We start from the raw sequence: 72,089 nt of genomic DNA on the forward strand, positions 1-72,089 counted from the left end.
ATAGAAGTGATATTTTATTCAACCTTTTTAGCGATTTATGGTTAGTTGTTTCTATTTAATAAGAAATAACCAGAAAACATTTTACAGTTTGGTATAATTGTAGTCAGGATGGATTCGGGACAATACAGGTGATGCTGCTCCAGGGATACTAGCAAATCAGACTCAGGCTCACATATGGGCAACCCCCATACTACAGATGTGTCCACCCTTAAAGGGGTAGTCCACCAAAATTTTTTTTCTTTCAAATCAACTGCTACCATGAAGTGCCAGAGATTTGTAATTTACTTCTATTAAAAAATCTCAAGCCTTCCAGTACTTATCAGCTGCTGTATGCCCAACAGGAAGTTGTATTATTTCCAGTCTGGAGAGCAGGAGAGGTTTTCTATGGGGATTTGCTCCTGCTTTGGACAGTTCCTGACATGGAAAGAGGAGGCAACAGAGAGCACTGGGTCAGACAGGAAAGAAAACACCACTTCCTGCTGGACACACAGCAGCTGATAAGTACTGGAAGACTTAAGATTTTTTAATAGAAGTGAATTACAAATCTCTGGCACTTTATGGCACCAGTTGATTTGAAAGAAAAAATGTTTTGGTGGACTACCCCTTTAAAGGCCAATTATCAGCCTGGAGTGTTGAAATAAATGCTCTTGCAGCCGCTAATCGTCCTGTGTAAAAAAAAAAATGATCGGTTGAGAACGGGGAAAACGCCCAATCCTTGGTTGATCGTCCGCTTAGAACATGTATCAAATTTTTTAGTTTTCAGCCAAATATCTTCCTGTGTAAACAGGGGATGTGATGCCCATAATGATAAAGGCAAACTGACTATACACATATCCGTGCTGTCAGTTTGCAGATCACACAGCAGTGCATACTTACCTAGTCTGCTGCTGCTGTGATTACCAGCATCATCTTCATTGGTTGCAGCCTCCTCCAGAATGATTGACAGAGGAGGCAGAAATAAAGACAGAACGGTCGGACTGGAGAAGGAGGAGAAGGAGAAGAGGATGCTGGATCAGAGCAGCAGTGTACTGGGTATATATGCACTGTGATGTGATCTGGAAACTGACAACACAGATATGTGTATTTGTGCTATTAGTTTCCATGGCTGCACAAACGATACGTGGATTGTTTATGCAACCTGGCTGCTTAATTTTTTGTGACATTTAAGAGCATTGCAAATGAGTACCAAACTTTCAAATTGTTAGGGCTCAGCAACATTCTCCAAAGCTGAATTCTCAGCATTTGATTCCCTGCAGTTCGAGAATTTGGATGCAGCCCTAGGGAGCCCAGGAAAACATGGATACAATATATGGCTATATCCATGTTTTCCAGGGCTCTCTAGGGCTGCATCCAACCTCTACAGCTACTGGGAATCAAATGCTAAGTGTTTGGGTTCAGAGAATGTTCCCAAACCCAAACAGCTTCACAGGTCCGCTCAACACTACTCATCACCCATTCCCTTTAAGCTAAATGTAACACCTTATCTTTAAAATAGGAAGTAGTTTTGTATATTTCTCACTTTGTAATTCAGTCAAATGCCTCCAGTCTTGAAATAAGTCATGAACCAATGTAAAGTTTGGATAAGGGAACAATATTGGATCAGACTAAGGAACAGGTGATATGGCATAAACACTACCGTCTCCTCCCCTGTCTGGCCTGGACACAACAGAAGAGAAGCATCAGTGTGAGTCTTGCTCTCTTCTTTTCCAGCTGAGCTGGGGGCAGGGAGGAGGGTCACTGTGGGGAATCTGCAGTGCAGTGTTACTATTACTATAGTAAGGGCCACTTTATATGGCCTATTATGCAGTTTTGCGCAGCCAGGCTGCTGTATCCATTGCTATTGGCAACTAGTCACAGTAATTTATATGGTCGCTCCAAAAGATGCAGTCAGCAAACGAGCAAGTGTTTGCTAACCTGTCGGCTAATCTCTGGCTCTTTAATATGGCCATAAGGGAATAAATTTCTTAAGGGTGCCTTTACCCTTACCCTTTACCTTTTATCTGACAGATTTGTGAAGCCAAAGCCAGGAATGGATGTGAGAAGAGGAAAAATCTCAGTCTTTCCTTTATGACCTGTTCCCTTTTTGTAGTCTGTTCCTGGATTTGGCTTAAAAAAATCTGTCACATAAATCTCTCCGTGTAAAGGCAGCCTTAGGAATACTTGTTAATGATAATCACACGCCTCTTAGTCTGGGTCCTCATTATGGTTTTATTACGGTTATACGGTTGATTGATAGCTCCCCCCCTCCTGGACCTCAATCAGCCATTATCAATAGGTGTGTGTGTGTGTTCCTTGTAGCTACTGCCAAAATGGCCTAGAAACTGATCTGCTCATGAAGTCTATTTTGGAAGGATTTGATCAAATTAAATTTGGTGGCCAAGTTGAATATGTATAGGAGTAGCATGACATACACTGAACAATTAACAGTATACAATACAACCAACCAACCATGCAAATATATTAAGTTTAACTATTGATGCACATAGCATGACTTCTTACTTCTGGGTAGCTGCAAACAATGAAGTGAACAGTAACCGGGTGGGTTTACTACACTGTTTAGTGTAGAGGAGCAAAGATTGCTGCCATTAGATAGGATAGTGTGTTATCATTGCTCCTGTATTCTTACTGTTTTACAAAGCATACAGTGTATGCGTAATCTTACTGCTTATGTCCATGGAGCTTGACCCATTGTCAGTAGCTTATAGGTGGTTAAATAATCAGCATCAGGACCGGCTTCAATGTCAGCTGTTGACAGCAGCTGAAAATGCCCATCAGCTGCCAGGTATGGAGAGGTCATGGTTTCAGAACCTGCTTCATACATCTTTAATACCTTAATGACATGCATGTACATCTTTGGGTGTTGATGGGATATACTGTATATCCTTTTAAAAAAACAGATGTAGACAATTTCTGTAAGGTCCAGTTTTTACATTAGTTTCGATAGTGATTAGCTTACTTAAGGGGCCATAGTACTGGCATCATCTTCATGGTTGACCGCACATAGTACTATACCGCTACTCATAACAATTCAATCATGTATCTACCAGTCATGATCCCTACTAAATATATGGCACTCTGTCTAGAAAAAAAATTAGGTATGCATCTTCAACTCTGCATCTTCTACCTATAGAGAACATAAAAAAAAAAAAAGGCCATGTTCCAACTATGTTGGTTTTTGCCCATTTTGCGGCCATTTTTTGGACGGCTGTAATTTTGGCGTGAAAAATGTGAAAGTTTTGTGTTAGTTAAAGCAAATGTTCCATCAGTACATTTGCTTTAAGTTTTTAACATAGGGAAGTTTTTGGCATGGGGAAGCGGTGACACAGTCCTTTTTTTGAACCACGGCCTGGTTCCTGCGTATGACGCAGTTTTATCCCTGTGCACTGGCCGGGGGTGGATCAATGGAGCCGCATTATAGAGGGGTCAGTGTTTTCTCCCACTGGGGGTGGACCAGTCCGCCTCCAGTGCTTTACCCCCGGCTGGTGCCTAGGAGTAGAACAGCGCCATACATGGAAACTGGGCCACGATTAAAAAAAAAAAAGGACTGCAGCACCGCTTCCCAGCGCCGGCCTCATTCTATCCATGTTAAAAACATAAAGAAAATGTACTGGTGGTACATTCGCTTTAAGGGCTAATTCAGTTTGCATAAAACTGCTGTGTTTTGAAACCACAATGAAGGCCGTCCAAGAAAACAGACATGAAACAGTCAAAAAGGTCATTGTGTGAACACAGTTTAAGTCATAATGTGTTTCATTGGCTACCGGCCATGGAATAACTGGCAGCCATATTGGTTTTTTTTCCATCAATATCTTCAGTAATATCATTTTCGAATGATGAACCTGATATCGGCCACTGAATATTATACTGTATGTCGAATGCAGTAATAAATGCATATAAAAGTTTATTATATGCCCTATAGTTTGACATTGTATTCATTGTAAAATGCTGTAGAAAATAGGAGGACTGTAATTCCATATAGTTCTGATGCTTGCCGAACTCCTGAATGTAATATTAAAATGCTAACACTCTTATCTTGCTTTGATTTCAATGGTAATCCGTCTGTTCCCTCAGATTTTCACTTGGCTTGTCAACCAATTCTTTTGATCTCCCTGCGTTACCCTTGAAAGCAATTGTATTTCTGTGTTATTTACTTTCATTGTTATTTAGAGATTGTCCCTTTATGTTCATCCATCAAAACATTAACTTAAAGTGGATTTTCAAACAGAATTTAGGAGTAATATTTCAAGGGAAGGTTTTAGTATAAAATGGAGTAGAAGCTTATTAGAGATCCATCTTATCTGGAGTTTTGTACATAGAATAAAATATAGGAGGAAGCATTCAGTGTTGTGTTTTAGACTCTAAAACAAAGAAAACTAAGGACGGGTGTGAGAACCTGCAATAACCCCATAAAACTCATAGCAAATGACAGACATAGAATGAAAACTCGAGTGTAGTATTGACCGGAGAGGCTAAACTGTTCAACATGTATCCATGTTTTGCAGGACTTAGGGCTGCATCCAATTTCTGAGCATTCAGATTCAGAGAATATTGCCGAACCCAAACTGTTCAGCCCCTTTACCCAACACTGCTCAGATACTATAGGGTCCATTGGGGGTGTGGGTAGTGGAGGTAGAACATTGGCCTTATAAAGTGATCCTAAAATCAGTTGACCAAAAACTACTACTTTTCATATAAAATTTCACTAATTTTTCCCATACAAAATACTCTGGGCCACCGGATCCCCTGGTATCCTGAGGGATCAGTCTAACTCTGGTTTTTAATAATGGGTATTCTTTTAGATAAGAGTAACACAGATTTTTTTTTTTGTTTTCCCAAACAGTAGCCAATTGTTGTTTTTAAGGACAGATACTCCGGCCCGGGGGTATTTTTTATCTATGGCCGGGGAGGGGGTGGTTATAGGTGGTGGTGGTCACTTACCTCCCAGGTACCAGCCCCGGGTCCCGAAGCGCGCCGCCCCATACACCCGTCCCGCGGCCGCTTCCTGGTGTGAGCTGCACCATGAGACATGACGTGTCAAGGCAGCTCAGCCATTCAGTCCAAAATTTACAAAATATTGAGATTTGATAAAATTTACCATACTTTTATTTGCTTTATGTTCACTTTGCCCATGTAGACTGATTGGCCTGGAGATGTCTAGCAATACTGTATGCATACCATCTTTCACTCACTGCATTCCCTGGACTAGGCCCTCTGTAGCAAGCACTTTAGATCACTATACACTCGTACCATTTACAGGTGTCCCTGCTCCTGAACATACTCTGTCTGGGGAATAACAGAGCAATTGGGGCACATCTAAATCTACATCATGACACAAATTGGCAGACCTGAAACAAATATCAAGAGATTTATTAACCATTACCATGGACCTCTTCTTTATCTTCTGCTGCCTCCTATTCTGTATAGAGGTGTACATTTTGTTTTCCAGATTCTATGTAAGAATAAGGAAGAATTGTGTAGAATCATATAAAATACCAAATTCACATTCTGCCCTAGAAACATTACTAGTAGGGGAGAATATCTTAATGTACATAGAAGTAGTATGACTTCTTGCCGTAGCAGCTGTGACACCTCTGTGCACTGCCATCTTGGCCTCCCACTGCTGTTCACGAGCCCATCTGATAATGATGGATCCGTCAAGAGGATTATAAGGGATCATGACAAATCCTAACAAACTTATCTTATCTGGCATGGATTCTGTAAAACAGAAGTGTCAATAGAATATTAATGGGCAAAACTTGACCAAAATGTTTTTGAGTTGCACTTTTATACGGAGGTCACATCAGTCCGATAGCAATAACTTCAGTACAACCTGAGCTTACAAGCCCTGAGTTCTTTATTTCTCCTTGTTACAGTCTAGCCTACCCAGAACAAGGTTTGTATTTGAATGCTTGTGTATCCCAGCTGTCATCAGAAGAGTTATATTGTACACAATAAGTAATGAGAGTATTTATCTCTACTAAAGCTGTCTCAGGTGGACTCTAAAACAGTATGTTTTCAGCAAAGTCCACAGTCAATGAGCATTTCAAAGATTTTTTTTTTCCCCTTTCTAGAGTGTAAGTCAACTGGTTTGTTTTTCAACATAAATAAACATAATTGCTTCAACCGAGAAGGTTCCACTTCATTTTATTTTTACACCATTTGCCAATTAAAATGTTTCAGGATTTATTTTTGCCTGGAAATACATTGTACTTTTTTTTACACATTTTCTTCAGCCTGTTTTAAATATCTCTGGGGTAGATGTCCTTTGCTTAAAATGTATGATAAATCTTAAAACAGCAACTTACCTGTTTATTCCAGGGAAGACAGCAGGATTTTGAGATTCTTTTGGTTACCCTTAGGCTCGAATCATGCATGCACTCTTGATGCAATTTGAGTCTAACACAGGAGTGGATACACATTAGAGAAGGTATATCAATCTTTCCTTTTTAATTTGTCTTCTCTTGGTATTATGCAGTCCCGATTTTGTGGAGGAAAAAAAAACAAACAAAAAAACACAATTGTGTCTCCCAACTATTGTGTAGTTTTTATTGTGCTCCCTCACTGCTTAGCCTCCTACACTAGTTCCTAATTCCCTATTTCTGCTGCTTCATAGCTTACCCTCTTACCCTACAACTTCAACTGCTGAAACTGAGCTTGTGAAACCTAAAGCTGAACTACAGGCCATAACTCTAGGTAGCAAGCTATAAACACCAATTGGAAGTATCTAACTTGTGAGTTACGGTCTGTCCCAGATAGAGCCTTAAACCATAATTAAGGATCAAAAGCCAAATCAGAATCTCCTTAATGGTGCGTTCACACCTACAGGATCTGCAGCTGATTTTCTGCAGCAGATTTCAGTTAAATTACTGAACACAGCATCAGATTTGATGCTGTGTTCAGTTATTTAACTGAAATCTGCTGCAGAAAATCAGCTGCAGATCCTGTAGGTGTGAACGCACCCTAAAAAGGAATAAATTAGTTATTAGACAACAAAGTGGTTGCCTCATTTAGACAATCATATGCTTTAATACATATGCCCTTTCTATGAGCCTAAACTGAGAAGCGCTAAGTAAGAACATATCCTAATGTCACAAACCCAGACTATCTACTTATCTGTTTATTTAAGGGGGCATGCACACGTTCCGTGTACGAGCCATAAATATGGTCTATGGGGGACATTTATTAAGTCTGGCGTTTTTTTGCGCCAGACGTAAAAATGTCCTCGCAGCTCCGACACTACGGAGATTAATGTAGAGACGCATTGCCTCTACATAAATCCTGTGCATACCAGTGTGTGCGCAAGTAAAAGTAGGTTTTCTTATCAATTTTGCTGCAAAAAATTGTAAATGAAGCGGACGTCAAAAGTTTTGATCGGTCTGGGTCTGAGTGCTCAAATCTGTACCGAACGTGAGAATGATGCTGCAGCCCGGTCCACTCCCCGCTCTGTGTCAGTGAAAGAGTTAGTCTTAGGACCAGGGCACTGAATGACAAGAGATAGGTGAAGCCCTGGCGCTGACACCCGACCCTGCCTAATTGCCTAGACTGCCGTAGGTGGCAGACGCAAATGGTCAACAGTCCCTATCTAATGCAGGTGCGACACAGAATACACGGCAATACAAAACACAATAAATCAGGGTCAGAGGTCCGAGTCAGCAACTAGCGGTCTGCGTGGTACAGAAACGGAATCCAAGGGGTAGTCAAAAAGTCAAAGCCAAAAAAGTCAGGAACCCAGTAAATATAGATCAGGAACAATCCTAGGTCAAGAAACACTCAGGGGGACATTTATTAAGTCCAGCGTTTTTTACGCCAGACTTATAAATGTCCCCGCATCTCCAGCGCTACGGAGATTTATGTAGAGGCGGACTGCCTCCACATAAAGGTGGAGTAGGTTTTCAGCGTATCTTTGCACTGAAAAAATGATAAATCGCGCGGACTCCCCCTCCACACCGTCTCCCCCCCCCCCCCGGCGTACTCGACGTGAAGTGCCGATATGCGAATATTTTATTCGCAAATTGGACATTTGCGAATAAAATCATTCGCATATCGGCACTTTACGCATTAAATCATCAGTACGCCGGATGATGCATGTCCCCCTCAGTGTATGAGGCTCTATCGCAGGCGGGAACACAGGTATGGGGAGGGTACTCACAGTATGGGGCCTGAAGTCCCAAACTCAGGTTTGATTGGAGCTGAGACTCCAGCCCCAGGACAAATCTGACAGCTGACTGGCAGTGCCGGCCACCAGTCAGTTGATTACAATACAAAACACCTATTGCTTATTGGCCAGGGAGGCGCCGTCGTGCCCATGGCAACCGGCCGGCCTGTCATCAGGGAAGCCAACGGCGTGCTCCATGCACCCAATCATGCCGATTCCAGGGATGCCATCAGTAAGGGGCCAGCCGCACACTCCAGTGATGCAGGGAGACAGCCAGCTCCTGACAATCAGGCTCCATAGACTTATTCTAGGAGGCGACTCATCACGCGATAAACAGCTGGGAGAGGACTGTGCCTAGAGTGGTCTTCTGGCTCCGACCTAGACTGATCAAAACTTTTTCAATGTCTCTATGACATGTCAAAGGTTTCTTGAAATTACAGTGATACTTTAAAGTAATGTTTCTGTAGTTGAATAGTGTCACACATATTGTATATGACTGATCATGCCACGATTTTCTTATGATTCCATACATAGAATGTGCCCATAAGCCCTTAAAGTCCTCTGTTGACCCATATTAGCCATCCTTGACTTTTAGGCAGCACAAACATACAGTAACTACATAAAGAGATTTGCTTATTGTTTATACCTTAAGAAATTACATATATATTGCTGAATGAAATATGTAGGGTTCATGTGATTCCTAAATCCTCATTCATCTAAAAGCAAATTATGAGTTCAAAATTTGCCTCTAGTCTTAATAAACACATTTTTAAAACTTTTTGCTATTCAAGCCGGATAAACTCATCTCACATTGATTCATAGAATGATTGAAGCAGGGATTTAATTAATCCTATTTGCATGTTACTTACCGTCTTGGCTTGTTTAATTGCTAATTAAATAAAGAATAAGATAATAATGATGAACCCACTTGATATCGCAGACCTGACTTTCACATTAGAAAGTGTTGACTTGCGCATTCACGGCCACATCAGCTTAATTCGATAGTCTTTTTTTTTTAACAAGTTTGGATGGTGCCTCTTGCATATGATATTATGTTTCATACGTACTGAGTGATTCACTTGGATATATCAATTTCAAAAGGCGCCCAAGCATGTTTTCAGAGCTTCTAAAAGCTGTTTTTAAGCAAATATTCAGCGTTATTGTAACCACTGTCATTCTGTGATAAGGGGAATGGATTGTCTGACCTTGTTGAAAGCTAGAGTTATGGTTGGAAAAGAGATGCAGGCGCGATGAGGTAACGTTACTGGTGTTTCCTTAATGTATTAAAAGTTTTAGTAACGTAATAAGATATTTTTATTAAGGAGAATGTAAAAACTGCTTGAATGAAAAAAAAAAAAAAATATATATATATATATATATTAATAGCAATGACGGATCTGGTTCAGATAGCTTATAGTCTGCAAAGTCACAATATGTATTCTGTAAATTAACCCTACTGTAAGTCTGTCCACCATTCATTCACTCATGCAGTCATTCAACTTCACCATAAATCTTGACAATTAAAAAGATTTGCCATTCAACTTTGGAAAGAAAAATACAATGGGGATATAAGAGAAGGAATAATGATCAGCAAACCGGAATAAAAGTCATATAAACAGCTCCTTTCTCTAATGCCTTGTCTATTGTCACTATCTTTAGACCTGGAAAAAAAATTGTATCTCTATTATTCAGCCCAATCCTTTAGCCTTCCAAAAATCTTAAAACACTGACACCTTTCTCAAAATTTCTACTAAAAAAAAACCTCATCTTCCAGTGCTTCTCAGATGCTGTGTGTCCTGCAGGAAGTGGGGTATTCTTTCCAGTTTGACACAGTGCTCTCCTTTTCCAACTCAATGAAAAGAACTGCTCAAAACCATACCAAATCCCCCTAGAAAACCTCTTCTGCTTTGGACAGTTCCAGACATGGACAGAGGTGGCAGCAGTGAGCACTGTGTCAGACCGGAAAGAAAACACAAATTCATACAGCAGCCCTGGAACACTGGACATTTTTAAATATAAGTGAATTACAACTCTATATAACTTTTTAAAACCATTTGATCTGAAAGAAAAAAAAAACGTTAACGTGCTACAATAACATGTCAAAAGTTTTAATTCACACTAGAGAATCAGCAGCACTCACCATTAGATGCAAACTTCCCATATTTTAGCATAAAATGCATGGTCTAGCAGGAATGTTCCAATGAAAAGCTCTTTGTGTTGAGTGCCGCTGATTCTCTAGTGTGAACTGACACCTATCTACACCTGTCTACATAAGGCTTATTTTGCTATTACATTCATCTGCTGTTTGATGCACAAGTGCCTATAAACAAGTGTCTACCCTAACTAGTAGCGCCAGCATCTGTTAACCTGTGCTGGATGTGGATGTCAAACGTTTTGATTGGTTGGGGTCTCCGACAGATCATTAGACACTGCTGGTAGAATCCCATCAATGTGCTGTACTCTCTGGCTCCCCACTTTATTCGGGCAGCCAGGGAGGTAAAAACTCTACTGACTATATATAGAGATCAATAGGAATCTCAACATTAAGACCCCCACTGATCAAAGCCTTGATATGTGTATGTGACATATCAAAAGGTTTTTTTTTTACTAATATACATCTCTTGTACCAATGTTTACTTTAAATTTTTTTTCATATACATTCCTCCCATTCAACTGAAAGCCTTATTTGGGTCGATTCCTTTGATTCTTCTCAATTTTCACAAAAACGGTCATTCACTCTAATGCATACATATCTAACTCGGACGTTGAATTACGTTTTAATCGATAACAATAAGAACTTGCTTTTGCTCTCCAAAAAATACCACAAGTTGAAAGTACTCTTCCAAAAAGAATATTGCTTCATGTGATTCCTTTGCGGCTGTGTGGGAGATGCATAAAAACTTGTGTAGAGGCGAGTTAATTGCTCTGGGCTCTGATATAAAAAAAATGAGATCTAAAGAAATGACCTCTCTTTCACACCAAATAGCTGTATATGAACGAATCCATAAATGTTCTAAAGCAAGAAAAAAAAAAAAAAAACACTGGATGAACTAGCCTCTCTGCGCGATAAACTTAAAGACCTTCTGAACATAAACTCAGGAAGAATATTCCAAAGAAGCCACAGAAGTTTTATGCACATAGGATAAAGGAAGCAAATTAATGACTTCCTTACTGAAAGAACACACAGATTGTACCTTCATTAAAAAATAATAAAAACTCAAAAAACACAACACATTTCATACAAAAAATACATACAAACTCTGATTAATATTATTTTTTATGTGTCTATGTATGGCTTAGACTGAAACTCCTTCCAAACATTTATGGCATATCCGAAGGTTATACACAGGGCATGGGCACAAAAGGCCCACAGATCTGTAGAAAAAAGTATGCAAAACATATATTATACTTCTTATACTTATCCTTCACCAGACAGCAGGGACAGGGGGGAATTGATCAGAAGTGCAAACTTACCTCTCCCTGTGTCCACGGGCCTCGGGTACCCCGCCGGAAGGCATTTTCCCCCTAGTTATGATGACGTCATGACTCGGGGGGAAAGGCCTGTCCTGGATGATGGACTGTCCGCTTTAGCTAATCAGTGACTGGAGCTTCATCCCGCCCTATCCAGTCAGTGCATCAGCTGGGTCATGACGTGTCAATGCTGGAGATTAGAGATGAGCGAACCTCGAGCATGCTCGAGTCTAGCTCGAGCATTCGGCAAAGCGGGGGCTGCTGAACTTGGATAAAGCCCTAAGGCTATGTGTAAAACATATTCATGTATTAATTTTTTTAGACAGCTTAAGAGCTTTATCCAACTTCAGCAACCCCCGCTATGCTAAATGCTCGGGTTCGGATACACTCGAGCATGCTCGAGGTTCGCTCGTCTCTACTGGAGATCCAAGAGCCTGGAGGGGGTCTCGAAGCTGGTCCCACCACTCACCGAGGGCATGGGAAAAGTAAGTTCATACTCCTGATCAAATTCCCCCAAATTCCTTGCCAGTTTTAAAAATTGTCCAGACCGCTCCTTTCCTTTAATGTTGCATAAGGGTCCTCAGTCACAATCTGGTACACCTGCTTTTGACCAGGAAACCCTGTGCATTAAGCAGATACAGTAACCTAGTACTGCATAAAGCAGCTTTGACTTACTGAAGAGTATTATACAGATTTCCTGGATCAGGAGCAGCGTATTTACCCCAGGAAATCTATTCACATTGTACTGCTCCTCTTTATATAGCACCCAATACTAATAATGTAGGGTGCCATAAAAGCTAAACAGATTTGAAAAGACGTGTCTCTGCTTCTTGCAAAGAAGAAGAGAACCAAGTCTAAATTGGCTACATCTGTCGCCCATCTGTAAACAGCAGAAAGCATTAGTTCAGCCGACAGATATCTTCCCTGATCCCTTCATACATTTGCATCTTCAGCTCAGCCCAGGGTCGTAGCTAGGGGTTCAGCATACGGGTCGAGTGAGTATGAGTGGGGCTGGAAGCAGCACCAGCATCAGCCACAGAGAACAGTGTGGTCAGTACAGGGTCAGTTCAAAGGTACAGACAGTTTCCCTACAGACTGTGTGTGCTGTGCAGGTTCTGCATCCTATCTTTTTGCTCTTTTGGTACAGCAGGCTGCATCAATAACTAACTCGAGCAGCCATGTGAGGCCTATAAGAGGCCTTTGGCTGCTGCATTTTTTTCACCTGCGGGTGGGTGGGACCATGGACCAATGCTAAACAGGTAAGGCAAATGCAGCACTCCAGGTAATTTAAAATCCGTGTTGTGAATTTATTGCAAAGATAAACAATCACAGCAAACAAGTGAAAAAAAGCACGACGTTTCTGCGTACCTTACGCCATTTTCAAGTGTACTCACTTTGTAAACAACCACACATTAAATGCATTTGTGCTAATTAAACTTAGAACATGATTGGTGCAGTGAATTGTCAATCAATGCTTAGTGTATTCCCCCCGAAGTCCATTTACTGCATTCATGAGTGCACAGCAAAGTCCAACATAAGAGCCAATATGGCTATTCATTTCAATAAAGTGTCCATTGTAGGAGCCCGTGCGGCTCATTCATAAGTGTTCAGTGTCCACACATAGCGTGATCACCTATATGTGTAAAGCTGAAAAAAACTTGAATAAGCGTAATGCATGATCTTAGATATTATTCACAAAAAGGCAATCCCATACTCTGTTCAAGCCACTGGAGTGCACATGAAAAATCACATCAGCGCACCCAAACCGAATGTAAACGAATCTCGGCCTCGTTCCGGATGGTGACTTCCTTCAGGAGTTGTCGGGGATCCTTGTCCCAAGGAACGAGTGATCTCCAGCTGGGCACCACGCCTCCACCGAGTGTGTCACCACATCCGGGGGATGGTGTGTTTGGACACAGTTCACAGCAGACTTGGACTTGTAAAATAACAGCTTGGCGTTTATTTGCAGCATAAACAGTCCATCAAACAAAACACAGCAGCACCGTGCTTTAAGAATAAAACAAACCAAAAAGGTCTTGCCCGTCTAGGCACTTACTAACAGGTTTCTTCACCTATCTAACACTTGAAAACAGGACGTCTTTCACCTGAATACCGCAAGGTGAGTATTAGCTCCAGCAGAGGCTATGTTCACAGGTTGCTCCCAAACAGACACCCAGGCTGATCACTCCTGGCTGAGAGCAAACACTGGATCCTCTGCAGGCTGATTAGGGTCAGAAACACCTGACCCCAAAACCTGACCTGGATCGGGGGGAAGGGAATGGCAAGTCCCACTACCAAAACCTACCTGCCATTCCATGTAAGTCCAGGCCCGGCAATAATAAATAATAGCTCAGCAGCATAACACTGCTGAGCACAGATGCCTCCTGGACTCACCATCTCACGCTATGTATTAACCTGGGTGAGATGTACATCCCCTCGAGCACTTTACCAGTGACATGTCCACATATCCCCCCCCCTCTTCTTCAGACCGGACGGCTGAGCATTTTGTCCCCACAGGCAGTGTACCCTTGATAAGGCGTCAGCATTTGCCTGTAATTTCCCTGGCCTGTGTTCCACCATGAAATTAAAGTTTTGGAGGGACAGAAACCACCTAGTCACCCTTGCATTTTTCTCCTTGTTTAATTTCATCCATGTTAGGGGGGCATGGTCTGTCACTAACTTGAATCTCCTGCCTAGTAAGTAGTACCTCAGGGATTCTAGGGCCCACTTCACTGCCAGACATTCTCGCTCCACAATGGCGTAGTTTTTCTCGGCCGGGGATAGCTTCCTACTCAAGTACATCACCGGGTGCTCCTTGCCATTCACGACCTGTGAGAGGACGGCACCTAACCCTGTATTAGAGGCGTCTGTCTGTACTAGAAACTCTCGCCTAAAGTCAGGGGTAACTAGCACAGGCTGTTGGCACAAGGCAGACTTAAGGCTTTGAAAAGCCTTCTCAGCCTCTGGAGTCCATGTCACCATTGCGGACTTTGCACCCTTTGTCAGGTCAGTTAGTGGGGCTGCAACTGAAGCAAAATTTGGCACAAACCTTCGGTAATAGCCCGTAATACCCAGGAAAGCTCTGACCTGTTTCTTTGTGAGGGGTTGAGGCCAATTCTGTATTGCCTCAATTTTATTTAGTTGTGGTTTCACTAACCCCCTTCCAATAATGTAGCCCAAGTATTTTGCCTCCTCTAACGCTAGTGCACACTTCTCTGCATTGATGGTTAACCCCGCATCACTTATGGCATCTAACACCGCCTGGACCTTACAGAGGTGACTTTCCCAATCAGGGCTAAAAATGACCACATCATCGAGGTAGGCAGCGGAGTAATCACGATGTGTTCGTGATTCGAATCAAGTCCATCAACCTCTGAAAAGTGGCAGGGGCTCCATGTAACCCGAATGGCATCACTATGTATTGGAAGAGCCCATCAGGGGTGGAGAATGCAGTCTTCTCTCTAGCCTTAGGAGTGAGTGGGATCTGCCAGTAGCCCTTAGTGAGATCGAGGGTAGTTATGTACCTGGCATTACCCATCCTTTCTATCAACTCATCTACCCTGGGCATGGGGTAGGCATCGAACTTGGAGATCTCATTTAACTTTCTAAAATCATTACAGAACCTCCAAGTTCCATTGGGCTTTGGGATTAACACAATCGGGCTGGACCACTCGCTCTGGGACACCTCAATGACTCCTAGGTCAAGCATACGTTTTACCTCGGATGATACCGCCTCCCTCCGTGCTTCTGGTATCCTATAGGGCTTAAGGTTTACTCTGCTTCTAGGCTCAGTTTCAATATGATGACTAATGAGATGCGTACGCCCTGGTAGGTCAGAAAACTTGTCTTTATTTCTCTGCAGGAACTCCTTAGCTTCCTGCTTCTGGGACACTGATAGGGTGTCACCAATCCTGACCGGAGGGATTGGTGGTGACAGATGACCAACAGGCTTTGTCACCACCAAGGATTCCCTGTCTTTCCAGGGCTTGATCAAGTTTATGTGATAAACTTGGAAAGGCTTCCTTCTACCGGGTTGGTGCACCTTGTAGTTGACCTCACTGATCTTCTCTACAATTTCATAGGGACCCTGCCACTTTGCTAAGAATTTGCTTTCTACCGTGGGAACAAGTATGAGTACCCGGTCACCTGGGCTAAATGTCCTGATTATTGCAGAACGATTGTAAATTCTGCTTTGGCCCTCTTGCGCCCTCTGGAGGTGTTCCCTTACTAGGGGCATTACAGTGGCTATACGGTCCTGCATTTGTGCTACATGCTCTATAACACTCTTGTATGGGGTGGACTCACTTTCCCATGTCTCTTTCGCTATATCCAACAAACCCCTAGGGTGACGACCATAGACTAATTCGAAGGGAGAGAACCCTGTGGATGCTTGGGGTACTTCCCTAATAGAAAACATCAGGTAAGGTAGTAAGTGATCCCAATCACGACCATCCTTTTCCACCACTTTTTTTAACATATGTTTCAGGGTTTTATTAAACCTCTCCACTAACCCGTCTGTCTGTGGGTGATATACAGAGGTACGTAGGTGTGAGATTTTAAACAGTTTGCATAGCTCTTTCATCGCCTTTGACACAAATGGGGTACCTTGGTCAGTCAAGATTTCCTTGGGGATCCCCACCCTGGAAAACATATAAAACAATTCCCGTGCAATTGTTTTAGATGCAGTGTTTCTTAGGGGTACAGCCTCAGGATAGCGGGTCGCGTAGTCTAACACAACTAGAATGTACTGGTGTCCCCTAGCCGACTTTACAATGGGACCCACCAAGTCCATTGCGATCCGGTCAAAAGGTACCTCTATGATGGGGAGTGGGACCAAAGGACTGCGAAAATGCGACACTGGAGCGCTAAGCTGACATGTGGGGCACGACTCACAGTATTTTTTTATGTCAGCATAAATCGCAGGCCAATAAAACCTCTGGAGGACTCTCTCCTGCGTTTTATCTGTCCCCAAGTGGCCCCCAAGGACATGATTATGGGCCATGTCGAGTACCTGACACCGGTACGACTTAGGCATCAGAAGCTGTTCCACAACCTCATCATTAATCTTAGTGACTCTATAGAAGAGATCATTAGTCATAGAAAAATGTGGAAACTTTTTCTCAGCTTCTGGTTCCTGAGGTACCCCATTCATAACAGTGACCTGCTCTCTCGCATTTTTGAGAGTGGGGTCCTGTAATTGTGCAGTACCAAAATTATCCCTAGACACCTCTAAGTCTGGAACATTCTGCTCAGTAGGAGGAGCCTCTTCCTCACCAGCCAGGACCTGCAAAGGAAAAGCATCATTTTCATCCTGTACATTTTTATCATTTACCGTGGGTAATGCAATAGACTTAGGGGTCTCCTCACTCCTTTCAGGGGATTGTTGTTTTCCCAATAGAGCCCAGAACAATGGAAAATCACGCCCCAATATCACATTATGCATAAGGTTTTTAACCACACCCACTTCATATTGTACAGCGCCTAGTTCAGTCCCGACATTAGCCAGTACTATAGGGTAAACCTTTGTATCACCATGTATGCACACGACGCTCATATGTCTTTTTGGCACAAAGTCCCCAGTCACCAGGCTGGCATGCACCAAGGTGACAAGGCTTCCTGAGTCCAGCAACGCCTTAACAGGGAAGTTATTGACAGTAATGTGGCAGACTTGCGGTTCAGTCTCTAGTCCAGTGACCGCAACAAAAGACGGTTCCGCAAATAGCGACTAACGCCGGCTAGCGTCACACTCCATGGGCTTAGTGGTAAGAGGGCAATGGGCAGACACATGTCCCGTCTCATGGCATCTCCAGCACTGGATAGGGCCTGGTCTCCTTGGCAGGGAGTTCTTTTTAGGGCCACTTAGCCACCGGGGACCACCACCAGTCTTTTGCCCCTGAGACGCCTCCTGAGCGCTCTTCCCTCTATCAGCACCCCTCCACACTCCCCCAATAGATGGAAGTCTCTTACCAGCTGAAGGCACAGGTCTGGCACTCCGGGGAGGTGAAGGTGCTGCAGAAACATCACGGAGGTAGTCCTCAGTCGCCTGGAACCTCTCCACAAGGTTGACAAGTTCGTCGGCACTCTTAGGGTCCCACCAAGCGTTGCAGATCGGCAGGAAGTGCGCGGAGGTAGCGGTCCATCACGACCCTCTCTAGGATCTGTGCAGGAGTAGAAGTGTCTGGCTCCAACCATTTTCTTGCCAGATGGATCAGGTCATACATCTGGGACCTCGCTGATTTGTCCAGACTGTAGCTCCAGTTGCGGACCCTCCGGGCACGGACAGCAGCAGTAACTCCTAGTCCGGCGAGTATCTCTGCTCTTAGCCGAGGATAGTCCTTGACCTCTTGCTCACTGAGGTCATAGTAGGCCTTTTGAGGTTCGCCTGTTAAATAGGGAGCAATGACCTCTGCCCACTCAGTGGAGGGTAGCTTTTCTCGCTCAGCCACACGCTCAAAGACAGTTAAGTAGGCCTCAACATCGTCATCAGCAGTCATCTTTTGCAGTGCTCGCTGCACAGCTCTTCTCACAGACAAAGTCTCTGGCGCGGCTGCTGCCACCAGCTGGGGATTAGCACCTGCAGACGCCTCTTGCTTTGCTATCAGGTGCTCAATAAGTCTCTGTTGTTGAGCCATCGCTTGTTCATGGCGCAGATTAGCGTCTCTCAGAGCCTGTTCTTGCTGCCTATTAGCATGCTGGTGTGCGGCCAATGCCTGTTCATGGCGCAGGTTAGCCTCTGCCAGAGCCTGTTGCTGTTGCATATTAGCCTGCTGCTGTTGCAGACTCACTTGCATTAACTGCATCATCATCTCCTCCATGTTGCTTGACTGTTTTTGGAGTGAAGCAGAAGCCTTTACCCAGGACATAAGCAGCTGTAGCCAAGTTGATGCACACCGTTGCCCCTAGCAACCGTTTTGCCCGCTCCGCAGCACCAATTGTAAGGATCTTCCCGGGGGATGGTGTGTTTGGACACAGTTCACAGCAGACTTGGACTTGTAAAATAACAGCTTGGCGTTTATTTGCAGCATAAACAGTCCATCAAACAAAACACAGCAGCACCGTGCTTTAAGAATAAAACAAACCAAAAAGGTCTTGCCCGTCTAGGCACTTACTAACAGGTTTCTTCACCTATCTAACACTTGAAAACAGGACGTCTTTCACCTGAATACCGCAAGGTGAGTATTAGCTCCAGCGGAGGCTATGTTCACAGGTTGCTCCCAAACAGACACCCCGGCTGATCACTCCTGGCTGAGAGCAAACACTGGATCCTCTGCAGGGCTTTTACCTTGTCAGGCTGATTAGGGTCAGAAACACCTGACCCCAAAACCTGACCTGGATCGGGGGGAAGGGAATGGCAAGTCCCACTACCAAAACCTACCTGCCATTCCATGTAAGTCCAGGCCCGGCAATAATAAATAATAGCTCAGCAGCATAACACTGCTGAGCACAGATGCCTCCTGGACTCACCATCTCACGCTATGTATTAACCTGGGTGAGATGTACATCCCCTCGAGCACTTTACCAGTGACATGTCCACAATATATATATATATATATATATATATATATATACACAGATAAGTCTTTGGCTTTAGCCATGCAAAACAAGAGTCCTTGAATCTCGGTTGCGAGTCTCAGAACACGGGATAGCCAGATATCTCTAGCCTGTTGCCAAATACCCCGAAACGGCTGTCTGTGGATGGATGCCTGCCCTGGCAAGCCCTTGTCATGATCGCAATACTCGTACCTTGAGTTAGACATTGACAAAAAGGGACCACCCTGGTATTTCTCTATTTACTGTATGTTCCAATACTCGCAACCGAGTGGGACTTAAGGAGCTATTTAACAGAGTGGTGTGGTGCTCTCCCCATCATGGAGACACCCCGTGGCAACAGGCTAGAGATATCTGGCTATCCCGTGTTTTGAGACTCGCAACCGAGACTCCACAGACTCTTGTTTTGCATATTTAAATTTTTGGGGGCATCAGTGGAGACTCTTGATTGAGTACTTCATTGGAGTTTTTTCACTGTTCTCCTTGAGTTCAGTGATTACTGTGTTTTGGCTTTAGCCAGAAAGAAACAAGATAGGAAGATGAAACTTTGCATTTCTTCCACATACTCTCCACTGATGTCAACACGTTTTTTTACATCGGTATTGCGACCCAAACCAGTCAACTGTAGCTGTCATGGCATCAGAAATGGTGTAGAATTTGGTACCCTTGTGGTGTTTCTTTAGGTTTGGAAACAGATGATAGTTGGAGGGAGCTAGATCTAGTGAATAAGGTGAGTGGTCAACAAGCTAGAAGCCTAGCTCCACCAGTTTTGACGTAGTTGCTTGTGCATTATGAGCAGAGGCGTTATTCCTTTGGACAGCCTACTGCGCCTTTTGGCCATCACAGCTGCCTTCAATTGGTCCAAAAGTTCAATGTAATACTTTTGGTGGTGGTGGAACCATTTTGAAGGTAGTCCACTAGCAGAACACCCTCCTTAACCCACAACACATACGCCATCACCTTAGTGGCTAATTTTTTTACCCTCAACTTCTTTGGACCAGAACCACTGTGCCTCCACTCTTTTGCCTGCTCCTTGGTTTCAGGTTCATACAAATAAATTCAGGTCTTATCCATAATGACCAGTGGATCCAGGAAGTTCTTATCAGTCTGGAAACACTGACAAATTGACCGGGAAGTTTTCATTTGCATGCTTTTCTGATCTGTTGTCAAACATTTTTGGATACACTTTGCAGATAGCTTCCTCTTGTTCAAATGTTCATGGATAACGACACGTTCACGAGAAATCCCCATGATGTCTGCAGTTCCTTTAGCTGGAATTTGTCGACTCTGCAGTATGAGGTTGTGCACATCATCAACGATCTCTGGAACAGCAACCTCTCCAGGATGTTCCCAGGGACGGATTAATTGTACCATAGGCCCCGGGTTGTTCACCAAGCCTGGGCCCCCAACCCACTGTAACTAAGGCATTACTAGCATGGTGTTTATAGTACAGGATAGATAATGTTATGATGCCCTGAATTGTGCAAAATTGCCGTAGAAACCCAGCAATTTTTTTGCAAATCATGCAGAACTTTAGCCATGAGACATTTCATGGGCCATGGGCCCCCCAGAAGCTCAGGGCCTCAGGCTACCGCCCGAAACGGACCTATTATAATCCGCTACTGGATGTTCCTCATCATTGGTCCATCAACTTTAAACTATAGAATATGAAGGACATCGACAATGTCTGCGACATATCACCATGAATATCCTTTGCGTACTTTCCTTGCAGGAGCAAGAATTTTCTCTTATTATTATTATCGCCTTAGACTCCGCCATTTTATTTTCCTGGGCACCTAGATCACTATTGTCATAAGCTACATACACAAATTTTTGAAAACATTTATTAGACACATAAGGCTTTTATGTGATGTAACATTTGTTACTACAGAAACATAAACACAAAGACTTATCAGTACAGCAGCCATATATATATATATATATATATATATATATATATATATATATATACAAAGAAGGGGTCCGTGGAGCCTCAGAGAGGGATATCTGGCTATTACCGTGTTTTGAGACTCACAACTGAGGCTCCACGGACCCCTTCTTTGCATATTCAAATTTTGTAGGGGGGCAATCAGTGGAGACTCGTAAATGAGTACTCCATTCGATTTTCTTTGCTTTTCTCCCTGAGTTCAGTGATTGTTGTGTTTTGTTGGTATATATATATATATATATATATATATATATATATATATATATATATATATATATATATAGTGTGTAGGGGATATATAACATATTTTTAAAAAGGTATTGCAGGGAGAAAAAAAATAGATAGATAGATAGATAGATAGATAGATAGATAGATAGATAATTTTTTTCCCCTGCAATATCTTTTTAAAAATATGTAATAAGCACACATTCAGTTTCCTTAACCTACTTCATCTCCTCATATGCATTTTAGCTGGCCTTTCATTATATACCCCCTGTATACTCTATTGTGTGTGATTTCTCACCCAGAAGTAAGTTATCTCTGTATTTTTTTGTTTCTTCTAGACACCTTTTTTTTTTAGTACCACCTTTCGCTTCGTTTTAATGCATTGTTTTGTTTTCTTTGTATTATTCCAACCAACACTTTAAGTTCTGAATATAAATTTTCATGCTATAGTCATTTCTCCCCACCCACACAGTTACCCAGCTCTGGCCATTGAATCAGTATAGTAATGTGTGCTGGTATTTCTCTGCTTTTCTTTACACTAAATGCCCACCCACCTGTTGGATTACAGCCTCCCAGCTGTTTCTATATAATACCTAAAGCCCCTATACACTTATAAATAATTTACCTTCTAAGCTAAACTCTATAGCAGTAACACAAAAGCATCCCTTTATAATTCACACTTGCTCAAATGGTCCCCTAAATTGTAATGACACCCAGAACTACAGCAGTGCCGTGAATGTAAGATGGTGATATTATAGGCGCAACTAACAAACTCAGCAATCAAAGGCTATTATGGTTGGCATAAAAAATAAAAGATATCTTCAGTAATGAGGAACTGCAATATTATGACCCAAATAAATTATTCTCCCGCATTAAACAAATGGGCTAGAACATAGCATTTATTCACTTTACTTGACCTGGCATCGGGCTCCATTCTGCCGCTATGCAGATGAAGAGTGATGTTAAGGACAATGCTCCCCAAGTTGGTTGTAACCATTAGCATGGAAATTGCAACAAACTCCACCGAGTCCCTTGATGCTGCAGTATGAGTGAATAGTACATGGCCTGTCCTTCTATTAATCATGAATGTGCCAAATTAATCTGCCTTCTGCTTTGTTTTTTTGTTTTTTTCCAGAGGCCGTACGCCGATAGAGAAAAGCAGCGGGGAAACAATATTTGTAGACACATGACGGTTATTTCCCCTACGTTATCAATGTCCTGACAAGCAGAATACTACAGGAAATATAATGCATGTTATCTCTTATTACATAAAGGTCAGCCCAGTGAGACGCTCAATGGCCCTGCAGAATTGCCGATGTGATTTACTCTCTATTACCAATAATATAATTAAAGATATTGATCACACTTGCAACAGATTTCATAGAGATAATTATATGAGTGCGGAGCAATTATATTGAAAAATATGAAAGGTGCTAAATCTAATACAGGGAACGTCTTGAAAAAGTATTCACCCCTCCCTAACTATCCCCCTATTATTGCATATTTGTCATGTTGAATGGATTTTGATGATTACCGTGAATACCATGACCTTTTTCAGTACTTTTTAATTACATATACTGTATATAAATATATATATATATATATATATATATATATATATATATATATATATATATATATATATTCTCTAGAGCTGTAGGAACAGATTCTGATACAGAGGTTTAAATCATCTGCATAAATAAACAACTGGGAGGAGCTTACTGCATGCTGTTTAGTTATTGTGTTTAATATGTAAATTGTATGCACCAGCACCTAAGCACTCTCTAACTTAAAGGGGCATTTCCATCTCATAGTTATACTTGTAGGGCTCGCCAAGATTTTTTGCAAATACATTTGATTTGGTAAGCCTTTCTCTGATATGCTACTCTTTTCTTTGTACTCTTTATAGCTTTTTAGACATGAGAAACCTTGTGTAAATATATATATATATACACTATATATAGAGAGAGAGAGAACGGAGTTGTTAGTAACCAACCTAACAAATTATCAGCAAGAAAAGTAGAGCAGCGTGTCCGGCAAAGGAGGCAAGTTTAACAAATTAATGTATTAGCAAAAATGTTTACTTAATGTGTCCTACAATTTTAACTTTGTTAGTTGAAGTGGGAATAACCCCTTTAACACGACGCTCATGCAAGAAATTTCAATCTACATATAAGAAATTGGTTGTCGGTGCCTCCGTCCGGTCTGCGCCTCCTCTGCACTCCATGCTGATCTTGGGTCTGCTTCAGTGCTTCAGTTTCCACACACCTCCTGGCATCTGGTGCTTCCTTTGCAATACCACCTCTGTCCGCTAAGGTGTGTGTATGGCCATTTGCTGTGGCCAGCCTGGCTCCACCCATTTCTGTCTTCCACCACTCCTGTTCCTCTTTGCCTGAGTGTTGTTGGATCTTTGTGTTGCTAGCAAAGGTGCGTTCTTTGATCCTGATCTGTGCCTGTTCTTCATTTCATGCATGCCTGTCTGCACCATTTGCCTCTCCTGTTGCTGACTCTAGCTGTCTGACCTGCCTTTGAAGCTGCCTGCTCTGTTCTATCACCTGATTTATTATTATTGTCATCTCATGTGCTTTCTTAATATAGAAAAAGGTTTTCTACTCAAAGAGACTTTTCCAAGCTCATAAAAGACTGAGGGCTGGAATGCCCCCTGCTCCCCCTCTCATCCCTGATCGTGCTTAGGGCTCAGATTCCAGCTGACTGCCAGTCAAAGAGGGATGGAAGGGGGAGCAAGGGAACATTTTGGCTGAGAAAGGGTGAGAAAAAACACAGTTAATTTCTATACAGACTATGTATGGTATAACAATTTAGCTTTATTAATTTAATGGAACTGAGTTGCAAAACCAACCCCAAATGGAGGACAAGAGTAGTGCAGTTTCTCAAGGGAAAAAGTGGCCATATTTTTACACTTTTTTTTTTAGTAAAAGTCCGTAGAAGTCAGCTCCTCCCCCCCCCCCCCCCAAAAAAAAAAAGAGGGGAGGAGGTGGCTGAACATAATACTTACTTCCACTCTCAGCCCCTCTAGTTCCTGGTTTGCCAGCCGCCTCATGGTTTAAGTGGGGACCCAGGTTGTGACGTGTCAGCCCCGCTTAGCCAGTCAGCAGATATAGCAGGGTCTGACAAGTCACAACCCAGGAACAGGGACCGGAGGGGCCAACAGTACACCCCAGCACTGGAGAGGTCAGGGAGGTAAGTGCATGTAGTTATGTTCATCCACCTCCTCCCTGGCTCTTAAAAAAAAAAGTCAGGCACCAGACATCATATCATTCACCTCTACGGGGAAAAGTAAAAATTGTGTTCGAAGTGGATAAGTAAAAATTGGAATTGGAAAAGAGAAAATTCCTATAAAGTTTTTGTTAAGCCAATGACAGTATAATACTGAAATACAGCTGTTATACTGCACATATAGGAAAGAAAAAAAAAATAGCTGAGCAAAATAAATTCTTTGCAAGAGAGTATTCAGCAATTAGACACGACTTTCTTCCTCTCACTTTCTATTGAGCTTTTCAAGGTTAGTTGAAAAATGAAATGGCCAATTAATGTAACAATTGCTTTGTGGGATTTTTCTTCCCGTATATTCCTCCTTTCCGGCAAATATTGTCTATGCAGCTGGATTTTTTGGAAATACACTTTGTTAGTGATTCCTGTGCTAGCAAGCAGTTTCTATTTTTCTTTCCAACTCTCTAAACTTGTATTCCGGCTTGTCCACATCTTCATCCTCCGCCCCGGCATAAATGATAGAAGAAGTGCCGGTATACAGCATCCAAATATACTATATACTGCAAAAATACATTTACGGAGACAGTTTTACTGTTATTGAATGGCAAATGAAATAGTGCATGCACAAGGAAAGTCATCTTTCATTTGCATTTTATGCATTTCACTGACATTCCTTAGTTCCCTAAATCCTTTGTCAAATGTCAAATAAATGACATCACTGCCGCCATCTCAATAGCTCCTGGCAATTCTAGCTGTGCCGTTGCCTGAATGCTTCATGTGTCTCTTTTGGCTGAAGTTGCCAAACTGAATCTTTCTTTATTCGCTGCCCCTCAAGTCTTATTCAGAAACAAATCAAGCAACTTTGAAGTCATAGATTTTTCTTCATTTGTGCCAATTTGTTTGCCCATGTAATAAATGTGCTAATTGCCAATTTTGGCAGCCCTCTGATTTTCAGCTTTGTCTATAGAGCAAAACACACGGTGTGTCCAAAAAGGGGATGTATATTATAGCAAGGGTCAGTTATAAGATAGTTGCATGACTTATGAAATCATATTTTTCTGTACCATTAAAAAAAATCATGCTTTTAGAAGCCAGACCGCGTGCTCGGCTCCTGGCTTCGCCACAGCTCGCACCCGGGCTGATGGAGATCCCGGTGGTATCCCTGACAACCATCCTGGCTGGTTCTTAGAAGTGCACAGACAGCGTCCCTTATGACTGGCCCGGCTGGAGTTGGCCCATGGTGTCCCTGGTTATTACAACTGCTAGGGCCTCAGAACCCCTAGCTAAGCGGCTTAGGAAATTCCAATTAAAGAGACAGTGACTGATGACTGACACTTCCAGTCATATCACTGTACTTGTTGTGGAGCTGGAGTCTCAGATCCAATCAGTCCTGGGGCTGGGACTCCCAGCTCCATTTAACCCTTCTCTGTCCTTAGTTCACTTCCTGTGATAGAGCCTATATGCCTAGTATGTCTTGACCTAGCAATTTATTCTGACTTGTACTTTTGATTACCCGAATTTTGGCTTGTACCCCGACTATTCCTTGGATCTCGATTTTGTACTTTGACCGGCTGTTACCAACTTGGACCTCCGACTACCCCTTTTTGTGTGTACATCTTGTCTCTGTTCTGTGGTTTCACAGAACAAATAGGCAGGGACAGCTGGGGTGGGTGTCAGTTCTAGGGCTACACTCGCCTGTTGTCATCCCAGAACTCCCTTCCTGACACATGCCTTATATATGACCCTATTTTGCTATGGAGGATCCAAATGTGGCTATGAATTGCACATCACCATCACAATTTTAATAGTGGGAACTGCTTAATTTTCCAATTGGACTGTATTTAGTAAAAGACCACTGAAGGCAAGTGCCTAGGATGGCAGGAAGGAGAGGGTGGCATCCTGTTGGGTATTCATCTATGCAGCTCTTTTCCCTTTAGAATTTATTTGCAAATTTGTACAGTAACTCTTCAATTGAGTAGAATTAATTTACAGTAGGTTCAGGTTTGTGAAACGCTGCATCCACATTTTCCAGGAAGCCCTAAGGCTACATCCATCTTCTACAGCTACAGAGAGTGAAATGCTAAACATTCCTGAACCCAATCTTATTGTAAATTGATTCATCACTACTCCTTACATTCCAAGGGCCATAACTCTTTTATTATAAACAAAGCCATATCAGGGCTTGTTTTTTCTTGGACAAATAGTACTTTTCAAGGACAATCTTGCTTTTACCATAAAAAGTAAAAAAAAAAAAAAAAAAAAACTACAAAAAAAATTTGAGGGCTGAATTCAGGGGAAAAAAATGCTGTTCAGCAATTTAGGATACGGGATTAAAGGATCTAAGGGTTTTTATTTAATACCATTGACTTACCGTAAATGTGATGTTATTTTTATTCTGAAAGTCAGTACTATTATAGTGATTTCCAATTTATATAATTTTTATCATGTTTTACTAACATAAAAATAAAACTTGTAAACTTAATTTTTTTTTTTCTACAGAGCATTATGATGTCTAATTTTCAGTGCCATGATCTATAGATTTTATTAATCCAATTTAGGGTCGGTAGGGCATTTTGTTTGTGTATTATTCTATTTTAGCATTTGGTATCATTTACGTTGAACACGGTGCAAGATTTGTTATGTTTTATTTGAATTGATCAGACAACTCTGCCTGCAGAGATATCAAATATGTTCATTTATTTATTTATGTTACATCTCTTTAATTTAAAAATGGAATAAAAAAGGAAGGGAGGGGGGTGTTAAAGGGGTTATCAAGGGCTACAAAAACATGGCCACTTCCTACCAGAGACAGCCTCACTCTTATCTCCAGTTCAGAAGTGGTTTGCAATTAAAGGGGTTATCCAGTGCTACAAAAACATGGCCACTTTCTTCCAGAGACAGACCCTCTCTTGTTTCCAGCTTGGGTGGACTTTTGATGCTCAGTTTCATTGAAGTGAATAGAGCTTAATTGCAAACCACACCTGAACTGAAGACAAGAGTCGTGTTGCCTCTGGAAGAAAAGGCCATGTTTTTGTAGCACTGGATAACCCCATTTAAGCTCCATTCCCTTCAAAGGAACTGAGTTGCAAAACCAACACCCAAACTGGAGACAAGAGAAAAAAAAAAATGGTCATGTTTTTGTAGCGCAGGATAACCCCTTTAATTGAACTTGTATTAGGAAGGGTTTTTATAAACTTTTAAAAACTTTTCCCCCTACATTTTCAAAGTCCTCATAGTTGACTGCATTGGTTTACCTGTGCTAGTTAGATCTATGATTTGCTGGTAAAGTTAATTAGCAGTGTCACTATGGCTGGTATGGAGCCCTAATAAAGAGTTCCTGTTGCCATAGTAACCGATTGGCATCCAATGATTGGTGCAGCACCTCTGCAACAGGCTTGGACAACCCTGCAGTTTCCCTGCATAAATATAAACATGTACATTACAAAGTAATGTAATTTAATTGAACCAATGTATATAATTGTTATTATATCCCTTTCATTTTACATTCATGAAACAAAATAATAATAATAATATTCTAGTTTATTCAACGGAGCAACAGCAGCAAATCGTTGCTATATTAGTTGTTTGTCTTTCAACATGTTGAAAGACAAATGACTGCAACGATCAGCCGACATCGTTCATGTCGGCTGATCGTTGCCTTCTATTACCCAAGACAATGACAGCGGATAATCGTTCCGTGTAATAGGGCCTTAATGGTCCTTTTACACACAGAGATATTTGACAGAGTTTCAAAGCCAAAGCCAGGAATGGATTTGAAAAGTAGAGAAATCTCAGTCTTTCCCTTGTGTTCTTTGTTTATAGTATGTTCCTGGCTTTGGCTTAAAAAATCTGTCAGATAATGTCATATAGTTGCGTACATACAAGGACCCTAAAAATGGTGACAGAACGATGAAAAAAACAACTAAAAATTAACGTCCACCGTTTGCAATAGATGTCCAAAAATATTTGTTCTGATCTTTATTTTGATGCCCACGCAATGTCCGTCTTTTTATACACTGTGCATTTGTCAACCGTCATTCCATACACTTCAATGCATTGCATTGAAGTCAATTACTTTGCGGCAACGGACGTCTTTTTTAAATAGAAAAGGCGTCCGTCTCTTTTGACGTTGTGTGAACATAGCCCAAAGGTGTCTTTAGCCTTTAATTTTAATAAAAAAAAAATAGTTATGGGTTCTCTATTCTTTGTGTATGTTCCTTTTGGATGTGTACTGCATTGAGTGTTTAATGGGTTTTCATTTGGCATAGGAAATCAAAAACTTAGTGAATTTTAGAAAACCTTATCTTCCCTAGGAACAGTCTGGATTGATTAGCGGTGAAGTGCACTTCAAAATAATTAAAGCTAATAGTCCATTTTTCAGACTTTTGTGTGACATAAATTCAATGGACACAAACTTCAAAATGTCTTTTCTATTAAGAGCAGGAAAGAGAAATAAAAATATTGGTCTTTTTTAACCGTAATTTACATTTAGATATTTTCTAAAATCAAACCAAATGCATTCAATTATAGACAGCAGGCAGCCATCACAGGCCTACAGAAATGTGTCTGCTACAATCCTTCCATTATATTCCCATCTGATAAAATGTTAATGATAGGAAGCTGATGATGATGATAGGAAGCAGATAATGCAGGGAAGAATCGCCTAGTGGATAAATTGTAAATGTTCTACAAATCAGATAAAAAAGTTAATTTCTAATGAATCCAATGAAATAAGGGTTTCTTAGGGTCAGTAGGGATATAAGCATCAGGGTGTGATGTCAAATATAGTAAAAGGGGTGCCCCGGAAGGAAAAAAAAAATTTCAAGAAAGTTATACAGATTTGTAAGTAATTTCTATTTAACCCCTTACCACATTAGGCCGTAACTGTACGTCCTGATGCGGGTGGGGGCGTTTATTTATTATACATTTAAAGAAGCAGTTCACCCCCAAAATTTTTGGGCCTCCCTGGTAGCCACTGGCATGTATACTCGCGAAAGATGATTGATGTCCCGCGGCGTAGCACCGTTCCCGTCCCGCGGTGCTGTTCAAATCTGGCGCGCGCTCACTTCCGCCAGCGATGTGACTCCTCTTCTCTCCCTTGTAATTTGAACGCCGGAAGTCACACGCTTCCATAGAGAATGCATGGAAGCGAGTGACTTCCGGCCTATAATGACAGCTCAGAGAAGAGGACTCACAGCGCCGGCGAAAGTGAGCGCGCGCTGGATTTGAACGGCACCGCGGGACATGAAAGGAGCTGCGCCGCAGGACATCAATCAGCTTCCGTGAGTAAACATGCCAGCGGCTACCCGGAGGGGGGCAACATTTTGGGGGTCTACTGCTTCTTTAAACTGACAGCTGCATTTAAATGTATGAATTCCCCCTTTCCCTGGTTAAAGTATAAATAAAAAAAAAAAGTTTTAATTAATAAAAAATTCCCTCCCCTAATAAATTGAATTATCCCCCTTTCCATTTTACAAATAAAACTAACTAAACAGATAAATAAACTCTAAATATTTGGTATTGCCGCGTGCGGAATCGCCCGAACTATTAACTTATCCCATTCCTGATCTTGCACGGTAAATGGCATAGTTTATGGAAAAATTAAGTCTGCCTTTGTAATGTACAAATAATGGCGCTAAAAATAAGGGCTCATGTGGGTCTGTAGGTGAAAAAATGCAAGCCCTATGGCCTTTTAAACATGAGGAGGAAAAAACGAAAACACAAAAACGAAAATCAGCCCGTCCTGAAGGGGTTAAAGGGGAACTATCAGCAGGTTAGACAAATCTTACTTGCTGATAGCTCCCTAGTGCAGCCAGGGCAAGGTTTGGCTCTTATCTTTATCCTCAGTGCCATTCCTGTGCTGTTTGTAGTGTAATGCTTAGCCCAGTAAGGCCGTTATGAGAACTGGGGGCGGGGCTTACGGCCCCCAGTGCATTAATCCAGCCCGCGCCACAAATAATCCTTAGAAATGGCAAGATTGCCGCGGTCCGATTGGTGCTCAGGGATGTTAGCCCTGCCCCCAGGGTCTAATCAGGTTAAGGATTACACTACAAACAGCACAGGAACAGCACCGAAGTTAAAGGTAAGAGACCTTGCCCTGTGCAAACTAGATTTGTCTAATCTGTAATTAGACAGATAATTTACAAATCTGTATTTGTAAATTACTGTATTAATTAATGCATTAAACATTTTTTTTCCTCCAAAGTACCCCTTTTACGGTATTAGATATCACACCCTCATACTTAGATCCCCACTGTGGATGGCACTAGGGAGCTATTGGCAGGTTAGATTTGTCCAACCTGCTTATAGTTCCCCTTTAAGAATCTCAAGCCTTCCAATACTTGTCAGCTGTGTAACACAGTGCTCTCTGCTGCCATCTCTGTCCTTGATAGGAACTGTCCAAATATCTATACTGTGTCTGATCCAAAGAATATTACTTATATATTCAGAACCTATGGATGGGGTCTACACAAAGCCAAAATCCAGCATGATCACATTATATATTGTACAATGTCTATAGCGATACAGCAGAGATAACTCTTTTATAGCTTATTGTGTCATGATTTAATTTTTTTTTTTTTTATGTTAAAAGTGGTCGAGTTTTAAATGAGTATGAAATAAAATTTGATTGGATAAATCTTTCAGAGATTAGGTAAAGCTTTGCTAATGTATAGTTCAATTAAGGACACCAGAAGCAATGGAACTTTTGCTGCACTAATAAAATTATTTATAACTTATCAGTGGAGCATTTAACACATAATCCAAAGTGTTTCTCTCAGGCCTGGAGGTAATCTTTAGAGTTGCTTTTTCCCCCCCCGCCTTTTATCATTTTATTTTTATTTTCTTTGTAAGTAACATCATGAAAGGCCTTTAAGTGGTGCTTGGTTTCTATATCCAGCTGGGTGAATGAATGCCTGATTTAAAATGTTGAAGGTTATTGGTTATTAGTCTTACAGGACCACAGAGATGAGACTTAGTATTTATGTACCTTCTCAGCTTGCTCAGTGTGTATCAAGGTAAACACTTACATGCTATGCCTAGGTAGAAGCCTCGCAAAATAGAATGACTGGGAAGTACAACATGGAAATGGTTAGGTGCGTGTGAGGACTAAGGCCATGTTCAGACCTTGTAAGAGACCTGCCGTTTCGTGAGCCGCCCGGGTCACGGAACAGCCGGTCTCAGAAAAGATCATCCCAGCCAGTACTGCAGTGCTTGCGCCGTTGAGTTCTGATACAAGTGAATTCGTGCGCGCCTGCATCAGGACTCTCCACTGCACACAATGGAGCAAGCGGCCGGAGGCGCTTGCTCCATTGTGTGAACTGACAGGGTTTTCTGCTGCCCCTATTCAGTGAATAGTGGCCACAGAAAACTGACATGTCATGTTATACTATGTGTATACACTCCAGCCATGATGCCTTCAGCCTGCAGCACTACGTAAGATCCGTAGAAATCACGGCCGTTATTACAACGGCCGCGATTTATGCAGAACTTACGTAGTGTGAACACAACCTAATGGTGCGTTTAGACAAAGCGATTATCGTTGAAAGATTCACGATAACGATTGCATTTGAGCGATAATCGGCTGTAAACACAGCAAACAATCAAACGACGAGCGAAAAATCGTTCATCGTGATCTTTCAACATGTTCTCAAATCATCGTGGGTTGCTCACTGATAATTCGCCGATCGCTGTGTCTTAACAGTCTTTCACAGATTCACCCTATGTGTGAGATGGGCTCAAGCGATCTTAAAGCGATTGCAATAACAATTTTTTCAAACGATTTATCTCTTGTTATAAAAACCAAATTGTTGCATTAAAATAGTTAAACTATTGGGCGAATTATCATTCCGTGTAAAAGGACCATAACTGGGAATTTCAAACCGAAGCAAAAAAAAAATAAAAAATCTGAACATATTTTATTGTATATAAGACAAATAGGGAAATATCAAAGTGCCACTTGGTATTGACCTATTTGTCTAACAGTTGTGCATTACCATAGTAGTTCACTCTTCCACTTTTTTTCTTTGTATGTTTCTAGGAATGAGCAAATTTACAGTACTAGCGAAGCAAAGCACTAGGCTAAGTGGTCGGCTTGTCAGCCGGCTTCCTTTGATCTCCATGCTGCTCCTCTCTGGGTGCCTGGAAAAACTGGATCCAGAAATTGAGAGACATTTCCCTGGACTGGATCCACCAACATGGAGTTCAAAGGCAGCTGGCTGACAAGCTGACTACCGAGCCTAGTGCTTCTCTACTACTTAAACCCCTTGCCTCCGCAGCCTGTTTTGGCCTTAATGACCAGGGCCTATTTTTCAAATCTGACCTGTCTCTCTTTATGTAGTACTAACTCTGCGATGCTTTTAACTATCGCGGTTATTCTGAGATTGTTTTTTCGTGACATATTCCCTATTATGTTTGTGGTATACTTTGGTAGTTTTTTGTAAAAAACCCAACATTTGCGCCAGAATTTTAAAAATGTATGTTTCTTTATCTTCAAAACTCTCTTTTCCTAAAAAAGATAGTCATGCCACATGAACTAATTATTACTGCAACATCTATAACATCTCTGCTTTATGGTGACGTCATTTGGTGAACGTCCTTTTACTTTTTAGGTTGTTAGAGGGCTTCGAAATTTTGCAGCGATTTTTCAAATTTTCAGGAAAATTTCTAATTCTGATTTCATTAGGGACCAGTTTAGTTCTGTAGTGGATTTGTGGGGCCTGTATGTTAGTTACCCCCATAAATCTCTCCACTGTAAAAACTGCACCCCATAAAGTATTCAAAGTAACCTTTCATAACTTTATTAACCCTTTAGCTGTTTTGCTGAAATTTAAGCAAGTTGGAGGGGAAATTTAACATTTTCATTTTTTTGGCAGATATTTCATTTGAATCCATTTTTTTCCTCTAACACAGCAAATACTAACTGAGAAATAACACTCACTATTGATTCCCCTTATTCCAATGTTTCTAAAAATCCCCCATATGTGGCCGCAGTGCGTCACCTGTCTCAACCACAGACCTCAGACATGACAGAGGCCTGGGGAATTTTGGGTCCTTTTTTTTATTTCAGTTTTTTTTTAGCCATTATACCATGTCACAGAGGCCTTGTGGTGCCAAAATATTTGTGTAAGACAAGTTGACGTTTCCATCTGTACCATTCGGGGGGACATGATGTGCTCGCGCGGCTCCGCGACATGATGTGCTCGCGCGGCTCCGGGGGGAGTGAGTGCAGAGGGAGCCGGGGAAGCACGGGGGGGGGGGGGCTCGGAAGAGGAAGGGCAGCCTGGGGGGAGCGCAGCAGCATGTGCCGCAGCTTCCTCCCAGGCACCCGATCGGTGGGGGGGGGGGGTGGCTCAGGATGGGGGAGCACAGGGAGGAGGCGGCCACGTAGGGGAGCATGGGGAGGGGGCGGGGGAGCACGGGGAGGTGGCGGCTGCATGGGGGGCTCAGCAGCAGAGAAGGGGAGCCTGGGGGAGCGCAGCAGCATGTGCCGCAGCCTCCTCCCAGGCACCCGATCGTCAGGCAGGAGCATATCTTCCCATAGACGCTGCGGTTGGGGTTAACTGCCCGTGGGGAGCACGGCTCCTCTCTGGGCAGTGACAGCAGGAGGAGGCTGTGTGAGACAGCCTCCTCCCGCTGCCAGATCTCACCTAGGGACGGAGGCGGGGAAAGCATGACCTCCAGGGACGTCATGATGCGTTCTGACACTGCTTTTCATGTCATATTGGGGGAAGGGGTTAAACTCACTCATCCCTATATGTTTCCATTATACTGTACAACCAGTGGAAGGGTCATCTGTCTAACTGGAGGAATAAAAGCGAACCTTGGCTGATATTTCTGTGAGCATTGTCATTTTAGGAGTGGTGAGAATTCACCACTCCCCAATTGTAAATGTTGAGTCCTACGGATAAGTGTGAGTTCACAAGTCTTGGACGGTACCACTCCCAAAACGTTTAGAAATGAGCACACCTTGAGCATGCAAAGGCTTGTCCAAACTCAAACACTGGGCATTTGATTACTGGTGGCTAAGGAAGTTGGATTTAGCCCTAGGTAGTCCTGGAAAATATGTATACAGCCTATGGCCAAGAGTGAGATAGATAGATAGATAGATAGATAGATAGATAGATAGATAGATAGATAGATAGATATTCTTCATTTATTTATTTTTTCATATACATGTATACATTTATATATTTGATGTTCTAATTGCAAGGCTAATAAGGGTAATTACTAATAAGGGTGTACTAATACTGTCTAAGGATATGTTCACACTAAGTATATTTTCGTAAAAGTACGGCCGTCATTGAACAGTGCAACAACGGCCGAAAATATACGTTCCCTTGCCGTCTATGGTGTCCCGGCTGGAGTGTATACACATGTTATGCGCTCCAGACTGTATTCCTAGCGACAGCGTAGATAACTGACATGTCAGTTTTTGTGGCCGCTATTCATTGAATAGTGAACGCAGAAAACCCGGTCAGTGCACACTGTGGAGCGAGCGGCTCCGGCCGCACGCTCCATAGTGTGCAGTGGGGGGTTCTGATGTAGGCACGTACAGATGCACCCGCAGAATGATCATTGGCCGTTTCGTGACCCGGACAGGTCACAGAATGACCGGTCTCTTACATTGTATTAACATTGCCTAAGGGTGGTATTACACAGGGAGACCATTGATCTAGTAGGTCAGTTATAGTTTAAATTAATACTGTCACCCCAGTTGACCTGTATGCTTTCCATCAGTTTCAGGCAGTGTAACTTAGGTGGGGCTTAGTGTCCATTAAACCTCCTCCACTTGCCTCATCACAGGGAGGATAATAGTACGGGATTGAGGCAGGGAGAGGGGGCTCAATGGACGCTAAGCCCCACCTGTGCCTGTAACTGATGATGTCAATAACATCAAGCAATCAAACTAAGGAACCTATTACATGGCTTGACCAACATGTAGGCAGGACAGCGCAAACAATTGATGAATTACTTGTGTAGCCTTTTATTTCCATCAATTTCAGCCACACATACCTTATTACACAGATGCTTGACTGATGAACCAGCAGATGCTGATTATTGGGTTTAGGACACAGGAAATTATTGGCCTATTTGGTGGACAACCTCCAATTGAGTAGGGCCATACCCTTTTAATTACTGTCGGTTGGACTATCACAGTTATCTCTCCCATCCTCCACCTGTCCTCACCATATACAGGAACATTCAGCATGGCCATTCTTTATGATAAGTTAAGCCATAGCCAGACCGGTTTATCTTTGTTATAACAAAGGAATTTGGCAGGGATTTTCTCAAGTAATATACATATGCTGAGTGATTAAAAATACAAATAAACAATATAGTTCAAGCACCTGAGTCCCAAAGATCTAAACTGTAAATAAGTATTACATATTACGTGTACTGTTCTTCTCATGTAGGGCAAAAGAACCTATTGTGTCCAGGTGTGACTGCAACATCTGTATTCTTCAACCTAGTTTAGAGCTTAAGTCCCTTAAAATAAAAATCCCTTCTGCACAATAAGTATCTAACTGTAAGGGGTGTCAGGTGTTGCACCCTCTCAGCTTAAGTTGATGACCCTTTCAAAAGGTAGACAATCAATTTTTAAGTCCCAGATAACCCTTTAAATTTTCATTGAAAATAATAATAATAATAATAATAATAATAATAATAATAATAATAATATATATATATATATATATATATATATATATATATATATATACTACCGTTCAAAAGTTTGGGGTCACATTGAAATGTCTTTATTTTTGAAGGAAAAACATCATACTTTTCAATGAAGATAACTTGAAACTAGTCCTAACTTTAAACAAATACAGTACGCTCTATACATTGCTAATGTGGTAAATGACTATTCTAGCTGCAAATGTCTGTTTTTTGGTGCAATATCTATATAGGTGTATAGAGGCCCATTTCCAGCAACTATCACTCCAGTGTTCTAATGGTACAATGTGTTTGCTCATTGGCTCAGAAGGCTAATTGATGATTAGAAAACCCTTGTGCAATCATGTTCACACATCTGAAAACAGTCTAGCTCGTTACAGAAGCTACAAAACTGACCTTCCTTTGAGCAGATTGTGTTTTTGGAGCATCACATTTGTGGGGTCAATTAAGCGCTCAAAATGGCCAGAAAAAGAGAACTTTCATCTGAAACTCAACAGTCTATTCTTGTTCTTAGAAATGAAGGCTATTCCATGCGAGAAATTGCTAAGAAATTGAAGATTTCCTACAACGGTGTGTACTACTCCCTTCAGAGGACAGCACAAACAGGCTCTAACCAGAGTAGAAAAAGAAGTGGGAGGCCCCGTTGCACAACTAAGCAAGAAGATAAGCACATTAGAGTCTCTAGTTTAAGAAACAGACACCTCACAGGTCCCGAACTGGCATCTTCATTAAATAGTACCCGCAAAACACCAGTGTCAACATCTACATTGAAGAGACGGCTGCAGGAATTTGGCCTTCAGGGCAGAGTTGCAAAGAAAAAGCCATATCTGAGACTGGCCAATAAAAGAAAAAGATTAAGATGGGCAAAAGAACACAGACATTGGACAGAGGAAGACTGGAAAAAAGTGTTGTGGACGGATGAATCCAAGTTTGAGGTGTTTGGATCACAAAGAAGAACGTTTGTGAGACGCAGAACAAATGAAAAGATGCTGGAAGAATGCCTGACGCCATCTGTTAAGCATGGTGGAGGTAATGTGATGGTCTGGGGTTGCTTTGGTGCTGGTAAGGTGGGAGATTTGTACAGGGTAAAAGGGATTCTGAATAAGGAAGACTATCACTCAATTTTGCAACGCCATGCCATACCCAGTGGACAGCGCTTGATTGGAGCCAATTTCATCCTACAACAGGACAATGACCCTAAACACACCTCCAAATTGTGCAAGAACTATTTACAGCAGAAGCAGGCAGCTGGTATTCTATCGGTAATGGAGTGGCCAGCGCAGTCACCAGGTCTGAACCCCATTAAGCTGTTGTGGGAGCAGCTTGACCGTATGGTACGCCAGAAGTGCCCATCTAACCAATCCAACTTGTGGGAGCTGCTTCTAGAAGCGTGGGGTGCAATTTCTCCAACTTACCTCAACAGATTAATAGCTAGAATGCCAAAGGTGTGCAATGCTGTAATTGCTGCAAAAGGTGGATTCTTTGACGGAAGCAATATTTGATGTAAAAACAATGTTATTTCAAATACAAATCATTATTTCTAACCTTGTCAATGTCTTGACTCTATTTTCTATTCATTTCACAACATATGGTGCTGAATAAGTGTGACTTTTCATGGAAAACACAAAATTGTTTGGGTGACCCCAAACTTTTGAACGGTAGTGCATATATATATTTTAATCACTTACTACAATGATATCATATTATCCATTATACAGAATCGGCAAGGCATTTAATTTTAAGATGTCTTGTGATAAAATAATGCAATTATTTCAAGGATTTCATTCATGGCCCAGTTTGTTTTACCTAAAGTCTTGTACATAAAATACACATTGATTTTAAGCACAAAAAAATGCTCAAGGGCATCAGTTTTGTGATTGCTTCATTCTTGATTCACTGATCAATTACTATAAGCCGCTAGTTGGCAATTACAGCTGAATTAGTGGCCATTAGCTGTTAGTTATCAGATTTTCAACTGCAAATATCCTGAATATTTACGCAGTGTTCTGACCTCAACACCCCATTACATTTATTGTGCACAGCAAGCTGGAGAATATTGAAATATATAAAGAAAGAGTAAGCAAAAGAGTCAGATACTAAAAAGTTGAATGAACTCAAATGGATACTTGAGATCCAAGTACAAAAAGAATAAAAAAGAAATGCTGTAGATGCCACCTTAGTTCTTAACTTCCTGGTAATAGATCTTGGTTAAACAGTTGCTCAATACTACTCTTCATCCTAATCCTCCCATCCAGCACTTCTGACAGTTCTTTGCTCAGAGCTGCTGCAGAACATCTAATGTCACTGAAGACTATTACACAATAATGTTGCAGCACCTGTTGTATTCACTTCCTATCTGCTCTTGCCCTAGACAGCATGCTACGAAAACACAAAGTCCAGAGTAAAGACAGCAGCGGCACTCACCATTCTGCTGTTAAACGTCATATATTCAGGTGATTACATAGTTGTGTCAGCGCAGGGAGGGGGAGATTAGGGGTAGGTGGATCCCTGGCATTTTTCCTCTTCTGGTGTTTCAAAGCCTGACTGAATTTTTTATGTATTTTATGTTCACGTGATTATATATATATATATATATATATATATATATATATATATATGATCCAGCCAAGCCTCCATTAACATCAGGGGATGATGTATTGTCTATAAAGAGAGAGAGAGAGAGAGAGAGAGAGAGAGAGAGGATCCAGGGAGCTGGGGACAATACACATTCTGTAGTTTGCTCATTTTCAACTTCCTGTCAGAGGCAAAATATGCAAATGTCAGTTCTATGTCAGTTCTATTAGCAATGACACTATATTAGTTATACCTAGCCAGAATCCTGCTCCACACTGATGAGGGACAACACCCCGAAACAGCTGTCTGTGGATGGTTACCTAGCCTTGGTTTATCCCTTGTCATTACACTGACTTATAGGGCCACTTAATATGGTGGATTTGGTGGTTTCCTAACAGGAGCTGCCACTTGGCTGGGTCCTTCCCGGAGGGATATCTGGCTAGTCCTGTGTTTTGAGACTCTTCAATGAGGCTCCACGGACTCCTCTTTTGCATACTCATGTTTCCCAGGGGGCAATGCACCTAGGACTTCACTACATTGAGCGCTTTCACTAGCAGCTGACAGTGTTGTCGTTTGGCTGTTCTCCCTGAGTTCAGCAATCTGTTTCTCTTATGGCTCTACTAAGCATTGCTCCCACCTAGCCAGAATCCTGCTCCACACTGATGAGGGGCAACACCCCGAAACAGCTGTCTGTGGATGGTTACCTAGCCTTGGTTTATCCCTTGTCATTACACTGACTTATAGGGCCACTTAATATGGTGGATTTGGTGGTTTCCTAACAGGAGCTGCCACTTGGCTGGGTCCTTCCCGGAGGGATATCTGGCTAGTCCTGTGTTTTGAGACTCTTCAATGAGGCTCCACGGACTCCTCTTTTGCATACTATATTAGTTAGATATAGCTATATGGTTAAATTGGATCACCTCTGTAACCTAAAACATTGTGTGAGCTGTAATGTCATTTTGCTAGATGCCCACATTGTTTTTCTTACTTTTATTGTTAATTGAAGATATGTTAGGAGGTGGAGGAGATCTCATCCTTTGGGGACTGCTCCACAACCAACTCAACCAATAAAGAATTGATTTGAGAATCCGGTTAATTGCTGGAGGCTTCATAAAAACCAGTCATTCCTGCCTGCTCCCAACAACAATTGTTAACTGGGCCTTAAAGAACCAGATTTAAAGTACCCATCATCATAAACCATTTAGGCATGTGGCTAATCTTGACCTTCAGGGTTCTGGGAGTATTTCTGTCTTTGCTTGACTACATTGAGCCATAAATATTATATTTTTTACAATGTTTTTTTTACTTTACCATATATATATATATATATATATATATATAATTTTGTTTGTTTGTTTGTTTCAGTCTATGCATTTTATTAGTCTATCTATAGTTTATTGCATATGTCACAATAGTCTCTTTCTCTCCATTTACTATGACTATATATGTGGAAGGAGGATATATATATATATATATATATATATATATATATATATATATATATATATATATTTAATACACATCTTAACTTTCCCCTTGATGCATTGTAAAGCTTCACTGGATTTTAACTAAATTGATTAAAAACCCCATAAATGTTTTGTTTTTTTTCCTCTGTTTTATTTCTGCATAAACAGCATTCCCAACTATTTAGTGTTTCTCAAATTTAGTCTCCTAATCAGTTTTGCCTTAAGGGCTGCAAAAAAAATAAATAAAAAAGCTTGAGGGTAAAAAATGCCACAAAGCCAGAGGAAGGGGGAGGGGGAACAACAGAAAACAATTTATTATTGAGGCTGCAGTTATGCTTTGAGCATCTAAAGTTGTAAAGTTACCAACCCCTTAAGTAAATAGAAACTGACTTTATGGAGAGAAAAAAAAAAAAATCAGTTTAATGAGAGAGGAAAGGAAAAGCTGAATCATATTATAGTCCATAATAGTACTTTTTTTTTTTTTTGCAGTAAAGTGGTGTTTAAATCCAAAAGGTTTAAAATACAGACTTTGATGACTACTGCATTAGCATGTATATTTTCTGATATAAATGCGTCTGTACAAAGATTCTCCCTCTTTAGATAAGTAATGTACTACATTTGATTGCATGAGTCTACATGGGTTTCAGTGTCTTGTTCAGACCTCAATATTGTTCTTAAATAGTCTTTTTTAACATGTTGTGTTATCCAAGTTATATACTGTGTGAGTGTCACTGTTGTTTGGGGAAACTTTTATCATGTCATAGAGACCTGCTGAATGACAAAATTACTATTAAGAATGCTGACAAAGGTGGAGCAATTGTTATCATGGACACTGTAACATATGTAACTGAGGTATATTATCCGTTAGAGGACAAGGATACAATTCATTCAGCTTTGACACAAGATATCAATGATAAAAATTTAAGGGACTACTTATGGGTTGAACACAAATGTTTAATGACAAATGACCTATGGTGTCTAGCGAGTCTCTTTATAGATCAAATACCGCAGTCGTATGTATGTAACATGAAATCGCATATAAAGGACACTACGGATTTCCTTAACAAAAATAAGAGCATTATTATACCTCCAAACACCATCTTGGCATCTCTCCATATAACAAGTTTATATATGTATAGTTTATCAGTCATAGACAGTATATTACAGACATCTATTCTACAATTATTAGAGTTGGTGTTGATCAACGATTACATCATGTTTTACAAGAAATACTATTTACAGCAAAGAGGCGTGTGTTGATGGGGGTGAAATGTGGCACCCAGCTACGCAAATTTGTATGTAGAGCATCTGGAGGAGGTATACGTCTATGGTCCATCATGCCAGACATTAACTTGGCTGGTGTAGATTCATAGACAACTTCCTCATCTGCACGGAAGCGAAAGATGGACTACAATCGTTCTGGGCTTTCTTAAAGCTACTCTGTACCCACAAACTGACCCTCCCAAAACCACTTGTACCTTCGGATAGCTGTTTTTTAACCAAGATCTGTCCTGGGGTCCGTTCGGCAGGTGATGCAGTTATTGTCCTAAAAACAACTTTAAAACTTGCAGCCCTGTGTCAAATTGGCGTGGCCTAGAGTACCCGTGCTCTAGGATTGGGACACCCCTCTGTTTCTCCTCCCTGCCCTCCTCATCATTAGGAATGCCCCTGGAACATTTTCTCCTATTCCTCACCTGTGTGAGTGCTGCGACTGAATTGTTAAGGCACCTGTGCAGTGTTCAGACAGGTGAGGAATAGGAGAAAATGTTCTAGGGGCATTCCTAATGATAAGGACGGTGGGGAGAAGGGACGGAGGGGGCTAAACCAATTTGACACAGGGCTGCAAGTTTAAAAGTTGTTTTTTAGGACAATACCTGCATCACCTGCCGAACTTACCCCACTGTGGATCTTGGATTAAAAGCAGCTATCCGAAGGTACAAGCGGTTTTTGGGGGTTAAATTGTGGGTAGAGTCGCTTTAAATGATTTGGCACTGAACATACAATTTTTGCTCCAGCACCCTATCAAAAGGGTCACTGATTATTGAAGTGTATATTGCTGAGAGCAAACTACATACTGATATACATTATAAACCTACTGACAAAAATACACTCTTAAAATTTGAGTCTAATCATCCACAAAGCATTAGAAGCAGTTTACCAAAAAGTCTGTTTTTACAAGATAATTATCAGTGACACTGAAGCATTAAATATAGCTTTAGTCTATGTTCACACTACGTATGAGACCGGCCATTCCGTGACCCGGGCCGGGTCGCGGAACGGCCGGTCTCTGGCCAGATCATCTCGGCCGGTACTTAAGTGCCGGCCGGATGATCTTTCCGGCCGCAGAGCTCTGATGCGGGCGCATCAGTGCGCGCCCGCATCAGAGCTTCCCATAGCCCACAGTGAAGCGAGCGGCCAGAGCCGCTCGCTTCACTGTGGGAACTGACAGGTCTTTCTGCGGCCGGAATTCACTGAATTCCGGCCGCAGAAAACTGACCTGTCAGTTTTTTCCGGCGCCACACAGATCCCGGCCGGAGCGTATACGATGTGTGTACGCTCCGGCTGGGATCCCATTGCACATAGACTATGTCCCACCCCGCAAAACTACGGCCGTAGTTCTGCAGCGTGAACTACGGCCGTAGTTTTACGCAGTGTGAACATAGCCTTATGCTAAATGTCTAATGATTTCTTACAAAGGGGTTACCCAAGAAAATGAACTGAAGTACGATGCAACAGCATTGATGTGGTGGATAGGACAACATTATTGTCTTTCAAAACCCCTAAAAGCACACAATTGAGAAATTCCCTTTGTCTCTACTTATACTTCAAGAAGTTGAGACATCGGTAATATAGTCAACAAACACCGACTCATAATACAACATAGTTATCCCGCTGTACCGGGGTTTCAAAACTGTCCTTTACTATCATACAAGTTAGATGTAGGGGTGTTCCTGGTAAAACCCTCTTAGGCCTCAAAAGCAAGGGATTTTTTCCCTGCCTCAACTGCATCAACTCTAGTTATATGAGGAAGAGTAGTCACTTTACACACCCTATGGCAAAACATACAATATTCACAAATATCTCACATGCACATCCGATTGGGTAATTTACCGCTAGTCATGTACATGTAATAATTGGTATGTAGGAGAGACAACACATGACACAAAAACATATCTTAATCAACATTGTTATTCAATCTGCAAAGAAAAAATGGAGCTCCTTGTGTCAAAACATTTTATTGAAGCTGGACACGGAATTTATGTTAATTGACCAAGCTCCACCACTTCCCAAGATTGTGTGTGTGTGTGCATGTGTGTGTGTGTGTGTGGGGGGGGGGGGGGGGGGGGGGGGGGGGGGAATAGACAAGTGCTCTTGAAAATAAAAAAAACATTTGAGTGGATTTTTCATCTCAAACACTCTTAAACCTCAAGGTCCAAATGTAGAATATAAAATATTACCTAAGTACTGCAAGTAAAAAAAATTACAAAAAATACAGTAAAATATTATGAGTAGATTATCCTTTATGATATACCTGGTATGATAAGTCGGAATGTGTGTCATGTAGGACTATGGGTAACAAACTAATAATGCATTATTTATTGTTTTTTTACTTACCTGGTTTGTTTCATTTTGTTTCATAAATTATTCATCAATATTTCAAGCTCTCGGTGGAGACATGAGGGACAGTGTTGACCAAAAGATAGAGTTTTCTTTTTCTTCTTACCACGAGCCAGTACTTTTATGATTTATCCTTACATGTGGCACAGGACGCAAGACTTACTTGAAAATAATTGGAAGCCGACTTTACTTCTTAACCACTGAGGAGCATGTATGTACTATAGGACCGAGCACAGCCCCCACAGATGGTCATTGACTTATTTTCTGCCCGAACTTGACAGTTTGACAGGAGGAAGGACCAGGCTCAGGAGATGAAGTGGATCATTCTACAAGACTTGTTTCTGTGTTAACTGGTGAGCAGCTCTACAGCAATGGCCCTTTTCAGATGGTACGGTTTCCCTGATGCGTTTACTCTCAGTGGACAGTGGGAATGGGGATTTGGTGAAATGTGTCTTGCCTTCATCCTTGTTAGGAGCAATGCCCCACCCCCCTAGCAAAGTTCCGGCCCTTTCCTGGATGGTCAGCAACATTTATAATCATTAGAAGGGATGGGCCGGCTGGGAACAAACTGAGGCTATGAGGGCGAAGCAGTGCTCCTTACGGCACCGCAATCCAATCGGTCTTACTGGTCCATAGAGTGAAGGACTAAGTGCACGGAAATGGCACTGAGGATGAAGGTAAGAGACATACCGTCATGCTCGGCACTTCCTGTGCAAAAGGAAGATATCAGCAGGTTAGAGTCGTCTAACCTGATCATAGTTCCCCTTTAAGGGGCAAATAATTTCCCCACATCAGGAATACTATACCTACTACACATACCAATATGGGCAACAATGTCATCATATAGTGCCCATACAGTGGTCACATACAAGCATTGTGGCACTATGGGGGCGGGCAATGCCCCTAACGGGTGCCCCAGTGCTCCTAATGATCTCACTGGACTGTGGAACACACAACCTACTGCACCAGGAGGAGCCAAGGAGGAAGGTAAGAGACATACCTTCCTCCTCGGCATCTCCAGTGCAATGGGGAAATATCAGCAGGTTAGATTTGTCTAACTTGCTGATAGTTCCACTTTAATTTTTTATTTTTTTTTTAAGGGAAAGACCCTTGAATTTCATAGCATTCTTTATTCAAATGTTCTTAAAATGCATTATATGAAGCATTATGAAAAATTCCCTAAGACTTATACAAGCCTACATGTGAGATGTGTTGAACAAGAGAACCGTGTTTCAATTGTATATTGATTCTTGGCAGCTAAGAAAAAAATTCATTACACTTGTACTCAGTGTAAATCAGTGAATTGTATAACTGGATGCAGAACACCTTTCATGAACACTAATCTCTATATCAGGTAATGAAGTTTAATCATTGTCTCCATTAGTTGCTGTTAGCATCATGCTGGGTTAGAATTGATAAAATGTGTGGAAACATTGTTCCTTTCAGCCCACATGCATTAATCTTTATTTTGTTTCTGTTTATCAATCATTGTTCAGTTTTGTGAACTTCCTCAGCATGGCTGCATTATACATAGCTTAGCAGAAGTGGCTGCACAGAGAATGGAGGATTAGAATTTTCAGGCAGTAAAATTCTATTTATTAGTAATTGTTAGTTTGGAAGAGGGGCTCCCCAGGACGCTAGAGCTTTACTGGAGACCTGTATTACGCCCAAACATAGTGGTCTGCTGCTTCACAGACTGCTTCACAGTGACTGCAGGCTTTGCATCCTTTTCCTTCCATACTGTTATAGGGCACTACTACACCCTGCCCTGCTAACATGTATACTACAGGGGTTCACTTTGCTGGGGAATCTTTCTGCATCAAATAACCAAGACTTCACTACTTTTCGAAAATCCTATTATAAACTTAAAGGGGTATTCCAACATGAAACTAACTTGTCCCCTATCCATAAGATAGGATACAAGTAAGAGATTGGGGTTAGTCTCACCTCTGTACCCTCCATACCGGCCTATGGCTCCGTTTGAACAGGACTGTGGGTATGACAGCTCCATTCATTCACCAGCATGTGACCCGCTCTATTCATTCTCTATTGAGCCTCCAGAAGGAGCAGAGTGCTGTTCTCGGCTCTCTTCATCGGTTCCATACATTCTCTATGGAGCCATCGGGGAAAGCCAAGTATAGCACTCGGCACTCTTGGCCCAATAGAGAATAAAAAGAGCTGAGAGTCACATCATGTACCCACGTCTCAATTTAAAACAAAAGCCGCAGGCTGAAATGGAGATCACAGGGGGGTAAGGAGGTTGGACCCTCCATGACATGTGGATAGGGGACAAGATATTTTTATGATGGAATACCTCTTTAACATGTGTCCAAATACTATCAATTCAAAAGGGTTGTGCCATCACAGGATAGAGGATAAGAGACATATTACACAGTCAAATATTCTATTTAGGCGAGCATTGATCTTCACTCACAGAGGCTTTCATGCGGCTCGATGATCGTGTAGCAAGTTAGTGATCATGTTAGCAATGTATATGCAGCCCTTGCTCCATATATAGAAAATATATATAGTAATACTTTACCTCTCCACGCTACCTGTATTCCCAGCAGCCACTGCTTGTACTTCTGAGATGTCTCTGGAATGACAAGCCTTTTAATGCAGAGGCTGCATCAGAAGCTTCCGCCTCTTTGCTCCCCCGATCCCCGGTTGCTCAATAAAGCCTGATGATTACACCCAGTTGGTAAGTGCCATCTTTTTCTTACATTACTGCATCATTTGGACGTCTTCACTCACGATTGAGCACCACCTGGGTATCTGCTGTTGTTGGTCGACCGAAGCTTCAGCCGTGGATGGGATTAGGTGGTGCCATCTACTTGCTGTCTATCCATGATTTTAAACCTGAAAGCTGAAAGATAATGATCAGCTAATGACAGAGAAATATCTGTCCGAAGCAGGTACACAGTATAACGATAGTCACAAAATATAGCAAGGATGACACGACGTTAACTTGAAAATCTAGAAAGTTTTACAGTCCCTGAAATAAAAATACCAATCTAGATTACTTGTGTTTAGTTTCATGGAGGGAGAATGTTTTAGGGAACTATCCCAGCTGCCCCACCAACACCAGTAGATATTCTCTTCACCCTAACTTGGCTTTCAGTCCTTCTTGGCCGCCATATAAGAGCAAATACTACGCCTGTTCTCTTTTAATGGTCATTGAAGATCCTTTGCTTGCATACTTAGCCACTGTCAATGCAGTCAATGGATAGACAGGCATGGGGCATTATTATTGATTGAAAAAGACATTTTCTCCTTCATCATCCCCATCGCCATATAAATGTCTAGAGTAGGCTGCTTCTTTCTTAAAAAAAAAAAAAAAAAAACTCCTATAAAACTAAGATGAGAGCTACTAACAACAGGTAAATTTTATAAGAAACCCAACCCATTCATATAATACATAGCCAGTTATGATCACCTTGGATACCATATTGCTGTTGCAGTCGAATTGTTTGCTAGAGCTCATAGTAATTTGAGCTGACCACCAAAGATTTCTGAAGTAAACCTAGATACTGAAATATTTTATCCTGTCATTGGAACATACTCCACTGTGCAATAAATATAAACTCTTAGATGCAATAGCACTCACCACATGGTCCTCTTTAATGGACAATGCAATGAGGCATTCCCTATATACTAATGTGGCTTTCGATAGCTTGCTAGAGGCTCTTTATAATACCGATGAATCTAATCATTGGAAAAATGCAGACATATAAGCCAAGTTTACTTAAATGGCCACTCATGAACTCTCCTAGCAAAACTTAAGGCCAAAAAAGGGAGGCAAGAAGCATAGGAGTGCTAGCTCACGGTGACACACCAAACCATAAAGTTCTGTTCCGACCATAACACACTGTATAATTTTGTGACATATAGGAGGGGTCATACTAAGATTGGAATCTCAAATGCTCCCACCAGCGCATGGCCATCACGTGACCCGCGGCTCTATTCATTCTCTATTGAGCGTCCAGAAGGATCAGAGTGCTGTTCTCGGCTCTCTTCATCGGTTCCATACATTCTCTATGGAGCCTTCGGAGAGAGCCAAGTATAGCACTCGACTCTTTTTGGTGGCCCAATAGAGAATAAATAGAGCTGTGGGTCACATCACGTACCCACGTCTCTTTTCAAAACAAAGGCGCTACGGGCTGAAATGGAGATCACAGGGGGGTAAGGAGGTTGGACCCTCCATGACATGTGCATAGGGGACAAGATATTTTTATGATGGAATACCTCTTTAACATGTATCCAAATACCATCAATTCAAAAGGGTTGTGCCATCACAGGATAGAGGATAAGAGCCATATTAAACAGCCAAATATTCTATTTAGGCGAGCATTGATCTTCTAGATTGGCACTCACAGAGGCTTTCATGCGGCTCGATGATCGTTTAGCAAGTTAGTGATCATGTTAGCAATGTATATGCAGCCCTTGCTCCATATATAGAAAATATATATAGTAATACTTTACTTCTCCACACTTCCTGTATATCCAGCAGCCACTGCTTGTACTTCTGAGATGTCTCTGGAATGACAAGCCTTTTAATGCAGAGGCTGCATCAGAAGCTTCCGCCTCTTTGCTCCCCCGATCCCCGGTTGCTCAATAAAGCCTGATGATTACACCCAGTTGGTGAGTGCCATCTTTTTCTTACATTACTGCATCATTAGGACGTCTTCACTCACGGTTGAGCACCACCTGGGTATCTGCTGTTGTTGGTCGACCAAAGCTTCAGCCGTGGATGGGGCTAGGCGGTGCCATCTACTTGCTGTCTATTCATGATTTTTAAACCTGAAAGCTGAAAGATAATGATCAGTTAATGACCGAGTCCTCGGCTGATCGTTGTCTTTATTACATGGGGAAATATCTTTCCGAAGCAGCTACACAGTATAACAATAGTCACAAAATATAGCAGGAATGGCACAACGTTAACTTGAAAATTTAGAAAGTTTTACAGGCCCTGAAATAAAAATACCAATCTAGATTACTTGTGTTTAGTTTCATGGAGGGAGAATGTTTTAGGAAACTATCCCAGCTGCCCCACCAACACCAGTAGATATTCTCTTCACCCTAACTTGGCTTTCAGTCCTTCTTGGCCGCCATATAAGAGCAAATACTACGCCTGTTCTCTTTTAATGTTCATTGAAGATCCTTTGCTTGCATACTTAGCCACTGTCAATGCAGTCAATGGATAGACAGGCATGGGGCATTATTATTGGTTGAAAAAGACATTTTCTCCTTCATCATCCCCATCGCCATGTAAATGTCTAGAGTAGGCTGCTTCTTTCTTAAAAAAAAAAAAAAAAAAAAAAAACTCCTATAAAACTAAGATGAGAGCTACTAACAACAGGTAAATTTTATAAGAAACCCAACCCATTCATATAATACATAGCCAGTTATGATCACCTTGGATACCATATTGCTGTTGCAGTCGAATTGTTTTCTAGAGCTCATAGTAATTTGAGCTGACCACCAGAGATTTCTCAAGTAAACCTAGATACTGAAATATTTTATCCTGTCATTGGAACATACTCCACTGTGCAATAAATATAAACTCTTAGATGCAATAGCACTCACCACATGGTCCTCTTTAATGGACAATGCAATGAGGCATTCCCTATATACTAATGTGGCTTTCGAGAGCTTGCTAGAGGCTCTTTTTGATACCGATGAATCTACTCATTGGAAAAATGCAGACATATAAGCCAAGTTTACTTGAATGGCCACTCATGAACTCTACTAGCAAAACTCAAGGCCAAAGAGGGAGGCAGGAAGCATAGGAGTGCTAGCTCACGGTGACACACTAAACTATAAAGTTCTGTTCCGACCATAACACACTGTATAATTTTGTGACATATAGGAGGGGTGATACTAAGACTGGAATCTCAAATGCTCCCACCAGCGCTTGGCCATGCTGGATTTATGTTAGGATGCGCTGCACTATAGAAATTGAGATGCAAATGAGGCTGCTCATGCAATCTCTTCCCAATGGAAAAGCATGCCCACTTTGTACTATGCTGCATCCTCCACTCTAATTGTCTTATTGTGGTGACTATTTACAGGTCTGTGGCTGGAGCAGCCTTAATAAACCTGTTGTATGGTTGCAGTGCTGTTACTGTGCTTTATCACATTTATTAGTGTTAAGAGAGCACTAAAATGCTCCAGTGCTTAAAACTCAAAATTTTCAATGTATGAGTGCTCAACTTTAGTAATAGACCCCATTGAAATCAATGCGAGCCTTGAGCATTTAACCAGGTCACCCATGCTTGGGATTAAAGATCTCTTCAAGGGACTAAATATACAAGAATTAGAACAAAAAAAAAAAGAAAGGTTTCTACGCGAGTCATAACTGACAGTGGAACAATCATTCGGCCATCAGTTATTAAAGGTGTATGGCCACCCTTACCCGGGTATCTGAACACCACAAGGTGCTCGGTTGAGCATCAAACTTGATTGAGAACCCAGATGTTCCATCGAGTACTAGGCTCGACTGAGCCTGCTCTCTCTACAGTAGATGAGATGTCAACACCTGGCACCCATGCCAATCAGATGTTTTGTGCCCACACTACTCAGTTATTGGGTTCAGAAGCAGTGGGTTCACTGTATAGCAGTAGCTACGGGTAGCTGCAGCTCAGCTCCGTTTATGGGTCAATAGCAGCTGAGCTAGTGAAACAGGGTCCGTCCACTACATAGTGAATGGAGACAACATCTTCTGGCCCTGTTCACTGTGTAGTGCAAATACTAAATAGCAACTGAAGAGTTATCCCGTGAAATTATGTATTGTGAAATTATGGGGACTATCTGGATAAGATTGCTTCTTAGGTACCACTACAGAAGACCAGTGTTCACATTTTGTCTTGTAGGATACAACTAGAGATGAGCAAATCACTCATCTAAATGAAGCGAATCTCTGCACATCAAGCCGCCTGCCTTTCACCGCTGCTCCGCTTCCTGACACTCCTTCCAGGATGCCGGGAAAAGCTGGATCCAATCCTGGGAAACTTTTCCCAGTTTCCCAGTATTGTATCCAGTTTTTCCCTGGCACCCGGGGTTGGAGCGGCAGGCAGCAGAGCAGCACTGACAGGCAGGCTGTTTGATGAGCAGAGCGCTGATCAAATTAAGCACTTCACTTTATTTAGATGAGCGATTCGCTCATCTCTATATACAACATTTAGCTCACACATTAAACAGTTAAAGACAAGGATTTATAATGATTTAGGAAAATATTCAAAAACACAGCTATATTTGAAAAAGTTTAGACATCCAACTTATTTAGTGTCAGGGTAACTTGGAGCAGCTTCATGCCTGGGTGCTTACATTTTAATACAAATTTAATTTGCTGCCGAGTGACTAATCTGCAGAAGAGTTTCATAAAATATTTTAAATGTGTGTATTTGACACAGCACTTCTCATATTCTCTAATTTAAGCATCTGCTAATTACCTGGTACTGTTATATACAGATAACACCTTATCCGTTTACAGTCGCATTGTAAATTGTGTATCAAAAATCAGTGGTGGCATATTAGTAGATGCCTGCAAAATATAGCTCTTAGCATTTAGATGATAAACTATGCATCCTATTTAAATGTGGTAGGACGAGTGTGCACAGATCTAGGGATACTGGGCTTAGCACCATTATATATCGAGAAGCAATAGGCCCAGATATTCATTCTGAATTCTTGGAAGAAAGACATGTTTGGATGCCATTACTCCTGTGGTGCATTTGACCTCCTTAACCCAAAGACATAGTGCCAGGTTAATGAGCTTCAACATATATTGGACTTGACTTCCACGTTTCGGTGCCAATAGCGGAGAACATTGTTTAGATGCTGATATGTCCAAAAGTGTTTGCTTTCAGCTTAATTAAAAAGTATTATTTAGACCATACGTAACATATTAGGGCAGATTATAAGGAGAAAAAAAATCCCCACTATGTAGAGTACTTGACTAATGTATTAGAAAGCTTACTGTACCATAACTAAAGAAGCTTAAGAAGCTGGCAATCAGAGTAAGTAAAGCTGCTGTTCAGCATTACTCACCTGTCTGATCCTCTGATTATTTACCTGCCTGATCCTTGGATTACTCACCTGCCTGATCCTCTGGTTACTCACCTGCCTGATCCTCTGATTACTCACCTGCCTTATCCTCTGATTACTCACCTGCCTTATCCTCTGATTACTCACCTGCCTGATCCTCTGATTACTCACCTGCCTGATCCTCTGATTACTCACCTGCCTGATCCTCTGGTTACTCACCTGCCTGATCCTCTGATTACTCACTTGCCTGATCCTCTGATTACTCACCTGCCTGATCCTCTGGTTACTCACCTGCCTGATCCTCTGATTACTCACCTGCCTGATCCTCTGATTACTCACCTGCCTTATCCTCTGATTACTCACCTGCTTGATCCTCTGATTACTTACCTGCCTGATCCTCTGATTATTCACCTGCCTCATCCTCTGATTACTCACCTACCTGATCCTCTGCTTACTTACCTGCCTGATCCTCTGATTACTCCCCTGCCTGATCCTCTGATTATTCACCTGCCTCATCCTCTGATTACTCACCTACCTGATCCTCTGATTACTTACCTGCCTGATCCTCTGATTACTTACCTGCCTGAACCTCTGATTACTCACCTGCCTGATCCTCTGATTATTCACCTGCCTCACCCTCTGATTACTCACCTGCCGAACACCCTGATTACTCACCTACATGGTGCTTTGATTACTCACTTGCCTGATCCCCCTAAATACTCACCTGCCTGATCCTCTGATTACCTACCTGCCTGATCCTCTGATTACTTACCTGCCTGATTCTTTAATTACTCACCTGCCCAATGCCCTGATTACTCATTTGCCTGGTGCTCTGATTACTCACCTGCCTGATCCTCTCATTACTCACCTGCCTGATCCTCTCATTCTTCCCTACCTGATCCCCTTATTACTCACCTGCCTGATCCTCTGATTACTCACCTGCCTGATCCTCTGATCACTCACCTGTCCAATGTCCTGATTACTCACCTGCCTGATCCCTTGAACACTAACCTGCCAAATGGTTCAACTTTAATCAGGTTCCTGCTGATCATCCCTGCTTTGCCTCATCTCGGTACACAGCAAATGGCTGGATATGGCCTTTTAACCAATCATTAGCTAAGCTGGGTCTCTGTTAGGGCCAGTGATTTATGTTGGGATAGGACCAGGAAGTGGACATCAGCAGGAACCCAGCAAACACTAAAACAGCATTGTCATAAAATCATTTTTTTTTTTTTAACTCAGTGCATCAAGTTTAGCACAGTTGTGAATGTTAAGATTGTTGGCTGTATATACACTATGTCATTATGTCTTTAGAAGAGTCAATGATGTATTTGTTGGATTCATTTATATTTCTTTATGTTAATTTCAATAGGTTTATTATTTCCATGAGCACAGCAGACTACTCTATACTAATATAGCAAATGTGTTTGCATGAAAAGTAACATATTTTTCTCATTAGAATTCTTAACACTTTGGCATGTTGTTATATGTTTATGTGTTTTGGATGTCCGCCATATTTTAGTAGAGTTCATTGAAAGCTCAACGCTCCCTTCAACCTTTTGATGCCAAATCTCTGGACAGTACCAGATTGCATAGAGTCAAGCAGTATTCTACTACATAGTGAGCCAGAAGGAAGACTTTTTGCAATGATAGATGATCCCTGAGACATACAAACTGCTTGGTCAGAGCTATGCTATCTCAGCTCTTTCAGGGGAATAAGTGATGACTGAGTTGTTTAGTTAGAAAAAAAATCCTTTTTTGTAGAATTATTTTTCCTTGTCTCTTTACTAAGCAGAAGACCCTCAGGGCAGGTCCCATTAGAGAATACTCACTCTTTCTGCCTTGTAGACATATGGACTATGTGTCGGAATGTGAGTCTTTTTACCTTAATGATTTGCAAACATCTGCACTGCCCTACTGACTTAATCCTTGTGTGTGTGTTAAATAAATGAGAAGCAAGATAAAGTGATGTAATTATAAACCATTTATTAACTCTTCAGGCCAGGATTTCTTTATTCTATGTTTTTATTCTTATTATTATTATTATTATTATTATTATTATTATTATTAACTTATTTATTTTTGTTAAATAAAAAGGGCTTTCCAGACTTGAACTGATGGTCTATCCTTGAGATAGACCATAAGTGTTTGATTAAATGGCTGACACCATGTATGACACCTAGAGTCATGGCTCTACTGAAAACCTGACATGGCCACTACACTATGAACAAAGCCTTCTGCTTCTTACTCCATTCATTGTATATTTGTCAGAGCTGCGGCCCTGTTGAACATCTGACTGGCAGTGGTTCCTATCCTGATGGGTAGACCACCTGTGTAAAAGTCCTAGAGAGCCCCTCAAATGTCATAGAGATCACTAGTTAAAGTTAAGTCTGTAAAGTTTAAGGTGTCATATGGACATTCCTTTTAGATTATTGCATAGAAATATAGGGGGAAATTTATCAAACATGGTGTAAAGTGAAACTGGCTCAGGTGCCCCTAGCAACCAATCAGATTCCACTTTTCAGATTCCACTTTGGAAAATAAAAAGTGGAATCTGAGCTAATTTCACTTTACACCATGTTTGATACATCTTCTCCATAGTTTCCCCAAAATGAATCTTTATATGTGACCCTATACTGGTTGCACTCACTTAAAATCAAGAATCAGGGTCCTCCTTGTCATAGTCGTCAAGTTGTAGTCAACTCATCTAGATCTAGAAAAAAGGAACTCTTGTTTACAGTAAATACCTGGAACAATTCATCTATGCCAGTTTTCACATTGAACACAGCACCTGCCAGCCTTTGCTGTGCACCTGCTAGACGTGTACTATATTTATAAGGTCTCCATGGCCATTTAAATTCCAGTCATTGTTATGCAGGATAAAATTGCTTACATAAGTCCAGTTACTTAAAGGGGTTTAACTATCTAAACGAACATATTAATATTTGTAGAGCTGGTCAAGTTGGTTAGTGAAATTTAGTCAAGTTAGTAAATATTACGATTATTACGATTAAAATAAACATGGAGTATAAATGAGATTATATGTTAGAATTAAAAATTGAAAACCAAACACCGAACTAGCCCTTGTATGCACATTTGCCTAATAGTATATACATTTATTGTTGTATATTATACAGTATAAGGCAATGTTTACATGGCGTATAGGACTGGACATTCCGTGACCCAGCCGGGTTCACTGAGCCACCGGTCTCTGAAAAGATCATCCCGGCCGGAACTGCAGTAACGGCTGGATGATCTTTCTGGCCGCAGTGTTCTGATGCGGGCACATAAGCGCGCACCCGCATCAGAACTCCTCACAGCACACAATGAAGCTTGCGGCTGGAGCCGCTCGCTTCATTGTGTTAACTGACATGTAAGTTATTTGTGGCGCCATATGGGATCCCGGCCGTAGTGTATACTATGTGTGTATGCTCTGGCCGGGATCCTATAGAAGACCATGCGGCAATCCTAAGCGTACAAAGTACGGCCGTTGTTGCCGATTGAAACAACAGCAGTAACTTTTACCCTGTGTGAACATAGCCTAAAACCGGGTTCACACAGCATAAGACATCAGCCATTCTTTGACCCTGCTGTGTCACAGAACGGCCGGTGTCAGTTAAGTTCACCCCGGCCGTTACTGCAGTAACTGATACTGATGAAGCCCATTTATGCTGAATTGGGATGCATGCAATGGAAAGTGCAGTAAAATTGACAGTTCTGTCAATAGGGGCAGCACAAAACTCACGTGTCAGTTTTTCTTGCGGCAGCTAGGGATCCCGGCCAGAGTGTATACACTCCGGCCGGCATTCTATTGATTTCAGCGCAATGCATATCTTGAATTAATCACAGACGTTGTTGCAAATTGCAACAATGGCCGTGCTTAATTCAAATTAGACGTTGTGTGAATGTTGCCTAAAGTATAAAAAACATGTTTTTTTTATTATTATATAAAAAGGCAGTAAATCCAAATATTTAATGACTACTACTATGTCAGAAAAAAAAAGGTTTAAACGCTGCCGGATCGTGCTGATATCAATAAGATCGTTATTTCGGCAGAGATATTTCACAAATAATGGCAGTAGATTTTCCTTTTATGTCTTACTTTGTATTTGCTTATAACATCCAGCAGCAGGGTTTCATGCATGAAACTGCCCATCTCATATATTGGCTCACGCTGGCAGAGGATCTACATGGAGATTAAAACAAACATTAGTTCAATAGGAATTCAAATGACCAAATGCTTATTAGGAAAATAAGTAGACTAAGTAAGCAATCTCCAAGGGCTTAATCAATCAGTTCAAGGGGCCCTCAATAACAATAACAGAGAGACTGCATTGTATTTCCTAATGAGATTTTATGTAAAACAGCAGCAGGACTATAGCAGCATTTCTGGAAACAAAGACCGTTTATCTATTAAGAGTGCATTCGGTTATCTTGGTAAGTACTGTAAATAGGGCTTTCAGTACAGAGTGCCTGATGCCTTTACATGATGGAGGCAATCATTAGTGATCATTACACTTTACAAGCCCAAAATGTTCCTAAGTCCTAACTATTTGCTATCCTCTAGTTTAAAGGATTCTACAAAAAGTCTACAAATATCTTTTCTCGGTATGTGACTCTTCAAAAATGGACTACAAAGGGGGCTCAACTAGGATTTATGGAGCCCCATACCAAAACATAGTATGGACCCCATGAATCCTAGTGTCTACGGGGCGATGTATGCTCCCCCCCACCCCCTTCGGACGGCGTGGCTCCTCAGAACATCTCTTACCCCCTAGGGATGGCGCAGGTCTTCAGAGCAGCTCTCACGGCACGGAAACAAAAAACAACCTTCCCTCCAGGAAGACGCTCAGTGCAGCTCTCAAGGGACGCTGTTGCTCTGTGAGACTGCTCTGAGCGTCTGAGAAGGGTGTTCTGTGATCGCCACCCCCTTTCTGTGACAGCCGCTCTGAAGACCTACACCGGGGGTGAGAGCTGCTCTGAGGAGCTACGTCATGCCAGGAGGAGGAGTGGAAGATTGTGGGTTGTGCCAGATCTCCGAAAAGCTGCACCACACCATCCGGGAGGGGGGATGCTTTGGCAGTATAATTAAGGTAGGCCACGCTCTGCCGGGGGGTCTGGGCCCCTATATCTGCATGGCTTGCCTCCATGGTAGCTACACCACTGTTCTTATCAACTATCATGTTCTAATGTGGTAGCTTAGTAGTGATTTTTGGGATTATGACTGAAGAGAGACGTGTTCTTTTTTGTCTTTCTTCATGGCTCACCTTATATTGATATGTGTAGTGTGATATTACAGTCAGCTTAATGAAATATAAGTTATTAATTGACCTGTTTCTAACCCTGGGGTCACAGGAAAAACATTTGCCTTTATCAAGGTGTCCAACCTTAAAATCTTTAAATAAAGCTCCTCTCCTGTAAATAGTTTGGTTGCACCGAGATAATGTTCGCACCGACACTAGAGGCACAGATATACACCTCTGACACTCACACACACGTTCTTGGGTGGCTGCCCTATGAATGGCTTAAACTATTATAGCTTTTAAAGGAAAAAATGATATATCAAAGAATTCCCAATCATAACTGATAACTGAAGTGACCCAACTTGGCATTTTTAATCGGTGGAAATTGCCTTTCAAAATCACGGCTATAATAACAATGTGATATTAGATATTGGCTCATAACAAGGACCTAAAGCAGTCATGGTTTTGGGGGAGCTCCTAGAACTAAGTTTCAAGTGTCATAGTAAAGGGTCTGAATACTGTTGTCCATGTGAAATTTTACTTTTTTTTTTATAAATCTGAATGTTTTATAAAATTTAATATAAATAAATAAAAGCTATTGTTCATACCAGAGCTGACATCATGAAGCCTGTGTGGAAGCCCATGGAATCCTAAAGTCTCCATTCTATAAAGCCATGAGTTCTGTAACAGAATTACAGACATCTTTCACTTCAAAGATGACCTTTCACATCTGGATTTAAAGTAGGCTACGTTAGTTGTTAGATGCTAAGAAGTTCCTTGGTTTCCATCCTTTAACTCCATGTACAAGAATCTGGTAGATTGACCTGGAAGAATACCAAAACAATTCTGAGTGAGAACAAGGAGGCAGCTGATAAAACATAAATAAAAGTTCAAGAAAAGTTCAACATCACAGTCATGGGCAGCAGGGTCAAGTCAGGAGAAAGCTTTTTGGGTTGAGAGGCAGTCAACAAAGGATAAAACAAGGTCAGTTCTAGAACACAGCAGTTGACTAATCCAAAAGAGAAATCAGACTTAAGTTGGGTCAAACAACAGGGGCACTTTCCAACCATAGAAGAAGGTTGTTAATACAATACCATACAATGAAACATAGACTAGGGGTTTTTAGAGAAGACCCATGGTCTCTTCTGGCCTATATACTGTAGTCATAAATATTTGTAAACCCTGTGAATTTTTGAGCAACTTTTCTTCTATGTTATGCCATACTGTTTATATTATATACCCCCCCCACCACACACACACACACACACACACACACACACACACAAACACACACACATACATTGGTTACTCCGAGTTGGCTATTTATAGGGATGATCGAACAGGAATTTTCGAACCATCGGATTTGAATAAAAGGACGATGGCTCGTGCTCGAACGAACCCGAAAATTCCTGCTTTTCGATCATCTCTAGTTATTTAATCATACGTTGCTAGTGAGAATAATAGAGGGACCACACAAGATAGAACTTTAAGAAAAGATTATCCCGAGTGGTTACATCATGGGGAATACATGTGTTTACTAAAAAAGATGATCAGGAGTGACCACTGCTTGTCTTTACATGGAGCATTTGAAGGTTTAACTGGACAAACCTAAAAGGCCTCAGATTGGTCTGCCCAAATGTCTTAATTCCCTTATGACCCCCCCCCCTGTTCCTGCTCTACTGAGGACATTAACAAGACTGTACCTTCAGCTATTGGTCAATGAACCATTAAGGGAAGTAGGCAGAGGTCCTAGGGTGGACCAGAGTACTGGTGTTGGCAGGGCCGATTCAAGGGTTTCCGCTGCCTTAGGCAAACCTCAGGCGGCCGCCCCGAGTGATAGCCGGCATCCCCCCGGAGAAGCCCCCCCCCCCCAAGCCCCCGCCGCCGCCGCAGCAGCAGCCATCTACTCACCTGTCCCACGCCGCAGCCGGCCCGCGCTCTCCGCTGTCTCCACATCCCGTCAGGTCCCGCGATGTCACCCTGCAGCTGTCACGGACCTCCAGGCTGTGGTGAGTGAGTGGGGTGATCGGGTCGCGCGTCCCCCACCGACCCCGGGCACTCACCACAGCCTGGAGGTCCGTGACAGCTGCAGGGTGACATCGCGGGACCTGACGGGATGTGGAGAGCGCGGTCGACGGGACAGGTGAGCGGCCGCTGTCATTTTTGTTAAGTGATACTTAACAAAAATGACAGCTGGGGGGACATAATGCCGCCCCCTGCCGGACCGCAAAATCCGCCGCCTGAGGCGGAAGGCTCATTCCGCCTCATGGCAGAAGCGGGCCTGGGTGTTGGTTACAACAAAGTCAATAACGCATAATTTTATTGCAATTAGCACCTGTCTATTGGCATTTTGAGATGTTGCATTTCCAAGCCATCAATGTGAACAGGGTTGAGCTGCAATACTAGACGCAGACTAGAAATAACAGTGGTGCCGTTTCTGGATTTTTTGAACTCATATACCCACAAGGCTGTTCTTTTTAATTAGATACGATCAGTTGTTCAGTTATTTCCACGTCTTCTGATGAAGATTTCCGATCAATTAACAAGACAGCTTTAAAAATACATGTGCGAGGAGAACAGAGATCCCTGTTGTTCTGATTCCAACACCAATGTTAATGACTTTCAAAAGCTCCTATTTTTTAATTCTCTTATTCAGTGTTTGTGTAAATCCAAGCTGCATCTGTTCTGTGGGGCGTAGTGCTAGCAGAATCGAAACTTGATCTCCCATGAGACACGAGGGGATGTGCGGAACAGCTTTTTGGAACCACGTCAGCTGTTTGTAAGTGATGCTGATATCTTAGCTAACAAGCTCCCAGCTGAATGTGTCCTATCCACACCTGATGGAGCATCAGAATTTGCTTCACCCTTTTCCTGCTGCCTCTGCCCTTTCTCCAAGCTGTTTCTTATGTAGCAGAGAGAAGCTTTGAAACTTTTTTTTAATAATAACTTAATTTTGCAAAAATATGAAGAAAGCCATTGTTTTTCTATCTACCGCTAGTAGGTTGCCCTTCCAATGTTATACATCAGCAACCCCAACAGGAGAGTTACAATAGCAGCATTAGGCATTTACCTGTCTGCTTTCCCACATGTATAGTGACAATATTCTCAAGGGTCCCAATTACGATGCTCAGGATAGCTTATATGGACAAAAATAGGTCCCACATGCTGTTATTGTGTCTTTATACAGAACATGTTGTCATAGATGGTTCGTGTGTTTACTGACCTATGAAGCTGGTGTTTTTGCAATGGAAATAAAAACATATATAGTAATAGATATTATTGAATAACAAAACTTTAAAAATGTGAACAAGAAAACCCTCAGGCAAAACTGATATACTCCTTTTATTAGTGCTTAATGGTTTGGGTTTTTGTCAACAGTCATTTTTAATAGGCCAACTATACATATGCCTAGGCGGGATGGAGGGTACCCAGAGCCTAGTGAATAGAAACTCAATACATGCTTTGTGTTACCAATTAAATGTATTGTATAAGTTACTGTAGTTCCTTTAAAAGGTGATATTCGGAGGACAGGAAACGTTTTACTTTTCTGCTCTCCAGCGCTCCATTTCCTCCATCTACCTGTCTGTCCAATAGATATTCAATGTCGCTGAGACATCGGTAACATTGAGCAGCTATTGATCACTGCCCACAACATGCTCCCACCCCCTCTCTTCTGCCAAAGTATCATTACGGACGGGAAGATGGTGGAAGCACTGGAGAGTGGAAAAGGTAGGACATTTCCTCCTCTCCGGATAACCTCTTTAACGTATTGCTTCCAGCGTTTTTTTGTTTTTGTTTTTAATAGAGTTGACTGGAGAGAACAATAGCTAGAGGAGGTGTAAAAACAAACACAGCTGGCAGCAAATTATTTAGCTTTTTTGACACTTTTTCAGACATTTTCTCATTTTAGTGTAAAGTATTAAAGTGTTTTATTTTTTTCATCTTTGGTGTTTACCCCCCCCCCCCCCCCCGTACAAGTCATGTGATTATTTCTATTGATGAAATATGGTGTGTGTGTGTGTGTGTGTGTGTGTGTAAAAAGGCTCTAATATGCATATACACATGATGTTTTCCTTGTTGTTTTTTACCCCCTATCTAAGTGTACAGAAGTAAAGAAAAAAAACACCATAGCTAAAAACATCTCGTGGATCTTGTGTTTTCCCTCATTGATTTGCACCTCCAATGCTGCTGTTTTTAATGGAGTGTTTTCTGAAAAACACTCAGCCCTAAATGGGTTGTTTTGTCTTAGTATACAGTCATTGACCATGTTCACACAACCTAGGCAAGTATTAATCATGGCAGTGTTGCAAATCGGCAACAACGGCCGTAATTAATACTTTACTTACATCATGCGGCAGCTAGAGGGAATCCTGGCCGGAGTGTATACACATAGTGTACACCAGGAATGTCAAACTCAGGCCCTCCAGCTGTTGCAAAACTACAAGTCCCATCATGCCTGGACAGACAAAGCTTTACCTTTGGCTGTTCAGGCGTGATGGGAACTGTAGTTCTGAAACAACTGGAGGGCCTGAGTTTGACACATCTGGTATACACTCTGGCCAGGATCGCTAGTGGCTCTGCAAAAAAAAATGACATGTCAGTTCTCTGCGGCGGCTATTCATTGAATAGTGGCCGCAGAGAATCTGTCAGTTTACACAATGGAGTGTGTAGCTCCAGCCGCACGCTCCATTGTGTGCAACGGGGAATTCGGATGTGGGTGCACACTGGTGCACCTGCATCCGAATTCAGCAGAAGCTGCAGAAATCAGCAGTACCGGGATGATCTTCAGTAACACGGGCTGTTCTGTGACCCAGCCTGGTCACAGAACGGCCGCTGTTATACATTTTGTGAACATGGCCATTGAGTATATGCTAAAAAAACTGAAATTTAGTCATAGTGGTCTTAACTTGAAGACACTGACATTTCTATACAGAACCTCCTAAAGTCTATGGACAGGATTATATCATGTCATTGTAGTAAATCTGCATTCCTAATAAAGTCTTTACCTTTATCCTGAACTGCCCTACTACACACGTCTTATTTTACATCCTTACGTGGTCTTCCCTTTGATCAGGGATTTGAAGTGGCAGCTACCTGATAACTTGTATTGCCGCATCCATGATCTAATGGCAGAACATAAGGGAGATGAATTGTAGGCAGAAATCACAGGCTGATAATTCACACGCTCTGATCCATAATTGGTCCTTTTCATTCTTTTGATATTGTGGCTGCAACTAAAACAATTTCCATAACTTAATTTTAATAATTAGTTCCCTCTTTTACTTTCAATTAGAATTACATGCTCAGGGAATGGGAGGCTTTACAATCACGATACCTCCTCAGCTCATTTGTAAATCTGTGTAAAAATGAAACAAAGTATCTCCTCCGAATGAGTCAGAGAACAGAGTTTAGAAGCTGCAAAGGGGAAATACAATTATTGAGCATATAATTCTTATGGATTTCATTTTAGTTGTATTAGTTATAGTCTGCATATGAAAACAGGGTTGTAAGGCTAGGTTCACACTGCGTTTTCAGCATCCGTTTAACGCATCCGTTTTTTGCAAAAAACGCATGAAAAACGGATTGGAAAAAACTGATTCATTTTCGTGTGCATCAGTTTTTCCATTGACTTCCATTAAAAAAAAAAACGGATCCGTTTTTTTTTGACGGACCAAAACGGACCAAAAAACGTTGCTGACCCTATTTTTCTGGACGTTAAAAAAACCGGATCCGTTAAACGGATGCTGAAAACGCAGTGTGAACCTAGCCTAACTAGAAACAGCTGGGTCCCATTACAAACTTCTGGATGGTGCACGTCCTCCTTTCTGTCTAACAGTGTGGTTTTTTTTTTGTTTGTGTTTTTTTTAAATCAGGCTCTGAGCAAATCATTTGAGCAAATAGAATATACCAACTCACCAAGTTAAGGTGAACCCCAGAGTTGGACCCTATACTTATCTAATGGCCCCTCTCGGACTATAATTCAACAAAACTGGGCATATAGAATCAACTAATCTCTGTGTAAAACACCCACATGAGCTGGGGGGAATGCATGACTAAAAGGAGATAGTCACACACCCCACGTGTGACACAAACGAATAGTCAACACCCCACTCACACTTGTTCACACTATTTAGTTTGCACACTGTCATGGCTAACAGACAAAAATAGAAAAATTGCTGCAAACTGCAAGTGTCAGAACTCATTGTGGATGTTTTACACAGAGATTAGTAGATACTATATTCCCAGTTTTGTAGACTTGTAGTCCTGGAGAGGCCAGTAGCTAAAAAAAAAAAAGTTGTAGAATGTGATTTTATCGTGTGTACACTGAGGGGAGTATATATGATGAATCCTGATTCTTGCAGTTTGCTGTATTTTTTATCTATTTTTTGTCTAGGGGTTAAATAGAGGTGCCATTACATATATATTATGTTAAACACATTTCATGTATGCATAATACAAAGCCTGTGGAAGTAATAATATTCCCCATTATATCCCACACTAAGAGAGTAAGTAGGTAGGTATGATGGGTCCCCCAGGTAGGTAGCAGTTCTCCTATCAGTTATGTAAGTCTTCCCTATCATATAAGTAGGCTTCCTAATTGAATAGGTAAATATTAGAGATGTAAGAACTAGAGATGAGCGAATATGATTCGATCGAGTAGGTATTCGATCGAATATTGCGGTATTCGAAAAATTCAAATTCAATGGAGTAGTGAGTCAAATATGCGGGAAACATTCGAAAATCATCCCATCGCAGTTGGCGCTTTTTTTTAATCCAATGACCATGCAGGGAGGCCATGAGGGACCCTGGGAGTATGCACGCAGCGTGAAAATGGCGTCTACTCTCATTGAATGACTAAACCACATGACCTCGAATCTTAAATACTTGGCTCATGCCTCTCGACCGCAGATGAGCTTTCAACCTAGCCAGGTAAAGATCTTGCAGCAGGGAGAGAGAGGTTTTAGTAGCGTTTTGGTTAGGCAGGTTTACTACTGAACCCAAAAGTCCTTTTCAGGGCTAAGATCAGGCAAAAAAGTCATCTCTGAATCCAAAGCACTTCTCAGTGCTAAGAAATAGATGATATAACAGCAGCATCAGCATCAGCAGGTGTATTCATTCCAGTACCCTGTGTGTACAAGTGACTTATAGTGTCCCTGTTTAACACCACTAAGGGCATGTTATACATATTGTTCCAGTAGCCCACTAAGGGCACTTGATATATACTGTCTCAGTAGCCCAGTAAAAGGCATGTGATACATATTGTTCCAGTAGCCCTGAAAAAGGCACGTCATACATACTAGTAATGTTCGTACAGCATTACGCGTGATACGCGCAAATAAACTGACGCACATTGGAATCATGTATGTAACACTTCGCAAGAAATACAAACAAAATGTGTGAATATTGCCATAAATGTTCGTAAAGCGTTCTCAAATATTTTTCCTTCACAACTGTGGAGAATGGCATTATACTGAGATTTTGGGGTGTTGGGTGCACCCAGGCATGCTCCCCCTAATGTCCTGGTGTCATTCCGGAGGTGTTTGCATTGTTTAGGGAGGTTTCATGGGGGACTTGGTGACCTCTAGTGATGAGCGAATACTGTTCGATCGAATTGATATTCGATCGAATAGTGAGATATTTGAATATTCGATATTCGTACGAATATCCCGCGAATATTTGATAAATATTCGATAAGCGCTCAAATCCCTTAGCTTCCGGTTTTACCCTCCAAATGATCAAATAGATGTTTTTCACTAATCGAATACTTGTTCTCATAGACTTTAATGGGATCGAATATTCTATTGAATATTTGCGGGATATTCGTACGAATATTGAATATTCAAATATCTCACTATTCGCTCATCAGTAGTGACCTCCAAATGGTCGAATTTTGATTTCCAAGTGCCGCAATTTTTTTTCCCCATAGACTATAATGGGATCAAATACTCGTTCGAATAGTCAAATATTGGTGCCTATTCGATTCGAATTCTTGAAAGTCGAATATTTTACTACTCGCTCATCTCTAGTAAGAACCTGGTTTAACCGTACCCAAGCGTGTGACATTTAATTACCGGTGGCTGCAGAAGTGAAGTGCAGCTAGGACTCCCAAGAGCTGCATCCAACTTCTTCAGCTACTGGTAATCAAATGCATGCTCAAGTAGACATGTGCTTGAGAGAGCTTGAGGTTCACTCATCTCTAGTAGATATCTCTCTCTCTACAGAACCCCCCCACCACCACCATTGGGTAACTGGGTAAGCACGGCTGCTGCTAAGTACATACAGTAGCATTAGTTTCCCACAAGTAGGTAGGTTCACTCGATAATATAGGTAGATATTCCTAGTAAGTAGGAAGTAGTAATAAGTAGTAAGTACCCAGAAGGTAGGCATATAGGGCACCTGGTAGATAGGTTAAACCCCCTGTTAGGTAGAATCCTCCAGTAGATATGTAGCTCCCCTGTAAGTAGGCAGGTCCATCGGCTAAATAGTAGTTGTCTCACTGTTTCAGCCTGCTCCCTTCTGGGAACTTCCCTTTTCCTACACAACTTTAACTTTTTTTTTTTTTTTTTGCTTTTCATTTTTTTTACCTCTGTTTCTTTTTTTGTTTTATTTAATAATTTATTTATTTTTCCCAACTGTATAAGGGCTTGGTTTTTTGTGGGACTAGTTGTACTTATTACGAGCACTTTTTGTTTTATCAGAAAACAACAACAAAAAAGAAACAAATAAACAAAAATAGTAGAAATAAGCGCAACTCGGCCACTTTCAGGTCCATCTGAATCCAAATGTGCAGCACTTGAATAGCGGTGGCTGCAGAAGGGGGATGCAGCCTTATGGCTCCCTGGAAAACATGGATACAGCAAACTTCTTAAGCCACTGCCAATCCAATGTTGCATGCTCAGGTTCGGACAGACCAGAGCATGCTCAAGCGCTCATCTCTATTAATAATGTTAAATTAGTCTATTTTATGAGAATAAAATAACAGGATACAGTAGAATCAGAATTAGGGCAGAGGGATGTCCTTGTGCTTTTATTATTGCAATAGGATCCATTAAACAGAAAACAACACCGGTCTTGTATAACTACATCTTGCTGTGCACAGTATTAAAAATTACACTGTAAGCGCTTTGAAGCAAGCATCGATTGCACCTGACTTATGTTATTATGTATAAGGCACCTTACACACATAAAGGCAAAAAACAAAAGCAATGCTAAAATTGGTGATAATAGCAATGTGCCTTTTAAAAGAAATATGTGGTTTTAATGGATTGAACTTATGCATGACTCCTGCTGAGCCAGCTTTTGTTGGTGGCTCTGAGTCCTCTGTTCAATGTGCTGTACTCTAAATATATATTTGCAATGTCAGAAAAGATTGGAGTTCTATTTCGTTTAATGAAACTAGGAGCTTCAATGAGTTAGGAATTTGACTTTTGCTGATATATTTCAATGAAACTGTAAAGTTTCATGTACCGTGTGTTTAAATTAGATTAACACTTCAGAGTAAAGAAGTACATTTATGTTATTTTTGCATATGTTTGAATCAGAATCCAACAGATGCATGTGTTACTCTGAGGCCAAGTCCATTAAATAATCAGTCTATAGACCCCCAAAGGTGATCAGACCCCAGACCAGACCTCTAAATGCATTAGGCCAGTATTACATGGCCCTATATTCTGGATAAGTGAGCATTGATCTGCAAACCTTCCTGTTCGAGTTCTGGTGCTCAAAAAGCCTGGTTCTGGTTTTTAAAGAGCCATCCCAAGCATCCTCTGCAAAGACCACCCTCCTCAACATGCGACAGGGGAACTCTTCTGTGGGCAACTACACCAATCAGTTCCACATGCTGGCAGTGGAACTTGATTGGAATAATGCTGCCCTAGTTGCCACCTTTAAGAAGCGCCTTTCCAGCCATGTGAAGGATGTTATCCAGCCGAAACCTCCCAACCTGCCTACATGACCTGATCTATCTGGCCACTCGGATTGATGTCTGGTTCTCAGAGAGAGAGGAGGAGGTCCGATAAGAACTTGAGCTGAACAGTCCTTAATGCACGTGCCATCTGGCGCCAGCCTTCCAGTAACCAGCTGCTCCTGTGTCCACGCCAACATCTTAGGAGCCCATGCAGGTGGAGTGAGTTTGTCTGATGCCTGAAGAAAGAACTTGTTATCGAGTAGAGAACCTGTGCCTCTATTGTGCCAACCCTGACCACTTCCGCCTGAATTGGTCTCAGTGGCTTGTTCTAGGCCCAGTAGGAGAGGCCTCCCTAGGTGTGTGCTTCCTATCCATGGTTGTCTTTCCCGGTGATGGTTTTCACTTCATCTGGCTGGCAATTCCAGTCCACTGTCTTTATGGATTTCTGCTTACAAACCTCTGAATATGTCTTCTGTCACTAGCATGTCCTGTTGCGATGTCATTCGGTTCCAGAACGAACAAGTGACCCCCCTTCAGGTGGGTGGGGGATGGGGGGCGACATTGTAAGAAGATGGCCTTTTATATTTTGCCCTGCTCTTCTTTGGCCATCTTGCTGGGCGTTGCTTGGTCCTTGGAATATTCCTGGAATATTCACAAAGCTGGACCTCAGTGGGGCCTAGAACTTTAACAGTATTCGTGAAGGCGACAAATGGAAGGGCGCCTTTAACACCAGAGATGGGCACTTTGAGTATCTGGTCATGCCTTTTGGCCTCTGCAACGTCTCAGCGGTCTTCCCGGAGTTCTTCAATGATATATTATGGAACCTCCTCTATGTTTGTGTCAATGTGTACTTGGGTGACATCCTGGTCTACTCCGCTGACATGCACACCCATGTGACTCAAGTACGCCAAGTTCTGCGACAGTTAAGGGCCAAACATCTACATGCCAAGTTGGAGAAGTGCTTATTTCATCAATCTAGCCTTTCCTACCTTGGATACATAGTCTCAGATCGTGGTCTACAGATGGATGCAGCAAAACTGTCGGCAGTCTTTCAGTGGACACATCCCATTGAGTAATACAACGGTTCCTGGGGTTCCAATCATTCTCACAGAGCGCACTGACAGACAGAGCGCTGTGACTAGTCACAAGTGGGGAGCCGCCCAGATGATTACTTCCCCTACTGTGTCTGTCACGAGTTGGGGGAATAAAAGTCATTTTTCCTCGGTATAAAGCTACTACTGAAGCTGCGGCTGGTACGTTCCACAGCTGCTGCAGGAGCTTTATACATTGCTCCAGGGAACTACTGTATATCAGCCCAATTGCAGTTCTCACTCAGAAGAACTCTCCTGGGAGGATCAAGATCTGTTGCTTTTTCTCAAACACATTTTCCCTAGCCGAGAGGAATTACACTATAGGGCATCATGAGCTACTGGTGATAAAGAAGAAAAATGGCGGAGGGGGCGAAGCATCTTTACAGACCACAAGAACCTAAAGTTGATGGCCTTTTAGTGCTGCTCCGCTCCCTGCCACTCCTCCCAGGATGCTGGGAAAAGCTAATTCCAATCTAGAGAAACTTCTTCTAGTTTCCAGGATTGGATCCAGCTGTTCCCTGGCATTCAGGATGGAGGGGCAGGGAGCAAAGCAGTGCTGAAAGGCTGGCGGTTTGATAAGCGGAGCACAGATCTAACAAAGTGCTTCACTTCGTTTAGATGAGCAATGTGCTCATCTCTTAATGGTAGGTCCTATGTAAAGAGGCTGTTTTATAATGAAAATATTGACACACAGGACAGGCCCACTCTGCCAACTATTGCCCTCAGTGGCTTAGCACTACTGTGAGTATTGGGCTGGGCAGGCACTTTTTATTTTGACAGCTCCTTAGCTCAGGGCACAATGTGTACTCGGTAGAGATGAGCGAGCGAGCACAGTGAGGATAGGTATAGCTAAACTACAGATCCTAGCACGCCAAGAGAATGTCAGCAACAGGACAAATTGACTACTGACAGCTGCACTTTAAGTCCAAGCCAGCAAGCCAGAGTACCCAAAAAAAAAAAATGTTTTAAAAATTTTAAGCCCTTAGAAGGACTGTTGGATTCTGTGTGTCGGATTCCTGCCTAATCGCACACTAGTTCCCTGTCTAACACTCTCCCTAACAGACAGCAGCTCTCTCCCTAATCTCTTCCACCCTGCATCTGACGGGAGCATCGCAGTACCTGATTCTTATATGCCCAGGTCATCTGATCTGGCCAGTCAATCGCTACTGTCGACATGTAGGGTTCCAGATGATGCTACTAGCTCCCAAAGACTCTCCTGCATGATCATTGGCTGAAAAAAAGCCACCAAACATGCAAGAAGAAAAGGATGCCATTGTATCGAATATCGTGAGATGCTCATCCAAGTAACAAGCACTATTGAGTACCCTAATACTCGGACGTGTACCAAGCTCGGATGAGCATGCTCGCTTATCTCTAGTACTCGGGCTTGGGCTAAATATGGAACAATGGCTTTAAGTCTCCTGCCCTGATCCCCCCCATTGTTTCATGTTTATCCCAAGCCCGAGTACACATATTTTATTTTCTCGGACAACCCCTTTAATGGCTATACATATAATTTCTGGCTTTTACCCTAAATTTCACTGCAATTTAAAATACCCAAAAATAGACATCCTGCAAACAATACATGCATCTACGCATTGCAATCTGTTCTTTTGTTCTTTTTTTTCCGGATGGATGAAATCAACATAATCAAAGCTGATTAGGTTATGGTTTCTTTAAATGCTGATTGCATTACGTTGCGCACGATATCAGTGAATATTAAGCCGGATTATAGACAGTAAGGTAACAAAGCATCACAAGGGCAAGCAGCAATAATAAAGGAGACTATGAAAAATCGACTGCATGTCGAATGAACACAAGGACCACAGAAGGCGGAAATGTAGACATTTGGAAGGATCCCATAGGACTCTCACTACAAATGGCACACAAAAACTGAGCTACAGAACAGATGGTGGATAGAGAAATGTAAAAAAATATATATATATAATAATGAAAGATGCAAAAATAACAGGGAAATTAAAGCAAATGTGTCTGGGGAATATTTGCATAATAGCCATCATCTATGTTTGATAAAATCAAGTGAAAAGCAGAAGAAGTAGACGAGGAGGATCACAACATACTGGAAAAAAGATAACTTTTTTGGCTGCAATGTTATGTGGATTCTCTAGAGCAGTGATGGGGAGTTTTCAGCACTCCAGCTGTTGCAATACTACAATTCCTATCATACCTAAGCAACCAAAGCCTTGTCTCGACATGATGGAAATTGTAGTTTTGCAACCACTGGTGTGTCGAAGGTTCCCCATCACTGCTCTAGAGAGTCGATAAACTACAATTATCAAAAAGAATGGCTCGCTTCCTCTCCTGTTCATAAGTGTAAGGTGGGATGAGATTCTAGAAGTGATATTGCAAGGCATTCTGGGAGTTTCAATGAACTAGATCTATAAGTATGCTGTATATTTTTCATTCCATTCAAACAAACAAACAAACACGAGCAAATATTCATCAAGGCATATCTTGTATTGGCATGTTGTGAAATATATGTAATGTATTTGGCCGACATGACATTTTATCAAGTGCTGTACTGTAAACTGAAAAGACCCAAATTTGCTGCTGATAAAAATACGATATAGAAATGTATGCGATGTAAGAAGCTTTTAGCGAAATGTCAGCTGTGACGATGGGAATAGGCTTTTGTTATTTATCTGGCAGCTTCTATGAGGACAAATGGAAGTATTATTAAATATGATAAACCCGCTTGATACTGGACTCGAGGAAAAAAAAAACATTACAATGCCAGATTGAAACATGTCAAGCACATTTAAAACCCTTAAAATCTTTTTTTCCTCCTTGGGTTTAAAAGGCCATAGTGCTTTTATTTTTTTCACCTACTGACCCATATGAGGGCTTTTTATTGCCACATTAATTGTACCTTGTACACTTATAATGCTGCTAAACTGAAAAACAATAATTGAATGGTGAAATTGAAAAAAAAAGAAGAAGGTATTTTTCATATTTCAGGGGGATTTATCATTGCGCAATTTGCCACGTGGTAAAACTGACATGTTATCCATATTTCTAAAGTCAAGATGTGACATTAGCAATCTTGCCCTCTGGTGTTTTTTTGCGCTTACACCATTTACTGGGTGTTTTTGTTTTTTTAGGAAAAGTGGGGTGATTTTAACTTTTATTATTGGATTTATTTACGCAGCAGGCAGAGGCGGGCAGGTAGTCATCTGGGTATGTCCCCGCCCGTGTGTAGTCACCGCTCTCTGTGTGTCAGCGCAGTCGGCGGGATGAGTGACCAGTAACAGGCCTCTCTGCCTGTCAATCATCCCTGCCAAGCCCGCTGGCTTGGCAGTGATTACACACGGGCGGGGAGCAGCCCTGATGACTACCTGCCCATCTCCGCCTGCTGCGTACCCGGGGAATAAAACTTCATTTTCTCCCGTATAATGCTACTTCTGCAGCTGTGGACAGTACGTGCCGCGGGCTGCACAGCAGCTTTATACATTGATCATTTGGGCTGATATGGTTCCCTTTAAGTCCATCGGAAACCAGAAGAGTTAACAGTTAGTTTGCAGGTGCAACAGATTATAATAAAGAAACAGAACACAGCCCTAACTCAGGAACAAACTTAAATTTAAATAGGCCACCTGGATCAAATATGCAAATAAAGTCAGTGGAGACTCATTTAAGGGTCTCAAAACAAAGGACTATCCTGATATCCCTCCAGAAAGGGCCCAGCCAATGAGTGGCTCCTGTAAAGAAACCACCAAAACCATCATATTAAGAGGTCATTTTACTCAATATCCAACTCAATTTACGAGTCAAAGGACATGACAAGTGAAACCAAAGTTTGAATGTGCCAGCGGGTGAACAGGTGAGTAGCAGCATAGTTTGGGACATTTGAAGCACTGCTTCCCTAATAC

The sequence above is a fragment of the Dendropsophus ebraccatus genome, chromosome 1, assembly GCF_027789765.1.
Source record: "Dendropsophus ebraccatus isolate aDenEbr1 chromosome 1, aDenEbr1.pat, whole genome shotgun sequence".
NCBI classification, from domain to species: Eukaryota; Metazoa; Chordata; class Amphibia; order Anura; family Hylidae; genus Dendropsophus; species Dendropsophus ebraccatus.